This window comes from Phacochoerus africanus, chromosome 2 (genome assembly GCF_016906955.1).
Source record: "Phacochoerus africanus isolate WHEZ1 chromosome 2, ROS_Pafr_v1, whole genome shotgun sequence".
In the NCBI taxonomy this organism is placed as follows: Eukaryota; Metazoa; Chordata; class Mammalia; order Artiodactyla; family Suidae; genus Phacochoerus; species Phacochoerus africanus.
Genome location: NC_062545.1, coordinates 16,616,282 through 16,688,370, shown reverse-complemented (window position 1 = coordinate 16,688,370; position 72,089 = coordinate 16,616,282). Strand labels below are relative to the sequence as shown.

The 72,089-nt window shown below is 44.3% G+C and overlaps 1 long non-coding RNA gene across 3 annotated transcripts; it reads left to right on the top strand.

Annotated features, from left to right (window-relative positions):
* Positions 1-23,871: 23,871 nt before the first annotated feature.
* On the top strand, positions 23,872-51,893 carry LOC125121576 (uncharacterized). Of its 3 annotated transcripts, none has more exons than XR_007133503.1 (4): positions 23,872-24,181; positions 45,788-45,928; positions 50,513-50,669; positions 51,607-51,893. It is a non-coding gene; the product is annotated as an uncharacterized LOC125121576 (long non-coding RNA). The 3 variants fall into 3 exon arrangements; XR_007133501.1 differs by having other exon boundaries at positions 50,492-50,669; XR_007133502.1 differs by lacking the exon at positions 50,513-50,669.
* Positions 51,894-72,089: the final 20,196 nt, after the last annotated feature.

Here is a 72,089-nt window from a genome sequence, read left to right as displayed (position 1 = left end):
AAAGAAAGAAAGAAAGAAAGAAAGAAAGAAAGAAAGAAAGAAAGAAAGAAAGAAAGAAAGAAGAAAGAAAGAAAAGAAATGTGGAGTTCCCAAGGTTGCAGCAGAAACGAATGTGACTAGTATCCATGAGGACGCAGTTTCGATCCCTGGCCTCACTCGGTGGGTCAGAGATCCGACGTTGCCATAAACTGTGGTGTAGGTCACAGGTGTGGCTCAGATGCCACATTGCTATGGCTGTGCTGTGGGCCAGCCTCTGCAGCTCCAATTTGACCCCTAGCCTGGGAACTTCCATATGCTGAGGGTACAGCCCTGAAAAAAGAAAAAAAAAAAAGTTAAGTTCTGTGATTATTCAAGAATTTGATTTAGTGATGTTTTAGATGAATGCGTCCCATTTTCTGGACACTTCACTCAATGTCTTATATACCATAGCCAGTCTAAACCTCCAAGGCCATACTTCAAATGCATCAGTAGCTGAGTCAAAATGCAAATATTCCTTCAATCTGGCTGAGACTACAGATCTCCCCTGTTAGAAAAAAGAAAAAAAAAAAAAAAACGGGAGGGACTGTCATAAATAATTTTACTTAAGTGAACGCTGAAATTGGGCACCACATTTCCTGGCTCCTAGTAATCTGTTTGCAGCCAGATATGTCGAGTACGCACTGGCCAAAGCCTCGCCTTTTCAGAAATGGAAAGCAGGAAAAACAATACGATCGTCTTTTAAAGTGGCATGTTGGACCCATCCCCAAAGTTAAATATACCTAGACAGTCCTCAGTGCGGGAACCACAGCTGACCTTGGAAGAAAATGATGGTTATCGTGGCCCATGAGCTGGGAAAGGTGATAATGAACGAGCCATAGTCATGTATTTCTGGCACACACTTCGGACAGTACAAGGAGCTAATTGCATTGAAGTATTATCTTACAGTATGGTGACCCAATCATTTTGGAAGCTCACCAAAGTCTCCCTTTTTGGAAGAGAAACTCTATTTTTAGAAAAAAAAAATGCATTCATGTTGCCCTCTAAAACTCCCCCCAAACTCTTTCCTGGATCAGGTCAAATCACATGGATTGTTCCCATAAATCTTCCTATCTGTACTGTCAAACACTGACGTGCGTGTCTGTGGCTCCCGGGCTGAACTCCCGAAAAAATGATGGATCCTGTTTTCCTTTTGCTCCTGGTAATCTTTGGTTTAGGGTAACTTGCAGCGCCACGTACCGTGGTTCTCACTCAGATTAAATGGAGGGAACATTCAGCCAGCTCATCTGGTGCCCATCCTGGGAAGCGTGCCAGCCCACAGTGCCACAAGGGGGGAGGAAGAACACAAGTGTCTCAAAGCAGGAAAGAGCAACAGGAAGAAACTAGTCCTAAAATGGCAGGCAAAGAGTGCTCTTTGCCTTGCCTTTATTATTATTTTATTTTTATTTTTATTTTTTTGTCCTTTTAGGGCCGCACCCACAGCATATTCCCAGGCTAGGGGTCCGATCGGAGCTACAGCTGCTGGTCTACACCACAGCCACAGCAACGCCAGATCCAAGCCGTGTCTGCGACCTACACCACAGCTCACGGCAACGCTGGATCCTTAACCCACTGAACGAGACCAGGGATTGAACCCGCAATCTCATGGTTCCTAGTCAGATTCGTTTCCTCTGCACCATGACGGGAGCTCCCTGCTTTGCCTTTTTAAATCATGGACAGGTTGATACATAGGTTAAGGCTGCCCTACATACCTTTATTTGGGAGTCAGGCAGACTCTTAAAAAGTAAAAGGAGAACTGACAAAAGAATTAAGGTATTTTCTCCTACATACATATTTTTTCGAATGTGTCAGTGTAATTGATAGCGTACGATGCTCTTGGGCCATTTTTCATTCCGATGTAGATACAGGATGCTGGGATTAATCGGTCTCTTTCTGGAATTTGTGTCTTGGTCAAGTGCCTGTAATTTCTATTGAAGACTTTTTTAAAGCTAGTATTTTCAGCGAAAATGTATTTATAACTTAAAGGTGCTACGTACATTAAAGCCAAACAGAACAACAGCAAATGGACAATTTCTCTGCTTTCAAGTGTGTACGTACCTCACAGCAGAAATGGAACATTTGTAATTATTTGTACAAGGAGGGCAACTGGGACACGAATCTTTTGAAACATCAGAAATGACAACCAGAGACGTTGCTTCGAGTCTTAAAAATCCATCTGGGTTTTCAAGTTTTACTATCATGAAATCTAATTTGTACATCAGGAAACCGGGAGGGGAAAATGATGGATCTGTTCGCGAAAAAGTGGACAACCTCTCAGGGAAACATTCAGGATCTTCCAGATTCCAAAGGGAGCCTGAAGTTTTTTGACATGGCCTATGGGACCCAAGGCAGATCAAGAAACCAAAGCAAACTGTCCTCCTGCAGTTTTTGGCAGGATCAGAGCTGGGCTGCAAGGCAGCTGGCTGCCTCCCTTAGGACTTCTCACCCTCTTGCGGATCAATCACTCTTTTAGACGAGAAATGGGGATTTTATTTGTCCCAAAGCTGAGGACAGCAGGGGTCACAAATTTTAAATTGAAGGGTCTTATCCATCATCCCCCCACCGAGTCAACTTCATCCACTATTAAAGTCACCAGGGAGTCAGCAGAAAGCAGGTCATGCACCCTGCTGGAGCCTGGGAATGAAAAAGTTTTGGTGTTAGGTCCTCCCATTGCTTAAGAATTGGGAGAAAATAAAGCGTAGCATTTCAGGCATTCCAAAAACAAGCAGAATTTGAGAAGCAGAATATTAACAGCTAAGAAGCCAAGATCAAAGCATTAAAAGTTCAAGAGGATAAGCAGGGAAAATAAGCAGGCACTAGGCCCGGGGTGGTTGCTGAAGTGAAAAGGACTCCGTCCTGCTGAGGCCTTTCCCTTCAGAAGCTCCAAAGGCAGAAGCGGGGCCAGGCCGACCAAGTGCAAAAGCGCTGGACGAAAGCACAAAAGAGCAGCCACCAGGAGCGGACAGGGCTCTAATTAAACCCGGGTGAGACATGACAAGACGGTCCACATAAGGTTGCAACGAACGGGGGCCTGGCTCTGGAGCCCATCACGTGCCTGCTCTTGACTCGAGGGCCAGGAAGATACCTCCAGCTTAGGCATGGCTGTGGACGAGAGGGAATCCAAGAGCAGGGTGTCAAGGCAGGTATGAGGACCCGCTTCTGTTTGTCAGTGACACCAGAGAACACGGTCCTATCAGCCCTCAGTGTGAGAGAGAGAGTGTGTGTGTGTGTGTGTGAGTATGGGTGTGAGAGAGTGAGTGTGTGTGTGTCTGCATGTGCAGCAGTAAGCGTGTGTCCATGCAGAGTCACCTTATTGACACCTGTGATCCTTTGCAGTCCCCAAATCTGAGAACAGTCCCCACAACCTCAGCTCTCCTCATGCACACTTACTTAGGGTCATTTGCTATTTTAGAAATATACAGGAGTTCCTGATGTGGCACCATGGGATCAGCAGCGTCTCTGCAGCACCAAGACAGCCCTGCACAGTGGGTTAAAAAAGGATCCAGCATTGCCACAGCTACAGGGTAGGTCGCGACTATGGCTGGATCTGATCCCCAGCCAGAAAACTCCATATGCCGCAGGGCAGCCAGAAAGAAAGGGGTGGGGGAGGGAGAGAAAGAAGGAAGGAAGGAAGGAAGGAAGGAAGGAAGGAAGGAAGGAAGGAAGGAAGGAAGGAAGGAAGGAAGGAAGGAAGGAAGGAAGGAAGGAAATACATAATGCTTTTTGCTCACTTTCCCAGGAAATGCTTTCTGGATTGAGCCTCCTCTAGAACAAGTCTGAAAGTAGAAAGCTATGGAGAGAGATCTTTGAGCCTTCAAAGCCCACCACAGAGCCATATCTTTGCACTGAACCCTGCTTTTGGGAGACAGTAAGTGTACAGACAAACACCAGGCATTCGTGTTTTCCTAACACTGCTGTTTTATCCCACGTGATCCGTGTCTGTTACTGCCCTCAAAAAGGCCACTGTTGCGAGGGGCAAAAAGGCCAGCTAGACGATGCTGTACACACCCAAATCCCACTTGAAAAACTGTACAAGTTAACAAAGTATTTTGAGCTCAAAACGGTTTGATGAAGGAAGGGGGGGAAGGAAGGAAGGAAGAATGAAGCAGGTGTTCACACACTTATTAAAAGAACTCTTTGCTTGTCCAATAGATTCATTTCAAAATCCCCGTGGAGAACTCCAGATTCAACAGAAATTATTTAGCACCCCCTCTCCAACACCACAAAACAAAACAGTGTGTAGTTTTTCGGGAACATACACTATGGAAAGTAAGGCTCACCTCTTGTACACAGAGTTTAATATTAGAATGAGAGAGGGGTTTTTTCCTGCCATGTTATCTGAATGACAGGCGTCAGAGATGATAAACAAGTTTGTCAGCCTTTTCCTGTACACGATTAAGTATTATGTCCAGGGGCGTTCTCTTAAAAGGACACTCTTTTCTTTGCTCCAGTAAACTTGCATCATCCCAGCCACACCACGGATTGTCTACTTTGTGTTGAAAATAGGGAAAGCGTGTGAAGGCTGCTTGTGAAAAATCGAGCTCCTTGGTGTCCCACCCCTAGGCTAGGATGAGAGATTTTAAAAACCTGATATGGGCTCGGAGAGAAAGAGAGTCGTATTACCACCAACAAGCAGACAAGGCAGATTCCCATGATGCCAGGCCGCTGCCGAGGGGTGGGGGGAGGAGGGGGCACTTCAGGGCATTCCTTCAAGGGATTGATTTCCTATGTGATGTCACTGCGGCCGGCCGAGGCCAGGTTGCTACTTGCCCTCCACTTCCATGGCACTGCACCTGCCCTGGGGCCCGTCACCAATGAGTCTTTGCTGAACCTCGGGTACAATATGGGCCATGCGGGTCCTGCTTCCTGAACGGCAGTGAGAGCTGTTATCATGCTGATGCGGACTGAATGAGACAAATGAAATGATTTTTTTTTTCCTCTTAGGGCTGCACCCACAGCATATGGAAGTTCCCAGGCTAGGGGCTGGATGGGAGCCACAGCTGAGGACCTACAACACAGCCATAGCAACACCGGATCCAAGTGGCATCTGAAACTCCGGATCCTTAACCCACTGAGCCAGGCCAGGGGTTGAACCCGCGTCCTCATGGATACTAGTCAGGTTCTTAACCCACTGAACCACAGTGGAAAATCCTGAAATGACTTTTTAATGTGGGATTTGCTTTCGAGTAACCTATGGGGATAAAAACGGATGCCTCGATAATTATTATTACTGGATGATGGGCACATGGGGTTCGCTATACTCTTCTCTTTATGTGGGGTGTGTGGCTGAAACGCTTCCTAATAAAATGTTTTTTTGAAAAATCTGCTAACATGCTTGGGGCAGGAAGCAAGCATGGCCATAGTGAGAAAACACATAGAATGTCTACACTTAACCTCATTTCTCAGGAGGAAAAAAGCAAATCAGTACCTGTTATTGGCCGAAATAGCCCAACCGTTAAGCACTGTCCTATCTGATCAACCCCGTGGCAAAGCCATTAAGCCCGGCACCAATTCCGATCAAACAGCTGCAAAAACAGAGGCGGCTCCAGCCCTGAAACCTAACCTAAGGAAAATGATAATTTAATTTTTTTAAATCTCTGAAATGAATCCATTCCCCCTGCATTTACAATAACAACGTTCCACTTGAATTATGCGTCACCATGACTATTTGAATTACAAATGAATGAATTATTCATTATCTGCAACGCGGCTGAGTGTTTTGGGCCCATGTGTTGAAAGCCAGCACTAAGCTTGCCTAAGATCTGGCTGGCCAGGAGAGGGTGGCATCTGGGGACTCTGGGAAGCAGGTTGCCCTTCAGAATCCTCAGCCAGAGGGGTGGAAGAATGGAAGGGTCCATTAGGCTGGAGGCAGCCGTCAACTTTGACCTCCTCGAGCCATAAAATGTCCCCACTGTCTCCTGGCTCCCCAGCCCGTAACAGCTGCTACCCACTGGCACCACCTACATTTTAAACCAGCTGGAGACAGAGTTCTACGTGATAAGCCTGTTATATTTGCAGAGTAAGCAGGAACACCTAATGGCCCGGCCCCCTAACGATTCGGGGACTGGCCTCTGACAGGCTACAGCAGTGTGTCCTGGCAAAGCAGAGGAAAAAATAATTAAAAGAGCCTTTGTCAAAGCTCCCTCTAAATCAACCTTTTAAATGTGCTCAGTTTAAGAGTCCCAAAGTGCCAATTCAATCACACTGGCCTCTAAGAACCACAAAAACCCCCAGGATAGCCATGGCCAATTAGTTAAGCAAGAGGGGTGTGTGTGTGTGTGTGTGTGTGTGTGTGTGTGTGTGTGTGTGTGTGTTCAGAGAATCAACACAGATGCTGAAAGAGCCCCCTGGAGAGAGGGCAGAATAAGCCCCCAATAGAACTGAACTGTTCCTTTTTTTGGTTTGAGAGGGAAACAAAGGGGAAAGGAATAATCAGAGAGAAGATGGTAGTAAAGACTGACGCGGATAATAAAACAGAGGGGGAAAGGTTGGCACAGAGGAGATCTTTAAAAGGGTGAAACTAAAACTAGTATTCTTAACATAATCCACAAAGAAAGCAAACCATTCAGCCATCTGCAACTTAGAGTGGATGAGGCAGGGGAGCCGGCAGAGACAGATAAAGAAGAAAACACAAGAGATGCCAAAACTAAGAAGGAAGAAAAAGGGCAGTGGTGTCAGAAACCAAACACAAGAGCAAGGATGAAACTGACAACGATGCAAACTGAAAAAACCCTGCACTGGCCCGGTGCTTTTGCTAACAAAGAAAATGTGTGCTTTTTGTAGACAACCCAGAAAACCTGAAGAAAGGCTTGCATGTATTTTTTAAGGCGGGGGTGGGGGTGGGGCAGTGGATGGCAACAATGGGCAGCCTTCACCACCACCCTGGCACATGGTTGTTCCTCCTGAGAACTGTGGACCCACCCTGTGTGCGAGAGCCGGGCTGCCAGTACACAGAGGTGTTGTTTGGTTTCCGGGGACGCCAGGAGCCACATCAGTGCGGCACGGGCTTCATTCCATGGGGGAGACGAGAGCCTGCACAGTCAGCTGCGCCCAGAAAGGAGGCCTGGCAGTGGGTGGCTACCCAAAGGAATAGGAATCTGGGGACTTAGAGGGTGCTGTGGACATTCGGACTTGTCACCTCCGCGCAGCTGGCTCAGTAAGACTCTGGTTTGCAAATTCCGCAACTGCTGCTCTTCAGTTCCTTGTGTGCACTGCTGGGGGCCTGCTGTGTCAGCCTTGATGCCAACATCGCCCCAGTAGTTTAAGTTTTCAAGCCATCAAGCCGAAGGCTGTTGTGTTGGTTTATTTGTTCTCTTAGTGATCATGTTATCATTTGGACCCAAGTTTTAAATTTCCCCAATTCTAATTGCAGTGGCTCAGGACATTGGTTAGTTTCAAGTTCTGAAAATATGTTTGAATGCCTCTCCCAGGAGTGGGTAAGAAGTTAAAATAACGGAAAGGCTTGGCTCCGAGTTCAGTGGAATGTCAAAAAGCCCGTGTCTGGCTTGAATGGACTTTGTGTAATGAAATCTCAGCTGCCCCCTCTGCTATTCCAGGTCAAATCCACACTGGAGGAAACTGATGAAATTCAGCAAAAGCAAGGGGATTTGAGTATTTCTTGCAACATTCTGTTGATGAGGAGAATTAATTGCAACAGGCTATTGATACGCACCAATGGAGATCTCTTCTGTTTCATGCTGCATGAACGTGGGGGATCATTCAGGAATTCATCTTCTCATGTATGTAACGACGGAGCCCCTCCCGTGTGTTCGTCATGACAGGAAGAGTGATGAAACCCTCTTATTAACAATGACCTTCCCTCCCTCATCTCAGGTCTGTGGAAAAGCCCAAAGTTCTGCAAGCCTGAGATGTCCTGTTCCACCCAGCCATGGAAGGCGTGCTGCTTCTCAGTCTCCTACTGCCCCACGGGACTTGAGTTGTTTCACCAAAGGGACTAAGGAATCGGTCTCGGTCCAGCTTAGGTCACTAATGTATATGCCCTAGGTCGAGTGCCTGGAGCGAGAAATAGAGTTTAAAAATAAATGTATCGGAGTTCCCATGGTGGCTCGGCAGAAACAAACCCAGCGAGTATGAGGATGCGGGTTCGATCCCTGGCCCCTGCTCAGTGGATTAAAGAGCAGGCATTGCTGTGAGCTGCAGTGCAGGTGGCAGACATGGCTCAGATCTGGCATTGCTGTGGCTGTGGCATAGGCCAGCTGCCGCAGCTTCCATTTGACCCCTAGCCTGGGAACTTTCATATGTCACACCTGTGGCCCTGAAAAATAAATAATAAATAATAAATAAATATATCAAGTTCTCTAACTGGGGATCAGTGCCAATCTCACTGATCCGTGTGATGGCTGACTCCATTTCCTTGATGATAAGCTCATAGACGACTGAGCCAGCCATAACCCATACAGCACGAGGAAATCTGCCCTCAGAATTGACTGGGCCATCTCACTAGCCCACAAGCAAGCCGGCCTGGACAAGGCCATAAGGAAGAGCTGTGTCGTGAGCTTGAAGGTCTATTTTCGTCCTAGGAATCTGACCTCGTTTTTAACACACTGGCATTCACAATAAAGGTTAGGTAATTATATTCAGTGTTTTTCTACCATCAGGTTGATATTCTGGCAGCTTAGGGGAACTGAAAACAGACCACTTAGCTCCCTGGAGCTTTTTGTGTATTCACGGCCCATGATTTTGCTGCAGGAGAGAGAGGTGACATGGAATAGAAAGCAGGCCAGCTCACCAAACGAGCAAGTGGCCCGCTGCAGAAGGCCGCCTGCAGGAAATAGAAGGCAGGGCGTCCTGCCTTCAGGACACACCTAGTCTAACACCAGGCAGCCCCTGACCTCGGGGTCTTGACATGAGCGTTCAGTTCTTGTACTTCTGAACTTTGCCATCAGCGTTTGGGGAACATGAGGGAGGAGAGATGAAATGGAGACAATGCACCCCTTTTATTACACATGTGAAAAGGGCAAGGGAGCCAATGATTAACGACCACATGCTCTGCGAACTTGAACAGTCACCGCTTTAACACCAAAGGCTTTCATTTTCTGTTCCACAGAAAATGCTGAAAAAAAGGACTAAGAAAACAGATATGCATTTGTGGCTAGATACTGATGGGTTTAGATGCTTAACCGCCTTCTGTACATTGCACGTATATAGGTAGTTATCATTTGTTGAACAAGCTCTTGTGGTGTTTTCTTCTAATTTTCCTGCAAATTACATTTGAAACTTGGCTTGGGGATTATATTCAAAGTAAGCTTAACATGCTTTCAGTATCTTTCCTGTGTAACATTGATCATCTGAAAAAAGCACTTAAGACACTCTCTGTATACTACATGAATGAGCTTCATTTCTCTGGGAAGAAAAATTTAATTAAGTGACGTTTGAGCGCCTGTGTTAAAACAATTCAAATCAATCAAGGCAGTTTTTTTAATTGCATGTAAGATTCTCTTTTGGAAAGTTGACAATTGGGAAGGTCTCTAGGCAGTATCTCCAGCCCTCGGTAGGGAGCTCCACGTCTGAGGGTAGAGGAGGTGTTTGCATCTCTTCTCCCAGCTGAAGAGTCACCACTTTGGAAGAGAAAAGACATGAGGAGTGAACAGCTTGGCTTTTTCCAGTGCCATGCTGGTTTGGGTTTCTGCACCAGGACTCACCACATTGACCCACGGGTGGGCAAAGGACAGGGCACATCTATAAACTCTGAGAAAAATATCAGCAGGAAACTTGCTGACCCAACCAGGAGGACCAGAAATGGAAGTTTGAGGGGAAGGGAGAAAACTACCCAAAGATAACCTTGAACTTTAGAGGACAGGGAAAGCGGAGTGCTAGAGAGAAAAGAATGGTGGAGGAGGTGCCCCTTACTGTTCAGCAGAGAATAGGAGGGATGCTTTGGGGTACAAGGCTGGCCTCCGAGGATGGTAGGTCACATACAGACTGACTCAGAAGCAAAGAGAGCTTGATGTTTTAACACAAGGTGGAACTATGACCTCCCAAGGGTCATGGCGACATGGAGCTAGGTCCCTGACAGGTATCTCTTTGGGGGAGACAAGTCTTGTTCCAATAACAGAAGTGGTGAGAGGGTATCACTATATTGAATAATAAAGAGAATTAGATTTACTTAGCTCTTACTATGTACTCAGCATTATACTCAGTCTTCTGTTAATGGTTTCCTTTAATCCAATGAAGGAGAGTCCCATTCTACAGATGAGGAAACTGAGGCTTGGAGAAGAGGATTTGTCCAGGATGACTCAGTTGATAAGCACTGGAACCACAGCCCTTGCCTTCAGCCTTCTGAGAAAGCACGCCAGGCCCGAACATGCCTCAGAATATCTGTCACATCTATCGGTCCTTTGTGAAGCAGGCTGTTGTGCTGGAGTTGAAGCCGGACAGGAGCCACCGCTGAGATCCCAGCCAGAAGAACCCACTTCCTTGCCAGTCCACAGTAAGGAGGTTTACAATAAGCCCCATTTATCCTGAGGTAAGCCGGGAGCCAATTTGTCTCCACACGTCATACCAGGAGAAGGGTGTCCTGTATGGAAATTCATGAACCAGAAGGTGGAAGTAGCAGAAGAGCTTGTGGGTGGGGGTAAATGATGAGAGGAAATAACCAATAAAGTACAGGATGCTGCAGTGACTCCCTGGCCAAGGGAGAGCAGCAGGGCTCTTCTGGCACAAATTATAGCTGGGGGTACTTGGTGCAGGGACAGAATCTCAGCCATCCAAGTGTCCCCAGTAAGTCTTCTTCCTCCCAAAGTCCCTGCCCCACTTCTCCATCTTGAGACACATCAAGGAGCCTAGCCTAGGAGTTCCGCCCCCAGGGAGAAGCAAACCAACCCAACTTCCTGCCTTGATCTGGAGCTGCCCAGCGCCCAGCAACCCTCCTTTTAGCCCAGTTGGATTCGGCACATCTAAAGGTCATGTCGAGTCACTTGTCTGCCACCTGCATTAGACCGTGAGCCTCTTAAAGGCCAGAAGTGCTTTTCTGTCCCTGAATCACCAACACGAGACGTGCACTAAGACAAGGAAGCAGTAGCCAACTGTTTACCAAATGATCTGTGGGTCTTATTCTTCAAATGACAGTCCCCTAGGAAGGCTTTCTCCATGTGATTAGTTCTGCTCTCCTGGGCACCATCACGTAGCTGTTCCTTCAATTATATGTTTCTCGAGGTCAGAAACTAACCTTGATCTATTATATCAAATGCCGGACCCACAACAGACTCTCCATAAATGGTAACATAATTTTCACCATCCAGAGTTCCTGTTGTGGCTTAGCAGCTTCAGGGCCTGATGTTGTCTCTATGAGGATGCAGGTTCGAGCCCTGGCCTCGCTCAGTGAGTTAAGGATCCAGCGTTGCCGAAAGCTGCGGTGTAGGTCTTAGATGCCACTTAGTTCCAGTGTTGCTGTGGCTCTGGCATAGGCTGGCAGCTGCAGCTCTGATTCAACCCCTAGCCGGGGAACTTCCATAGACCATTGGTGGGGCTGTAAAAAGAAAAAAACATTTCACCATCCTTGTCCTGTGACCCCCCACAAAAGGAAAAAAGGCAAAATGCCATTAAGTCACATCTCTCAATCCTATCTTTGCATAATTCATGTCTTAACATTTTCAAACCTAAACATAGCATTTTTACATTTATCTGTATGAAATTCCAACAGTCTTCCACTTTTTTTTCTGAAGTTTTTTAAGTTTTGTCTCTTAATCATAATCACTCACACATCTGTCACTTGTATTTTCCTCTAAGTCTATAATGAAGGTATTGAGCAAGACACCCGAGATTCACCAATAGCCTCTAACACAAAGCTTTCCGCCCAGGAGGTTTTCAATAACACTTTTAAGAGAAAATAGAAACCTACTAAAAACAGACTAGCTGATAACATCTTGGTTTTTCCTGCTGTTATTTGTAGGCACCAAGGCAGAAGAAATAATAAAGGGAATTGTTGCTGCTCGGGATGTTTTAAATCAGAATGTTAAAACCATAAGCCCCTAGAGGTCATTTCTTTCCAAGGTGGTGCAAGGAGGATGCAAGAGGGTAAGGAGCTGGCTAAAGGCTGCTGAGCCCTGGCCAAACATTGCCCACCCTACCCCACCCACTTAACCCTAAATTAATCCACTGTTACCTTCTACGTATTGGGGTTTTGCCTAAGGCTTTGTTTGGGGCACCTGATGCCATTATGAAAAAAAAAAATAGAAAATCAGCCTCCTGGGTTCAGGGATGCCCACCCCACTTCCTACACGTACACACTGCATATGGTGCTTTCAGCCAGGCATCCTACAGGGCCGCTCATCATCTTCTTGTGGACGAGCAAGATGGGAAAATAGAGTAGAGTGAGGCTGGATTCTCAGCAAGCCATACGCTGTGCTGGGATGATTGAGTTGATTTCCACCTTGGGGGAGGTCTCTGACACTGTACCCTGGACCTGAGCAGCTCGTCTCCCAGTGACCTGAAGGAAACATCAGCAGCACGTTAACCAAATGAATAGATGACAAAAAAAGAGGTGGGAAGGAGTTCCCTTGTGGTGCAGCAGGTTAAGGATCCAGCATTGTCATTGCAGCAGGTCAGGTTGATGCTGTGGTGCAGGTCCCATCTGGCCTGGGAACTTCCATATGCTGTGGGCACAGCGCCTCCCCCCCAAAAGGATGGGAACTGTTAAGATTAGAACATGTCAAAGAAATCTCTCTCTTTTTTTTTTTTTTTTGGCCTTTTTCTAGGGCCACTCCTGCAGTATATGGAGTTTCCCAGGCTAGGGGTCTAATCGGAGCTGTAGACACCGGCCACAACCACATGGGATCCGAGCCACATCTGCGACCTACACCACAGCTCACAGCAACACCGGATCCTTAACCCACTGAGCAAGGCCAGGGATCGAACCCCCAACTTCATGGTTCCTAGTCGGATTCGTTAACCACTGTGCCACGACGGAAACTCCAAAGAAGTCTTAATAACTTTGGTGTAAGATGAGACCAAAAGCAAAAGTCACAGCATTTCACAAGAATACATGCTAAATAACACTTTTAGATGTTCAACATCAATTGCAAAGATACAAAATGGGAGCCCTGACTTCAGCCATTCTTGTGAAAAAGCCAGGCGGTTTATTATCACTAATAACCCCAGCCTTTTAAATCTGAGTTGAGTGTTACATAAAACTAATAAAATCTAACGTGAGTTCTGTTTGCAATCATATAAATAAAGTATAGAGGTTAAGGAAGAGAAACTTCTAAACATAATCTGAACTGGTCAAAGTACCAAACGAGACCATGGTTTCAATCCCAGATGACACAAGAGGGACCTTGATAAACTGGGCTGTTTGCCAAGGAAAACAGAACGGTGAAGACTCTATCAACCGCAATAGGTGAGGAAGTGTCCGAGGAAGCAAGAATGTTCAGTTGAGAAAGAGAACTCTTAGGAGAACAGGATAAACGTCTTTAAAACTTTCAGAGGTCACCTTGGAGGGGAAACCGATGTATTTTGTGTAACAGCAGAGAGCAGAACTAGGATCAGGAGGGTAGTTCAAGGGGCACATGACATCAGCTGGCATTCCTTGGTCGCGAGCAACGGAAATCACCCGACGTGAATAGAGGCCCTCCCCCCCCAGGCACTGGAAACTTCGAGAAACAAGACGGAGGGCCTAAAGAAAGAGACGGCTCTAGAAGATCTTGGCATGAGGAACTGCTTGACCGTCTTGCCTGGAGCTGTGTCCAGAATTAAAAACAAAACAAAACAAAACAAAACACCACCATTTCCGTGGTCTCTGTATCTCTTTGTATCAAGTCCCAGAAGGATGAGTTTTACTAGACATGCTTAGGTCACATGCCTGCGCCTTGACTGTCCCAGGAAATGGGGTGAGTTTGGCAGAAGGAACTTCCAGAGATTTCTTTGACTTCACAGCAGGAGCACATGGAGAGCCTTCATTGTGCCACATAGGCCGCTCCCATGGAAGGCGCATCATGCCCCCAAAGAAAATCATGGTGCTCTTAGAAAGTGGGGACTGGGCTTGAGGCGTACTCCCAAAATGAAAAGTGACCACTACATGGCGTTCAAGATGAAGAAATACTTGCTAAACATTCAAATGGTCATTCAGGGAGTTCCCTTTGGGGCTCAGCCGTTAACAAACCCGACAAGGAACCGTGAGGATTCAGGTTCGATGCCTGGCCTCACTCAGTGGGTTAAGGATCTGGTGTTGCGTGAGTGTGGTGTAGGTCACAGACACAGTTCAGATCCTGCGTTGCTGTGGCTGTGGTCTGGGCTGACAACTGCAGCTCCGATTTGACCCCGAGCCTGGGAATGTCCATGTGCCGGGGGTGCGGCCCTAAAAAGCAAAAATAAAATAAAATATAATAAATAAAATAAAATAATAAAATAAAGTAAAATAAAATAAAATAAAATAAAAATTCAATCAAGATATTCAAGCTAGATCACAGGATCAATTGGGAGGGTCTGACCTGAAGGAGGAGGTATTGTTTGGCTGAACTTAGCCCCTAAATTCTAAGATGCAACAGTTCTAAGGCGTTTGCAAGCTGGGGATAGTCAGAATCATGGGAGGAGCTTTTTCACATGATTTCTACCTGGCTCTCCTCCCTGTCCCCAAGATTCTCTTGCCTCCTTCCCATCCCTCATCTCCTATCTCTAGCTGAGAACCAAAAACCACATCACATGTGAGGTTTCGACTGCTCAGTCAGGACCTCGTGTGGGCGAAATAGCCCCAAAAAAGGAGACCGGATGCTAATCAAGTGGGAAAATTCTTTTTTTATTTAAAAATCGTTTTAAGCACTTGGAACGTCTAACTTGTAGAGTTAAGCGGTGTAAGAAATATCTGTGAAAAATGAAAAGGGACTTGGTTGAAGAAAATTAATAGTTGGAGTTATCTAACAATGCTGCAAATGTTGGCTTCCTTCTGCTACTGCTATTTTGTTTGGAATGACTCCAATTTTCCCCTTGCATAAAAGGAGACAAGATCTGTTTGAAGCTGTTACCAGCACCAAGAGGAGGGACATTTGAATTAATAACCAGGAGGCCAGTCAGCCAGGAGCAATTTTGAACATAATCTTTTCCTTTGACTTTTTTTGTAAGACTGATATTTTGTTATATTATACTTGGTCCAACATGCCACTGTGGAGCCAAATAATTAATCTTTCCGACTCTCTTTACTTTTTAAATTGACCTAAGTAAAATATTTTAATTTATTTGTATGGCGGGCCCTTCTGCAGATTGCGTTAAGCTCTGTGAAGCATTATTCCTGAGCATAAAAAATTCTTTGGAATTTAGCGAGAAATAACAACATACCTAAGGGCATAAGCAGATGCTCCTGAAATAATGCTAAATGAACAGAGTATGGGACAAAACTGTATGTAATATACGACCTTCAATTTTTTTTTTTTCCGATTTCTTGGGCCACTCCTGCGGCATGTGGAGGTTCCCAGGTTAGGGGTCAAATCAGAGCTGTAGCCACCGGCCTACGCTAGAGCCACAGCAACGTGGGATCTGAGCTGCATCTGCAACCTACACCACAGCTCATGGCAATGCCAGATCCTTAACCCACTGAACGAGGCCAGGGATGGAACCTGCAACCTCATGGTTCTTAGTCAGATTCATTAACCACTGAGCCATGACGGGAACTCCCATTTTGTTTCTTTGAAAGTAAATTTATACCGAAAAATTTTTCTCATTCTGTTTTACTCACTGTTACTCATACAGCAGCACTCTTTGCAAAGTCTTTTTTCTGGGCTTTGTTGTAATGCGCTTCTGGAGGCCTCAGGGGATTCTCCATGTGCTCAGGAGCTGGTGCCCAAAGATGCCACATGGTCCCCTTTGCTGTTTTCCTCCTCTCTGGCTCCAGCCTCCTTCCACCAAGAGACCTAGCACTCTTGCTGCTTCTCCAGGGACCCACAGTCCCCCAGGCAGCACCCTCCCAGGGCCACCAGGCATACCCTTGATGCCGTGGAGCTACCGTGGTGCCAAATCTGGACCAAATTCTGTGCTGGAGAAGCGGTCACCCCGCCTGAGTTTGGGCTAATCACGGTCACCTCCTCCAGCAGGGTCTCTACACTGCCCAGGCTGATCTTCCTAAAATTGACATTGGAGTCCAGGTCTCTTCTGCTTACAAAGCCTTCTGGGCTTCCTAAGACCTACACTATCAAACCCAAACCTGTAGCCTAATTCTGTGGCCCCTGCTCTACTTCCGGCAGGGACTCCTTCTAAGAACTTACCCTCTCTTCCTGGGGACACTTAAAGGCCTTCCACAGCACAGCCAGTGCCTGGCACAATCCCCATTCCCAGGGGCTAAAGCGGTCCTTCTACCTCAAACACCTCTCCTGTCAAAGCCATGCACCCAAAAGACGTCCATGCCTGGACTTCTCAGCTCAGACCTGCCTGCCCCCCACTCAGTGTCCCCACGGCACTTGGTCTGCCCTGTTCCCTCTATTTCTGTCCTGCTAAGACCAGGTTTCTACCAGCATTTATTGATGTTTGCCACTCTACACCCTTCACCAGCTAGTGAGCTCCTGGGCCAGGGGCCTTCTCCTCATCCCCAGCACCCAGGACAGTGAGGCACAAATCACAGGTATGAGTGGAATCACAAGAAAGAACAGAACTGGAAGTTTCTGTCACAGCTCAGCAGTAATGAGCCCGACTGCTATCCATGAGGATGCGGGTTTGACCCCTGGCCTCGCTCAGTGGGTTCAGGATCTGTGTGCGGTGTAGGTCGAAGATGTAGGTCGAATCCCGAGTTGCTGTGGCTGTGGTGTAGGCTGGCAGCTGTAGCTCTGAGTGGACCCCTAGCCTGGGAATCTCCGTATGCCACAGATACAGCTATAAAAAGGAAAAAAAAAAAAAAAAGTAATTCTGCCTATGAGAAGAAGACCTGAAACACACACACCTGCACAGTCTGGAAGCTTCCTAAGACTTCCAGGGGCACATTATCATTTCTTCCTAAAACCCAGGTGGGCGTTTGCACCTCATGTGGGCTTTGTGAACACAGTCATGTTTCCTGTTGAAAGGAAGGCGTGACCACATCTCCGATGGCACGGCCAAGGCCTGCCTTCCTTTCTCTTCCTTCTTTAAAGTGCATGTTCAAAACCACCTCACATTACAGAGCAAGGGCTGAGGGAGGAGCTAATCTTAGCAGTAAACCTTGCATGTATCATGTCCAGATGATCCGTTTGGGAGAAGACAGTAGCAGTGGATACCTCCTGGCGTTGGCAACGATGTCTGGTCCCTTATGATGGAGCATCATCAGGACAGAAAAAGGAATGTGTATGTGTATGTGTGACTGGGCCACCTTGCTGGGCAGTAGAAAATTGACAGAACACTGTAAAGCAGCTATAATGGAAAAAAATGGAACGCATGGAATTTTTAAAAATAATAAATAAATAAATACCTCCGGGACCTCTACGAGGGATTGACTCAACTGACTGTGGAGTGCTGGTGCCTCCCCAACTGAGATTCGGCTCTGAATGCATTTCTGTCTGAAACTCAAGTGACTCTTAGAAAGGGATCATTGTAGATGTCACACACACGGGGCATCTGTTTCTAGCGAGCCTGGCAGGTCTGACTGTTATCAACACAAAAGTCACAGGATCACTCGGTAGACAAACCCAAACTCACGCGGAGCCTAGGCTCTTGGTCACCATCACTTTAAACCTTGCCCAGAGTTTCCATGGCCAGAGCTTCCTGGGATTATGTGGAGAGGTCACCGAGCCAGTAACCGAGCCAGGAAGCAGAGGCTAAGCCATTTGATGGGCAGGCCCCAGCTCCAGCCATAAAATCACCGTCTAAACAATGTCATGGGCAAGCCTGGAATTTCTGGTGATCAAAGCAGGTGCTCTAAGCTTGCGAAGGCCTTGCCACAGTCCTAAGCTTTTGATTAGAAAAGCATATGTAAATGTTTGACATGGTGGTGGGACATTTCAGTTAAATTTAGTGAGCTTAGGTACAGGCAACAAAAATCAGACTGCATTTTATTCAAGCAGCGTCTACAGGCTGCTTCTTTTTTGAGTTGAAGTATAATCGACATATTATTACATAAGTTACAAGTGTACAATAGAGTGATGCACAATTGTAAAGGTTATTCTCCATTTATAGTTACTATAAGATATTAGCTCTATCCTCCACGTTGTACTATATATCCTTGTAGCTTATTTTATACATATTAGTTTGTGCCTCTTACTCCCCTGCAACCATTCTGCCCCTTCCCCCTTCGCTCCCCTGACTGGTAAGCACTAGTTTATCCTCTATAGCTGTGAGCCTGCTTCTTTTTTTGTGATGTTCACTAATTTGCTATATTTTTTATTAGATTCCTCATATAAGTGATATGATACAGTATTTGTCTTTCCCCTTCTTACTTCACTTAGCATGATGCCCCCAGGTTCACCCATGTTATGGCAAAGGTAAAATTATACTCTTTCATGGCTGAGTAGTATTCCATTTTACAGCCTTCTTTATTTTGTTCTCTTGTTTGCTTGCTTTTAACAGTGTTAACAGGGGGTGGATGTTCTCCTGAGCTGGGCCCTTAGCTACCTCCCCAAGGCTCAGAATTGCAAAGTAGGATCCCTGCCTGACGAAGACTCACTGGGTACCTAATATGTGCCAGGCATTGAGCGAATCACCAGGGATACAATGCTGAACGTGGCAGAGGCATCCCCTGCCTTACAGGGGTGACAGGCTACCAGAGAGTGTGTCCTAGAGGTGAACTTGGCCTATCGTCAGGCTTTTCTGCACAGGGGCAAGCACAGTCTCTTTGAATCCTCAGCCACAGGACTGGTAGCAGCTCCCAAATGGTGAAAGGGTCCCTGTGACCACAACTGACAGCACACAATGGATATCCCCGGGGTTGAAAGTGTTGGAAAGCAGCCCAAAGTAGCCAAACTTGCCCTGCTTATGGTTGTGCCAAGGTTCCTGGATGTGCTTTTTTTATTATTATAATTTTAATAATGTTTCTGAGTCCAAGCTCATACTGCTCACCACACAACATGACAATAAATCAAGAGACAAATTGTTGGGACAAGGAAGAGTGACTTTATTCAGAAAGCCAGCTGGTAGAAAAAGAAGATGGACTACTGTCCCCAAAAACCATCTGACTCGTGTTAGATTCAGGCTTCTTTGAAACCAAATGGGAAGGAGGTGTGGTTGGTTGTTGCAGGCTTCTTGGTGTTGGAATCTTCTGTTCCTGCAACTGTCCCTCTAAGTCAGGTCACAATGATCCTGTAAACCTTCAGCAAGGCATAATTCTCTGTTCGGCAAGGTTTTGTCTCTATAGGACTGGAAAAGTGTTATACCTTTAAAGGTCAGAGTCTTGAAAAGGGGCTCTCCTGTATATTTCAGCTATAGGCAACCTTCTCAACTTGTAACAAAAGCAATAGAATACAAAGGTTAGAGTAAAATAAAAAGATCCAATACAGAGTCAGTTTTGTTCTTCCCTACTACAACAACTACATTTTATGGAAGGTTCTAGAGGGGATTTGCCCTCTGCTAAGGACTGTACACCTGTAACCTGCTTCTCTGCCTTGCAGGGCTCTTCCTACTTAGCTTGGGAGGAGGGGAAAAGGAATCAGAGAGCTCAGTCCTACTGCCCCTTTTGCCAGAGAAGTCTTCTCGCTTGTTACATATGTCCTGCAGGGGTGGCAGGATTTCTCCAGGCTACGAAACAGTGGGGACCCTCTTGCATCTGCAGACAGACAGTGCCTCTCTGCTGGAACCGGGCCTACCTCCCGTCACTAAACACAGGCATTCAGGGAGCAGTCTAGAGTCCCAATATCAATAAGGTCAGGTAGATCAAAATGTTTTATAAACCGAAAAGTGCCATAAAACTGCAGGATATTATTATTATTATTAATGTTATTATGACTAAATGATCGTGCTAACACCCCTATTAGGCTTGCTGACTAGAGAAATTCAAATCAAGAATCATTATAACTTTATTTTTCTACTCTTTCCATTATCTTTTTATTCTTTCTTCATTGTGATGTATTTTATCTACAATACAATGAATAGGTTTTAAGTGTAATATCTGTCAAGTTTTGTTCGTTACTCTTGGATTAATAAAGTCAAATAGCTGTTTTAACACATAAGACAACACATAAATATATTAGTGATATTTAACTAATACAAACATTTAGAGCTACACATTTATTTATGGTACATATTGTGGACTAAGTGAATGGGACTCCTCCCCCAAAATTCAATTATTGAAGCCCCAACTCCCACTGTATTTGGAGAAAAGGCTTATGAGAAAGGTTACCTGAGGTCATAAGGGAGGGGCTCTAATCCCTTTGGCCAGGTGCCCTCACAACTAGGGGAAGAGGAGTTCCCGCTGTGATGCAGTGGGTTAAGAATCCGACTGCAGGGAGTTCCCCTTGTGGCTCAGCAGGTTACAAACCTGACTAATATCCATGAGGATATGGGTTCAATCCCTGGCCTCACTCAGTGGGTTAAAGATCTGGAGTCACATTCAATCCCTGGCCCAGGAACTTCCATACGCCACCAGTGTGGCCATTAAGAAGAAGAAGAGGAAGAGACTCTAGGGCTCTCTCCTTGCTGCACAAGGAAGCACTCATGTGAGCACACAGAAAGTTGGCCACCACCTACAAACCAAGACAAGAGACCTCAGCATGAAACCTATCTTGTCAGGGCCTTGATATTGGACTTCTAGCCCCAGGACTGTGAGAGAATAAAATTCTATTGGCTAAGCCACCCAGTCTAAGGTATTTTGTCATGACAGCCTGAGCAGATTAAAACAATACATTTTCGACTACGTTTAATACAGGCAGTGGATAATATCTCCAGGCTAACCACTTTTCCAGCTTTTGTTTGTTTTCAGATGGTGGCTTTTTGTTTTCAAATGGGAACTTTTTGCCTAAGTTCTTTTAATCAGTAGGATGTTGATTCTGTGAACTAGAAATGATTTCAATGTTGTAAAATGGCCATTGCAAGTAATTATAACATATTTGTCTTATGTGCTCTGTCAGGCACCAATCCAGTAAATGTTTGAAAATCTGGAATATCTGCAAAGGTATTTTCTTTTTTTTACTTTAAAAAAAAATTTTATTATCGTTGATCTACAATGTTTATCGATTTCTGCTGTATAGCAAAGTGACCCAGTTATACATATACATGCCTATTCCTGCAAAGGTATTTTTGTTTGAACAGGCAAAGTAATTCTGTTCACAAGCCACCGATTCAACACGGCAGATAAAGAACTACAGTGCAAATGAGATAAATCAGAAAGGAAGGTCAGACTGACTGCCGTCTTCAAGAGAACATATGAGACTCCCAGACAAACACTATCAGAAGTTAATTTCACAACATGTGATCCGGAGTGATTTACAAACCAAATTGTGATTTCTATGAGAGTTCAAGCCAAAGAATCAGACTTTGATGGCATGCCCACATAGCCACACAATCAGACTTCAGGATGGCTTCCCCGAACACATACACACAAATGAGATGCAGAAAGAACAGGGAAGAAGCAAACTTGACCTGAAGCTGACCTGACTTCTCACCGGCGCCTCTTCTCTGCATGGCTCAGAAGCACTCCTGGAGGTCCTGAGGTCTTCCTTCCTCAGGTACCACATCCTCTGCCGCCTGCCCCAGGCTTCTTTCTTCAGTCATCTTCCCTATCACATACCATCTGCCTGTGCTCCGCTTTCCGTTAGGAAGCTGATAAACTAATCTCTGTGCAGCGGTTGGGTCCCTACCCAACTCATGCCTCCTTCGGGCCAGTCAAACAGATCTGTATTCAAACAAGGCTCTTGCAGAGACCAGGCTTAAATTTACACCATCCGCTTGACGACGCCAGTTCTAGTCTTTGGTCTCTAGTCATATTCAACCCAATATTCACCTTTATCAAATTTGGTTAATTCTTTTTTTCCCCCCCACAGGAATATAATACCACAAGAGTCACTTAAGGTTTGAGATAAATATCACCCTTGGTCCCATGAATGCTAATGTCCATAAGAAGTAGTTTTAAAATATAAATGAAAACCAATTTGCATTTTGAAATCTAAATGAACCACTTTTTTTTGCTATTTATTTTTAGTGGCTTGTTGCCTGTTTGGGCCACTATAAGAAAAGACCATAGACGGGGTTGCTGAAACGGCACACATTTATTTCGCACAGTCCTGGAAGCTGGAAAGTCCAAGATCAAGATGCCCGCAGATTCGGTGTCTGTTGAGAACCACTTCTTAGCTTGCTGACAGCAGTCTTCTTGCTGCATCCTTACATGGTGGAGGGGAGAGAGAGAGAAAGAGAGAGGGGGAGACAGAGAGAGAGCATCCTAGTTTCTTCCTCTTCTTTTTTTCTTAATTTTTTTTTTTTGGTCTTTTATCTTTTTAGGGATGAACCTATAGCATATGGAGATTCCCAGGCTAGGGGTCCAATAGGAGCTGTAGCCACTGGCCTATGCCGCAGCCACAGCAACATGGGATCCAAGGCGCATCTTCAACCTATACCACAGCTCACGGCAACGCCGGATCGTTAACCCACTGAGCAAGGCCAGGGATCAAACCTGTGTCCTCATGGATACGAGTTGGGTGTGGTAACCACTGAGCCACAAAGCGAACTCCTTTTGTTGTTGTTGTTTTTATTAATTTTTTTAATGGCCACACCCATGGCATATGGAAGTTCCCGGGCCAAGGACTAAATCCGGTCCTTTAACCTACTGCTCTCTTCCTCGTCTTATAAGGGCACTCACCCCATCATGGGGGCTCCATACTCCTTACTTTACCTAAACTTTACTTCCCAAAGGCCCTACCTTCAAATACCATCACCTTGGGGGTTAAGCCTTCAACATAGGAATTTGGGGGGTACACAAATGTTCAATCTATAGCAGTTAGTGTGTGTTATGCCAAGGTACCTAAAGTTGTCCTTGAGTAAATAAGAAACGAATTTCTCCCGATGGAAGTAAATTGAAGATTTAATAACATCTACAGTCCCCAGCAGGAGACATTTCCTCTGGGGTTGAGCTGCCAACAAAGTTGGAGGGTCCCCAAATGCATGGCTTAAGAGAACTTCTGATGTGAAATAAACACCATTTTCTTGGGGACCATGTAACGCTTCTCTTGGGGCGAGCTTCTGGTCTGCAGCTGTTTTGCCTTGGAGAAGATGGTCTGACATTAGGATGGCCCATCTCCTCTCCAGGAGACTGTCAGACCAAGAGGAGCCATTGAATTCCTGGGCAAACCATCCAAGGGTGGCCAGGTCTCTTCCTCAGGAGGAACAACCAACTGTTACCGCTGGGAACCCAGCCCTTTCATCACTTCGTTATAAAGTGGCATTCCCAGAAATTAGAATCGGAGTCTGAAACTCCAGTAAGAACTCCACGTGTGTTTGAAGTCTAAAGAGAAGAATCAGCTGTGCCTGCTGTCGGTCTCAGAGTCTGAAATAGTTCCCTGCTGATTCATAATGTAAACATAGGGGTTAATTCCCTCCTTTCAGAAATCTGCTGGGGTGCACCCCAATTATTACTATCTGCATTCAACCATGAGAGCATGATGAACTGAAAAGCTGCCAGCATGGCCGTTTGCCTTTCCGAACTTAAATAAATAGATCTGGCTTTGGGCAGGCTTTCCAGACTGACGTGCACTCCAGACATGAGTGTTGTTTTATTAAGATATATAATGACATAAAAATATTTTTATAATCAGTATATCTTCTTCAGCTCTAAAATCCAGGACAGGGTTTTCAAGGCATCTCGTTTGCACGGATCAAGTTGACTCGTCAGAAGCACTGACGAATGTTGGAGGGGATATCATGTTTATTTATAACAGATTGATATTGTATCTAGTTTCTGTGTACTAGGAAACGGAAATAGGTTTGCGCAAACCTTTCCCCGCCCCCATAACCTAAAAGACAGGAGACACTTCATCAGAGCCCTTCTACCCTATCATGTGATGTTTTCTCTTTAAACAGAATAGGAATGATCTGTCTTTGCAACTTGTTGACCTAACCCAAGCTTTTGGCTTGACTGAAAGGATTCCCTGAAACTAAAGGGCTGTTCTTTGAAGGGAATCTCTTCCTAACCACGTTCCTTTAAGGGTTCACTTTTAAGGATCCTACCTCTCCTGATTATTTTCACTTTGGTACACCATCAAAGGGGAGGAGTCGGTGAAAGGAAATGAAACTGAAACGTGGACCTGGGCATAGCTGATCGAAGGTTCTTCATTTAAGGGTGAGTTCCTTTTCTCTCATTATGTTGTGCACTCTGAAAACAAGCCCTTGAAATGGGGGTCACTGTCTTTAGGAGACCCCAAGAGAAATCACTCTATGCTTCTTCCCTCCGGGAGTCCCCCATCTCATTAGGCAAAACAGTCAGGCGTCGGCTCTCTTAATGGGCAACAGAATAAAACATCAGAGAAGGTAAATACACACCACGCACTGAGAAGCACACAATTTAAGTTGGAACGTGACTATATAAAGAACAATAAATGAGGCACTGTATACCCATAACGTGTGAGTACTTCCAGGTGTACCAATATGCAAACACTAGCACTGAGGCTTCCTAGAGTATTTGGAAACAGCCTAAATAAAGAAGGGTCTCTGATAGGGATTTCTCCAACCAGGGTTCTTTCCACCCATCCAGCATCAATGTAGCCTCTTCTCTACCACGTGTTGTGTTCAATCCTGGCCACTCAAAGATGAAGGAATCTTGATTTCTGCCCTCAAGTTACTGAAAGTCTAAGAGTGAGGAGTAAGGGTAGAAAATTTCGTCGAGACAATCATGGGATGAAATGTACCCAGGACACTGGGCAGGCTGCTGAGGGAACAAGAAGGCAGGAGTCAAAAAGCCGTGCCCTGGGAAGAGGCAGTGCCCAGACGGACGGGGGAGATGAGTGGGAGGGAAGGCAGGCAGTGTCTATAGCAGGACATAGCAGACACTGCTCTAAACCTTTTTTAATGTATTAACTTGTTTCATTCTCCTAAGACCTGTGTGTAGACCCAGTATGATCCCTATGTCTTAAAGCACAGAGAGATGGAGCCAGTTGCTATGTCCTGCTGTAGACACTGCTTGCCTTCCCTCCCACTCATCTCCCTCGTCCGTCTGGGCACCACCTCTTCCCAGGACACGGCTTTTTGACTCCTGCCTTCTTGTTCCCTCAGCTGCCTGCACAGTGTCCTGGGTACATTTCGTCCGTGATTCTCTCTATGAAAACTTCTACCCTTACCCCTCACTCTTAGACTTTGGGTAACCTGAGGGCATGAATCCTGGAGCTCCCAGTCACAGAGCTGGGGTTTGAGCTCAGGCACCCAGCTGCAGGGGCCCACCCTTCACCGAGATGCTAAGAGTTTGCCAGGCAGGTGTGAAGTGCCTTTTGTGGGAGAGGGTTCGAGTCATGGACATTGGGAAGTGACAGAGGGAGGGCGTGACATTGGAGGGCGGGGTGCATGTCAGTGGAGCTGAAAGATTCAGCTTTCGGAAAGTGGATGGTGATTGGATGGAGTGGGCCTTTGGCTTTTCAAACCAGGCGAAGAGCCCCCTTGGGCACACGTGGTGATGACCAGAGGGCTCATGGCCATCAGATCAGCGTGGCGTGTTGTTTAAGTCTCCTGAACATTCACGACAGAAGAGCTTGGATAAATTGCAGTTTTGGAGTTCCCTGGGGGCCCAGAGGTTAAGAATCCACAGTTGTCACTGCTTTGATGCAGGCGCGATCCCTGGCCTGGAAACTTCCGCATGCCCCCAAAAATGTAGTTTTATATTATAGAATAGGATGTGACAGCACCATGACATTTTTCTTCGTTTCTCCATCCTTTTGCTATCTGGTTCAAACTGTTTCCTTAATGTATTTAGAAAATCAAATTTCACGTTACAGAAGTAACGCAAACTTGTCTAACTCAAGAAGAGAGCCCATAGTTACATAAATTAAAAGTTATTTCTCCTCCTAACACCCTTCCAACCTTACTTACCTGAGGAGGTAATACTTTTATCCACGCTTGTCCAAGGAGATAACAATACCTGTGCACAAACTCGAGGCGTTTGGTCGCTCCTGTGACGGCTGTGCAAACAGCACATCCTTTATTGCGTCGCCTGCTTTGCCCACTTAAGTATCCTTCACCATCTACCCTTCAGCACGGTGTCCACACTGTTGGTACTTCACCCTTCCCTGCTGATGGATGGCTTCCAGCTTTGCAGCTCTCCAAGCAACGCTGCAACAAATCTCTCTGGATAGCCATCCCCCTTTCTTGAGCCTTTACACATTAAAAGTTATACAGTGGCCACTGAACTTTTTTTTAAATCAATGATGTGCTCCTACCCCACAGGGAAATGACTGCCTAAAATTTGCTCCTAAAAACAAATGGCCTGTCCAGGCATAGAGATGTAATTATGTTCAATAGTCTACTTCTGGCACATTGTGGGAAACAGTTTCCAGCAAGTGTAAACTCACATTCTCCAGGATGATTTTTCTCAGTCTACATACCTAGTGTACACTGCTGAAACAAAGGTTTTTATAAGACTACTCATTGGAAGTTCTTATGTTTTCTGCTTGACAACTTTTTTTGGCCACTCTCACAGCATGCAAAAGTTCTTGGGCCAGGGACTGAACCACAGCAGTAACCGGAGCCAAGGCAGAGACAACGCCAGATCCTTAACCTGCTGAGCCACCAGGGAACTCCCAAGAGCAACTTTTTAAAATAAAAGTCAGGACGTCAAAGAAGTCCCAAGTTTGACAGGTGCTCCAAGGGCATGAAGCTTGGCCAGTTTGACAAGAGCCATCCAAGGTGAGGGAGTCAGGAGCCAGCAGGCTCAAGGAAGGACGTTGCTCTCCTCTTGAAGAGCAAGGCTCTCTTTTGATTTCCCCTCTCCAATATTAAGGCCTCTTCCATCTCAACAATAACAAAATTCTAAGTCTTACGTGTGACATGTAGACTTAGGTATTTGGACACAGAGACGAGAACAATTATTTCTTATTGGCCAAAAAGTCTAAAACAAAACAGAAAGAAAGGGCCAGAGTTCTGCTTTCTCTAAGCCACTGGCTCTGCTGTCAACGCCCCCCAGTGTGGCCGACTTTCAGTTCCTTACCTCGGCAGGCTCCCCTCCCCCGCTGCTCCTACGTCCTCTCCATGCCCCTCTTCTGGTCTCCGTTTAAGTCCCTCTTGCTCAGGTAAGAGCTCTCTCTCCCCGACACCCCCTGCCACAGTTAGTCACTCTCATGGTAGCCTGTACTTCTCCCCCATGAATGGAAGCTCCGTGAGGGGGACTACACCCGACCGGTTCACTGCCATGTCCCTGGTGCCTGCAAGGACACAGGTGGCCTCAGGCCCTCATATGTGCCTCCCACTGCGGTCTAGCCACAGTTCCAAGTGCTTCATACCCTTTATTTCATTCCATTCTCAAACAACTGCAGGGCATGGTACTCCTTATATGGAAACTGAGACATACAAGCCCATGTTTTAACCACTGGGCTTTCTCATCATGCCAGCTTTCCCCTTGAACTTCTGACCAGTCCAGTCTTCAGCCCCTTTCGCAGCCCTCAGCTCATCTGGGATTTGGGCATTCCTGACACTTTTCTTCGGTTTCCCCTGTTCCTTCTTTCTGTCTTAGGTATTTGCTTTCCTTACCAGCTTTCGGACTTGGCCCCTTTAGGTGGAAAGTTGGGTACAGAGCTCCTGGTGCCTCCATTCTGTGAGTCCCAGGTGTGAGTCTATTATGTCTTGTTAAGCCTCCCTCTCTTCCAAAGTTCCAGGCAATGGAATCATGTCCATCTTTCCCCTGAATTTTAAGAAATCAGCATTCCACAAATTTAGAGTTTATAAAAATTGTACAGTCTGAGCCAGCGACCCAGCATTCAACCAATTTAGAGTTTATAAAATTGTACGCTGCCTCGCCGGCGATTACAGACTCTCTCCCAAGAGGCCCATAAGTAGCACTGCGTGAACTCGATTCCTGCCTTGTTCATTAAAAATTACCGAAGGCAGCAGTTTTCCTCGTTCTCCCTGTTCCCTCTGGGAAATGAAGTGATCCACAAGCTAAGTCAAGACTTTTTCTGGAGCTCTGCTGTGAAAGGAGCGAGACCTCCGGGGGGGGGGGGGTCCCATCGCTGCTCCTCCTTGGCCTGTTTCCTGACCTGAGCTGGGGGCACCTGCCATGCTTTCTTTCTTGCCCCAGCCACCATCAATTCCATCCATTTTCTGCCATAGTTCTGTCTCTCTAAGGACATGTGGCAGCTTTTCCCCTGCTCCTCACCCCATCTTCCCAACCACCCACAGACACAAACACACACACACACACACACACACACGCACACACACACACACATGCTGAATTACACAGAAGAGGGAGACAGATGGGCACAACCATATTTTCAAGATGCCTTCCTATATTTTCTTTAATTTTCTCTTTACTCACCTGTTTTCAAACTTTGCTATGCTACAGTCTCATCTCCCTACTCCCCCCCAAACACTCTCTCTCTCTCATACACACACACACACACACACACACACACACACATACACACGCACATGCACACATGCATGCACACAGGCACACAGGCACCTACTCTACTAGCACAATTCCATGTTGTGTCTCCCCAGAGTTTAGCACAGTGCCTGTGGCTGATCTGTAGTACTAAGCAGGCAGAACCCCGCTCCTGACACTTTAGTACCACCTCCTAGCTTCTTTTCCATACCTCTCCTGAGCCTTGGGCCCCCCAAAAACATGCCCCCAGGACTTACAAACCCAGGACCTGCCCTAACAGCCAACTCCAGTTGAAGGCTTCTCTCTCTCCCTTGCCCTTTGCTCCCGTGCTCACCCAGTGTCTCCCTCTCAGGTTTCTGCTTTCCTGTGCAGATGGGTGTCTCCTCCACGCTTTTCTTTCCTCATTTCCTTATGGTCAGTTCTTACCTACTCTGTTTCAGACCCTCACTTGTCACTGATTTGACAAACCAATTCAAGGGATAGATAATCAACTAACAACAATAACAAAATTCTAAGTCTTACGCGTGACAAATAGACTTAGGAATTTGAACACAGAGACGAGAACAATTATTTCTTCTTGGCCTTTAAGGGAAGGCTACAGAGAAGAGCTATATGTGAATTGGGTCTGGATGGATGAATAGGAGTTCGTCGGCGAAGGACAGGAAGGAACTGGCAAGGGCTGAGCACGGGACTACACAGGAAAGGCTAGCAGAGCATCTGGGAAGCATGGGCAAGGAGTGGCTTTGTTTGCCAGGGCAGACAGATCCTGAAATAGCACGTAGGAGGCCCTCCGTAAATGTTTATTTTGGATTTTGAATGTGTAGGATCAATCCTGTTGTTATGCCATTCAGGGAAGTCAAAATTTTAGTTTGTCAACAGTAAGCGTTCAACAGACATTTTGGTTTGGTTTGGTTTGGGTTTTTTTTTTTTTTTTGTGGTCTTTTCTAGGGCCATACCTGTGGTATATGGAGGTTCCCAGACTAGGGGTCTAATCAGAGCTGTAGCTGCTGGCCTACACCACAGCCACTGCAACTCAGGATCTGAACTGCATCTGCAGCCTACACCACAGCTCACAGCAACGCCAGATCCTTAACCCACTGAGCAAGGGCAGGGATCGAACCCACAACCTCATGTTTCCCTGTCAGATTCGTTAACCACTGAGCCATCATGGGAACGCCCACAACAGACATTCTTAAATCAAGAAAGTGGCATAAATAAATCTAGAAGATTTTTTAAGGGATAACTCAAGATCGTGTATAAAATAGATTTCAAAGGAGAAATTTAGGGGGGACTATAGCATCACACTAGTTAAATACTTTAATGGATCATCGATTTTGATTAGGTTTATTATCCTTTCCTTTTTTGCATTTTCTCCAACTCATCTTTGTCATTTGGAAATCTCTTTACCACCCTACATTAAATATTCGCTTCATGCTGAGGCTTGATATGTTGGCATAGAGGCCTCTGAAACCGCTGACTTTGTCTCTGCCTCTCCAAATGGTTTTCTCCAAAATTCTCACTCATGTTCACGCTTCCTTTTCAATGGCCCTTGCTGCCCTCCACACCAGCCAGGTTTCACCAGCTTTTCAGGGATTTATACTCACTCTTCCTCTGTCTCCACTCCAAATCCTGCTCGATGCACAGCTTCGTCACCACGAGGCAGTCACTGCCTGAGTTAACCTCTTTCAATCTGTGTGTTGGCCTTTTGACACACTCTGGAAGATGCAGTGCCTTAATCACTTATATAAATGACTAGAAAGTGAGTCTTTCCAGCTCCTTGTCAGACCATCCTGGGAAATATTTGGGGGCTAATGGTTCATGTAGCATTGGTCAGTTCTCATGACATGACAAGACTCCTATTTGTCCTTTATTTGGTGCCAGCCCCACCCAACCCCTCCTCTCCATTAGTCTCTGGGAAGCACCTGGACAAGGGGGTGTCAGATGAGGTGGAAAGGTGATTGTCACCTCATTGGTACCCAGTATATGATTTTTACCGGGACAAATTTTGGAAGAAAGAAGTTTATCTTTAGCATCTCACGCTAAAGAAGAGATTTATTTTTTTAATAAAACACGATGGAATTTTGGATCCAGCATTTTTTCTTTCTTTGAAAACTATTTGCCACATAATTCTATGGCAGCCCGTATGGACCAATGGCAGTTCCACACAAGTTCATAGAATGAGTCCTATGAACTTGGGAAGTCTTTCCTTCCCACCAACATCCTCAGTACCAGCTCATCACTCACCACACAGGCAGGAGAAAGCTCTCCCCACACTAACATACACTCTGGAATTCCTGAGCCATTCTCATTTGTAAAAAGTTAAGCATCCATGGTGTAACTTGTGATGGGTTCAAAAAGACTGTCTCTGTACTTTGTCAAGACACGGACTGTATTTAAAGTCTAAAAATATTAACGAAACTCAGTCTCTAGAGAATCATTGTCCAACCCTCCTAATTTTCATTTTTATGGCAATTGTATCAAATCTTAAACTAGCAAACAAGAAGTAGATTCATGCGCAAGAACTATTGAATGGAATTCGATTTTCTTTCCTTGTTTTCTTTTCTTTTTTTTAACCAAAGAAGTCTCAAGAAATTTTTTATTCGCCAGGATATTTTCTGAAAATGACTCCTATTAAATTTCTTAGAGACTTCCAGGATAACCAGATGCTCAAGCTACAGACCTAGAAGGAAGAAAGCAGAAAACCTCAGGAGGGAAGATTATTTTTAAGGCCCCTAAGGCTGAGGCATGAGAGTCCTATAACGGGAACATTGTGGTTGGTGGTCGGGGCCCTAATTCTTTACCCTTCCCTGGACCGATCCTGTCTTGATTTAAAATTTTGTTAGATTGCTCATGATGGATTTTTTTTTTTGCATTAATTTTGATTTTTTAAAATATTTTGTTAAATTATAATCCATCTTAATTTAATATCTTGGTTCCCCTTGAACTTTTCACTGAAGACAAGAGCTCACTGACTTCACCCTCCTCTTAGTCCTGCCCCACGGCCTCTGCTGTAAGATTTTCACATTCTTCCACCTGCCAGAGTACATTTCTCCTCCTCTTTAACTTTAGCCAGGTGATCTGCTTTGGCCAATAAAAAGAGACAGTAATGATGGCGTGTCACTTCCAAATGGAACAAGACCTTGCATGCTGCCACTTGCCCTCTTTCACTTCTTCCATGACCATGAGACGACTGTTCCTAGGGTCCCAGGAGGAGAAGCTACATGGAACAGAGATGGAGAGATAGGTGAGCAGAGGCAGTCAGGCCCATCAGCAGGGCCCACCCTCAATCAGACAACTTTCAGCCAACATACCAACATATGAACTAAATGCATGCTTATTGTGGAGATTTTATGGTTATTTGTTACACAGCAATGTTTTACACACATTAGCAATTACTTCACCCGGGATGTTTAGTGTGAGTTGATCCTAATAACACTTGTCAGTAATTAGCTTCAGAATGGCAATGTCTAGGCTCATTGCAGTTGCAAAATATAATAAGAGATTTGCTGGACACTTCAGGGGAAGTCCTTCCTTTCTTTTATAAGACATACCATGTCCTCTCTCTTGTTCTCTTCCTTACTTCTTTGTAAGAAAGTAGTATATCTCTGAAGGCCAATAGCTGACATCCAAAGGCCTCAAGGGGAACCAGCCTGAGTATATAGTCTGTCAATGGAGGAGTACAGAGTCATGACGACAGCAGAAAAATAAAGCAAAGAGCTTGATCAAACCACACCTGAAGCCTGACCTACCTCTGGATTTTCATTTATTTAATTCAGTACCTCTCCTTATTGTTTAAACCAGTTTAAGTTGGGGCTTCTTGCAGCTAAAAGAACCCTTCCTAGCTAATTCAGACCATATGACTATTTCTGAGCTCACTTCAGGACCCTCTTTCCACATTATTTCAGATTTAATAGATGAAGCTTCTGAGTGATCTGAAATAAAGTCCAGGAACAATATTCATTGTCTTTATCAAAAGTTCCACACTCCTTCCATCAGGCTTTCTCCATAGAGAGCTTCCCAGGGCTCAACTGCCTTTATTGCAGGTGATGTCTCTCCCGCCCTCAATGTGGCCATAATTACCAAGCAACTTCTCACCTTTCTCCATGCTTTTCCTACTTTAAAATGGAAAACAGAGGGAACTGATAAAATCAGTTATGGTATTTTCATATGACCGAATATCATGTATCCATTAAAAATAAGGTACTTATTAATTCAGCAAAAACCCCTATTCTGTTCCCAGGACTGTGCTATGGACGAATACTTGATGATACGGGGAAATGCTAAATATAGACAAGCCATAGAACATACTTAGAGTATGATTTCAAATACGTGAAAAATGAGCGTGTATACATATATACACATATCTACATGGAAAATGAGACTGGAAAGCTATTCTAAAAATATTCATAAAAATTATCCCTCAATAGTGGAATAATGAACCATTTCTTTTCTTGGTTCTTTTCCATAGCTATCACATTTTCTATGATTAATTCCTGTTATGTCTGCACATAGGAAAACTACCGGAGGAAGGAAGTCATGCTGGTGTCCTCGATAAATTTAATAAATCTTAAAGTGTCCATTATCTTTCATTCATTAATATTTCTTCCTTCATTAATATTCTTTAATGATTCATGAATATGTCTTCTTTCAATGAGCCTTGATGTTTAATATAGATTTACACAAGGTCATTGTGTATATGAACTACAGACAGAACGAAGGAAAGGGATATTTTCAAGTGATCCGAAAATCATATTGACATTTAGAACTGCCCCCCCTTTCCATGTCCGATTTGAAATTTGGAAAGAAGAAGCAGAAGCAGACAAGCCCTGCAGATCATGTTTACAGCTCAGATTCCTCAAAAGCCTGGATACGCTTCCAAGGGGGCAGGAAAAAAGGAGAAATAGAGTGTGTGTCATGAGACTCAGCAACCTGGGGGTTCAATAGTGAGAGACACTCACTCCTTCCATCCCAGCTTGTAGGGAGCAGCTGACTGCCTTTAACTCCCGGACAGACTAGCATGGGAAAACCCACTAGGCTGAGGTGTTTCCATTAAACATATTTGAAGATGTTTCTTTTAAAAGAAAGCAACTCTTAAGGAGACAGAGAAGTGGAAAGGAAGATGAAACATATTTAGCATTTAAAGGATAATACAATTCAGTCATCTTAGAATCTAGTAACTTAATCTCAAAATGATGATACAATAATTCAAGAGGAATTGGAATAAAGGAAAAGAAATTGGAATGATTACGGCTAGAATACTCTACTTGTCTATAAACCCTAATATTAAAAATTCTAAGAGTTCCCTCATGGCTTCGCAACTTAAGGACCTGGCGTTGTCCCCGCTGTGGCTCTGGTCACTACAGTGGCTCAGGTTCCATCCCAGCCTGGGGACATCCACACACCATGGACGAAGCCCCCAAAAAAGTTTTATTCAAAAACCATGTTGTATTATTACAAACTACATTGTTCCCTTCTTACTCTTTTATAAAATGTTCACACATATCATTGCATTTGATTCTCACAACCTCCCTCTGTGGGACCCAGGACAAATATTTCCCTCCTCATTCTCCATGGTCTTCCTATAAATGAGACCCACAGAGACAGGGCTAGGATTAAAACCCAAGTCATATACAATCAGCGGTCTCTTCTACTAAAATACTCAAATTATTCTGCAGATGAGATCTAGAAAATAACTCATTTGCTTTTTTAATATTTTTTCTTGAGCTAGAAAAATTGACTACACTGGGTAAAAATACCCACACATGGAAGCACCCACACAGTCTCCATATTCAGCGGATATTCCAAAAATATAAGATGACTGACATGCACTTGATCTTAATAAGGAACAGATTTCTTTAGAAAATTATAGCCTTTATATTAGAATTTTCATTACTCTCCTTTACTTGAAACTTGCCTACATGCTACCGAAAGATTGCATCCTAGGGGATGAAAAAAAAAATTGTCTCAAATATCAAAGGGCTTGAAGCCAGAGTCTCTTAAGGTAGTAATTTCTTGCTCTCCCTTTTTTAATCAACTCGGTAGAAATTAATTTGGACCATATTTTTAAGAAAACCAATCTGATGCTGAAAAGTTCACATGTAAAATGAAAAAGAATAAAGTTGGAAACCACACAACCATCCCCAAATTCTCCTGCTAAGAAAATTGCCACAGTCAGAATGGTTTGCTGCTAAGAGGACAAGCTGGGGTTGGGTTTGGTAAGACTGAATCCTCCTCTCAACAGATCCTGTCTGTGGCTGGGAGGTTTATGTCTGCAGAATAAACAGTAAACACATCATGGAAAGGGAAAAGTTCAATAACCATTCCGATGGTTTCAAACATTCAGAATATTTAAGCTCATGAGGACCAATCTCGGCAAATATGGGAATTTTTCATAGTTCCATCTAAAAAATTTTCAAAACGTGTCCTCCTCTCTGGAAACCTGGGGACGTGGTATTCTGAGCCTACCAGCACGTGTGATCATCATAGAGCTTGTACACCAGATGGGGAAAAAAAAGTGCCCTAGAAACTGGGAACTCTATTTCTTTAAAATGACTCTGCTCATTCCCTACTGAGAATCCACAGCATAAGGACAGAAGGCAACTGAAAGCGCTTCCAAACTTCCAGAATTTTCTGGGCTGGCACAGTTAGTGTCCGTGAACTTCCTTCTTCAGAATCGCCTGGTGCAGAACCTTGGGCCTCACCCTAGACCTTTAGAATGAGACTCTCTGGGTATGGCGCCTAGAAACCTGCATTTTAACAGATGCCCCTGAAATTTGAACACCATGGATCTCATAGCTACTGGAAGAGCAAGATAAACGCAGCGAGGGCCAGCAAGGGTGAGTGCAAATAATGATGTGATGACAGGAGATCAAACTGGTGAGGCCAAACAACTAAACAAATGCTAGACAGAGTTCAAATAATAGTGAGTAAGAAGAAGCAAACTTGCCTCCACATGAGAGAAAGCTGAGCTCCCTGTCCAGCCCATGACAGCAACTGGGGAGGTCGGGAGTCATGGGAGATCTGCCAGCCAGTCCTGACGCAAAGTGAAACTTGCCCCTTCTCCAGCTAAAGGGCTGGGGATCCCATGGGTGCCGTATCGTCACACAGCATTGCTGTGCATATGAACTGAGGTCAGTGTGTCTCTCCTCTGCTGGTGTTAATGGTTACTGTTTAACAGCCGGGGCTCCAGGAAAAATAAAACTCTGACTTGCAGTATTTGCCAATTTCTGCGGTGTAAATTCTCCCACCATGGCTAATTTCAAGCCACTTAACACAAGGTATCATTGAATGTGGGCCTAGGAAAATAGGCACAAAATGGCTCACATAAGCCAATACAAGCCAGTTCCAGCACAAAAGTGCCTCAACACACACACACACACACACACGCACACACACCCCTCATATAAAGACACTCTTCATCTTTGTATCATTTTTCCTTCCCATACTCTATGTCTAAAAGAAGAAAAGGAGTTCCCGTAATGGCTCAGTGGTTAACAAATCTGACTAGGAACCATGAGGTTGCGGGTTCGATCCCTGGCCTTGCTCAGTGGGTTAAGGATCCAGCGTTGCCATGAGCTGGGGTGTAGGTCTCGGACGCAGCTGGTGTTGCTGTGGCTGTGGTGTAGGCCAGTGGCTACAGCTCTGATTAGACCCCTAGCCTAGGAACCTCCACATGCCAGGGGTGCAGCCCTAGAAAAGACAGAAAGACAAAAATATATATATATATAAAATAAAAGAAGAAAAGTGTCCCTCCTGTCCTATAATTGAACATATAGCTATTCTTTGCTAATAATGCACATATAAAAACAGCATCCATTTTTATGCAGAAGAGGGTTTTCCCTAATTAAATAAAGTTTGAATCTGGAAAATGTTACTTGCAGTTACCTCTCTTTTTTACATTGGACTAAGAAAGTAACATATGCTTGTGTAAATAATGGTACTTAGTAGACAGAATAATGCCCCCCTCATAAGATGTCCAGGCCCTAATCCCTAGACCCTAAGTTAAATTACATGGCAAAAGGGAATTAAGGTGGAAGATGAACTTGAGTTTGCTCATTATCTGATTTTAAGATAGATTATCCTGGATTATTCATCTGAGCCCCATGTTATCACACAAGTCCTTAAATGTGGAAGGGAGGCAATAGAAGCAATGTCAGAGGGACACGATAGAAGAGAAACTCAACAGGTCATTGATGGTTTTGAAGATGGAGGAAGAAGCCATGAGCCAAGGAACGTGGGACCCTCTAGACCCCAGAAAATGCAAGGAAATGGATTCTCCCTACAGCCTCCAGAGAGGAACATGTGGCTGCCCCACCATGACTTCAGCCCAGAGGCCCATGTGGGGCTTCTGACCTCCAGAATTTATTATTGAAGATAATAAATCTGTGTTGTTTTAGGCCACTAAGGTTGCGGTAATTTTTGGCAGCTGTAATAGGAAACTAACAGAGCCTGTTTTTCAGGAAAGAAGCAAAACAAAGCAAGAAAAAGATGTGTAACTGGAAAGCCATAAATGGCCCTAGAAGTGCTGACCACACTGGACTGAGAACAGACAGGGAAAGCCTGTCCATGGCGCTCCCCCATTCTCTCTCTCCCTCTCCCTCCCTCTCTCTCTCTGTCTGTCTGTCTCTCTCATACACACACACACACACACACACACACACACACACACACACACACACACACACAGGTTGGGTCTTCTAAGCCTAAGGGAGGGCTCAACTCTAAGGAATATGTAAGATACTAGGAAGCTTAAACCTGCCATTTTTGTCAACTGTCCTCCCAGAATTTTTTCATCTCAACATGATGTCACTTGGAGACCCTAAAATCAAGATCCTTTGTCAGAGGTTAACATCTGCACTGCCCTCTCTAGCCAAAGGCAGGGTATTCAGAAATCTCCAGGGGAATAGACAGGCTGTCTTCCAGATGCTTATTCAGACAAGGGCGGGAGAGCCTTGATCTACAAAATACACTCTCTCCAAGTCTGTAAAAATTCTCCACGGGAGTTCCCCTTGTGGCTCAGGGGTAAAAAACCTGGCTAGTATCCATAAAGATGTGGATTCAATCCCTGGCCTCACTCAGTGGGTTAAGGATCCCTCATTGCTCTGAGCTGTGGTAGAGGTCGCAGACAGGCTCTGATCTGGCATTGCTGTGGCTGTGGTAGAGGCCGGCAGCTGCAGCTAGGACTTGACCCCTAGCCTGGCAACTTCCATATGCCACACCTGCAGCCCTAAAAAGAAAAAAAAAAAAATCTCCACACTGCTACGAGGCTCCTTAGTCGAATATTCACATTTTGCAGAAGAGGAACGCAAGAGATGAAGGGCAACACTCGAAGGCACGCCTTGAGATCATTGGCATCAGAACCAAGACCACAGCCTGGCCCCTCTTCCCGGCCCTTGGTTTCTGCACTGAGGCCATGACGTGGATTCTGTGAAAGAAGAGGAAGTAGGGGCTCCTTCTGTCCTCAAGAGTCAGAGGACAAATAGGACTCTTCTGAAAACTAAGCGTAAATTTCGTAGGCTTACATTAGATAGGAAGGAACTCCTAGCTCCCTGCCCCTTACTTTGGCTTCCTTCCCTACCCTCTCTGTCAATCTTCCCCTAAGAAGCAATGCTAAAATGGATTTCAACTGCACATTGTAACCAGGCCACTTTCATTCTGGGGAAAGAATCACTGGCTTTTTAAATGTCAGGCATGGTTACTTTGTATTTTCCATATGAAAGAAGTTAAGTAGCCCAGGACCTACCTCTTCCCTGAGGCCTCTCCCAGCATCGCTCCAGTCACAGTACCAAGCCTCTGGCCCAGTGATGGGGTTTGGGCCGAAGAAGAAAGGTGAGATAGACCTGACCCACCGTGAGCTCTGCTTTGGAGTGGGATTCAGGGTAAGAGGTCCTGCTGGGCGCTTGCTCAGCTAATTGTAAAGTACTGCTGACATCTCAATGAAGGATTGCTACACAGCCAAACACAAAGCATCCTACAGACCTTACGTTGACTGGAAGAAGCCAGACACAAAAGACATTGCCCATGAAGATCAAGAACAGCAGGTAAAATTTATCCATCAATCTGGATTGATGTCAGAATAGCAGTTACTGGGGAAGAAGCTGAGGGAGTGGAGTGGTATTGAGTAGGAAGAGACACAAGGGAGACTTCGGGGGCCCTAAAACAGTGCTTGGCCTGGATCTGAGCACTAGTTACACAGGTGAATACACAGGAAAGCCATTTTGGGGCCTGTGGTTAAGAGTTGTGAACTTTACTATGTGTATGTTATTCCACATTTAAAACAAAATCCTTGTTTGCCATATAAAGTGCATAATTTCCAAATACTTCTATAAATGAAGGTGTATTTCTAGTTTTAGAGCTTTGAAATCCTTACAATTAGAAATTTAGAAGCTAAATTTACTCCTTTTTTTTTTTTTTTTTTGCCACACCAGCAGCATATGGAAGTTCCCAGACCAGGGATCAAATCTGAGCCACAGCTGTGACCTGCGAGGCAGCTGTACCAATGCTGGATCCTTAACCTACTGTACCACGGTGGGAACTCCTAGAAGCTATATTTACTCTTGCTTAGGTTGAAAAGTATTTCATTTACATCGTGGTTAATTACAATTCTCAACTATAATTTACTTTCCAATTAGAAAGATCTAATGGAAAGGCCTTATATCATCCCTCTCTCCAAAGGGGCCCCTTTTTGTTTGAGGAAAGGCAAGGTAAGAATTAGACATTTTAGGAGTTCCCGTCGTGGTGCAGTGGTTAACAAATCCGACTAGGAACCATGAGGTTGAGGGTTCGGTCCCTGCCCTAGCTCAGTGGGTTAACGATCCGGCGTTGCCGTGAGCTGTGGTGTAGGTTGCAGACGCGGCTCAGATCCCGCATTGCTGTGGCTCTGGCGTAGGCCAGTGTCTACAGCTCCGATTCAACCCCTAGCCTGGGAACCTCCATATGCCGCGGGAGCGGCCCAAGAAATAGCAACAACAACAAAAGACAAAAAAGACCAAAAAAAAAAAAAGACAAAAAAAAAGAATTAGACATTTTAAAAGAGCTGCCCCCATTTTGGTCCCTCCACATTTTTATCGATAAAAAGCCAAAATCTTTGTCAGCCTTCGAGATTTTTCAGTGTCCTCTTGACTGCGTGCATTTTTGTCCTCTAGCTCTTCTGTATACAGGGAAATGAAGAGATATAAAAACGTAGTTTCAGAGAGTTGACTGTTTTGGTGCACACACAAAATTTTTTTGATGAGTTTGTTGAAGAGTTTAAAGGAGATGCTATGAACTCTGCATTTAGTGGTCTTGGAACAGAGGAAAGCATATTTTAATTTTTAAAGACGAAAGAGCTATTTCAAAAAGCATGTGTTTTTCATAGCATCCTTTCTACCAATGATTCTAAGGTTTCTATTAAACAGAAAACAAATTACAAGTCTGGCAACCACAGAGATGAAAGGGGGCAGAACTCGCCATAAGTGAAAGGGATCCACCAATGGTAAAGTGATGACAACAATCACCACGACCCGATCTTACAGCATTTGCACCCCAAGCCCCCCGCCCAATTATTGGACGACTGTAAATATAATAAAATTCATTGAGCAATAACAAAAAGGGAGAAGATCAAAGTGATGACAAAACACCACGGCGTATTGACAGCATCGTTAAAGCTCCGAATTATATGTAACGATAGCTAACGGATGCCCGGGGGTGTGAGAGCCCGCGGATGTCTGACTGTTGACGAAGAAGGAAAAAGAGAAATGAGGCCCACATCGCCAAAGAACAGCGAAGTTAAATTGATCCCACCAAGACACAACAGCTTCCAGGGTAAGATAACCGCTCATCGACTGCATAGATCAAGCCCAGCCAGCCCTCCATAGCCTGCACAGTCCAGGCTACTGCAGCAGTCCGTGGGGACTACACTTAGCGCCCCGCAGGAGCCCCGGGTCCAAATTCCAAAGACATCAGTTCAGGTCAGGACTCGCATCTCTAAGCAGGTAGAACTTAGCTTGCAAAGGCAATTTAAAGGTGATCTTGGAGTTCTTGTTGTGGTACAGCGGAAACGACTCCGACTAGTAACCGTGAGGTTGCAAGTTCAATCCCGGGCGTCGCTCAGGGGGTTAAGGATCCAGTGTTGCCATGAGCTGTGGTGTAGGTCACAGATTGGACTTGGATCCTGCATTCCTCAACCAATGGCTGTAGATCCGACTCAACCCCTAGCCTGGAAACCTCCAAATGCCACAGTTGCAGCCCTAAAAAGCAAAAAAAATAAATAAAAAGAAAAATAAAGGTGATCTTGAGTATCAGTTGAAGCTCAGTGAAATCGCTGTTCCTTGAAGAAAAGTAATATTGACCAGGAAATTGTGAGCAAAAGAAACCACATCTGGCAGAAGGGTCTGGATGTTTAAGGGTGTCTAAACTTTTAACAGAGAAATGTGATAAGTGAAAAGGCAAGACGATTTTAAGACTCTAACTGATGGCGACATTCACATGCCATCAGCTGTGATTAGGTCTGCTTTTCTAGGTAACAATTTTAGATAATGGAGTTGTCACCTGGCAAAATAAATTCTGGAGCTAATGGGCGGAACTTGAGAGGACTGTGTTCCTTGGCTGAATCAAAATCCCTGCCATTTTGGGAAAACAACATGACCTTGAGAAGAAGCAAACCCACATCACTATCCATCATTTTCAGCATCAGCCATGAGCTTCAACCATGAATTTGTCCCAGATGTAAAAATTAAATCCAAGAGGGGGAAAAAAAAATTGAATTTCATGTTGAAGACATAGTATGCTCTTAGTTCTTTTGAAGCGTTAAATATTCTTTGTGAAAGATATATTCAACCGATCAAATTAATTATGTATTTTCCTCCAGGATTTAGACAAAGCCCAAATGTTGTCAGGTTTTGATAAAGATATCTAATTTTCAGAGCTGTTGAAATATTGGGGCTTATGAGTGAAAAGGAGTCAGAGTTGTAACTGAAAAAAAACAGATGTTTTTAATTAGAAGTAAATGGGTAGTTATCTATATCAAAACAGATTTTTTAACCTAAGTTTAACAAATTCCTATTACTATCCAGACACAGAAACCTCAATTTAATTTGGCTACCGATTATGCACAAAACATTATGTTCGTGTTGCGTGGGAGCCAAGATTTCCCAGTCCCCACCCTGCAGGAATTTATAGTATGAAAGCTGTGTGCAGGCGGTGAGTTCAGGAGCAGTTGGGTCAAGGAGAAATGCCATTTTCACCAAACCAAAGGATTGCTAGAATCTCAACTTATGGAGACTGACAGACTATTCCAAATGAATGGCATGACCAAGTTTCCCCTAAATGGTGAAACCCGGTCCCTCCTCTGCCCTGAAAACACAGAGTAACTTAATAGGCTTCTTCACTTCCACAACCCCAGGCACACAATTTCCCTAAAAGGAATTGCTAAGGGCTCTTCTGGGCCGGCCGCGGTCTTTGTACCCAGGAGCTCTCCCAAGTGTTCCGTGGTGGACACGCCTCCCGCACGGAGCCATCTCTGCGGGCTCTTTGGTCTGCAGGCTGTTCTGGGCACCAACCAGATCTCTTCTTGACTTTGGAAACTGGAGAATCTGGCAGGGCCATTTTCTTCTTTCCATGGCATATTCCCAGACTGCCTCTTGCCAGCTTCAAGGAGGATCAAGTGAATGTTTTTCAGTTTGTGCTGAAGGCGATACCTTTTCTGCATGCCCATCATGGGGATTCAAAAAGGCGCAGGCAGGCACCGCGGGCTGTGTTGACCGAGGACCCCTGCGGGAGCGGCACGGAGTGCCCCGTGGGAGTCTCTAGAACAGGAAGAGGGACAAAGGCCGCCCTTCAGCCTCCTTGGCAGGGCCTGGAGGCCTGGGATTCCCTCCCTCACAGCGAGGCAGGAATGGAAGTGTCCATGCTTTCGACAGGGACTCTTGGTGACCACCGATAGCGAGGCACAGTCTCTACTGTGCAGAGGCAACATCTGCCCACTCCTTGTGGGCATGCGTACCAGGGTCCCCCACAGAGGGGTTTGATGAAAACAAAGACCATGTTAAATGAGAGTTCCCACACCGGTGCGAACAGTGGGTGACTCATAGTCATGATTAATAGAAGGGGCAAGACGTCTTCATTAGGGGCCTAATTAAAAAAACTATAACACGGCGAGAGCTCTTACTCCACCGGAGCAGTAACACTAAAGACACAGGGAACCAGGAAGCAGAGCAGGAAAGCAGGAATGACATAAGCATAGGTGACCCTTGCAGAGATGGTGACAGGAATGGTGCTTGCATGGCAACCATACCCCCTGACCCAGCAAGGTGAGCCACAACAGAAAAGGCAGAGGGCACGAGAACTGGACCCAGGTGAATGGCATTGGCCTTGGAGAAGAACTTAATGATGTAGGGGAGGAAACTTCTCCCTTTTTTCCTTCTTGGTTCTTTGGCTGGTCTAATAATTAAACGGGCCTAAGACAGATTAACAGGAGAAAAAAAACAAATTCCATTTTGTGTGTTTGGGAACTCACAAAAATATGAGAATCGAGGATATGCGCAGCTTATAAAAGCTTTTGAACAAAGAAACAATATGTGGCCTTTGTTTGGGGGAGTTGTTTTTTGTGTTGTTTTGGGTTTGTCAGGGGGGGGCGGTTGGCCATGTCTGTGACATGTAGAAGTTCCCGGGCCAGAGATCAAATCCATGCCACAGCAGCAGCACGAGACACAGCAATGACAATGCCGGACCCTTAACGTGCTGAACCACCAGGGAACTCCAGAAACAATACGTTTTTTAAAAATTGACAGGATGGAGTTCCCGTTGTGGCTCAGTGGCTAAAGAATCTGACTAGGAACTATGAGGTTTCGGGTTCTATCCCTGGCCTTGCTCAGTGGGTTAAGGATCCGGCGTTGCCATGAGCTGTGGTGAAGGTTGCAGACGCAGCTCGGATCCCGCGTTGCTGTGGCTCTGGCGTAGGTGGGCAGCTGCAGCTCCGATTCGACCCCTAGCCTGGGAACCTCCCATGTGCCGCGGGTGCAGCCCTAGAAAAAGGCTAAATATATAAATAAATAAATAAATAAATAAATAAATAAATAAATAAATAAATAAATAAAAATTGACAAGATAAAGAAGTTTGGGATCAGGATAGTAAATGAGTGAAGAAGTCACAAGTCTTGTTTGCACAAGTTTCTCGGCCTTAATGTCCCTGTCTTTAATGATAAGGGTGTCTCTCTACCTCGGGGTACAGGAGGGTACCTTTCCAATGGGAGATCGATCTCCTGCTTTTAGTGGGGACAAGGGAGGGTCCGAGTGTCCTTTTTGTACCAGCTGTTTCTTAGGTAACCTTAAACCAAAATCATCAGTATGTTGGAGTGGCAGGCTTTGGAGCGATGTATGCTGCTCTCCTCCAAGGAGAAAGAGAAATTGTGACCCACTGCAGGAAAGCCTGGAATGGGGCCACATTTCCAGGGAATGCCATGAGAGAGGAAGCGTCAGAAGGGTCCAAAAGCCCAGCTGGTTGTATTTTGTTGTTTGTACTCAAACATTTTACCCCAGTACAAGCTGGGGTGACTTGAGAAATTATGATAGACTCATCTTTAGAACAGCATCCTTTCTAAATCTGATCTAGACAAAAGGAGAGAGTTGGAGGCTTAAAAAGAGAGCGTTTTGACTCATTTAAAATGATGCTGGAAGAATGTCGTTTAATGACGAGGGTTTTTTTAGAATGCTGCAGTTTCCAAGATTTACAATTTTGTGGGTCTCTAATGGAGAAGACCCTACAAAGCAGATCCAGCTTTGCCAGCATTCTCTTGCAGAATGTTCTTGCAATTTGCTTGAGGTTAAGGATGTTTCCATAACGTAAGTCTACACCTTAGCTCTTTTCCAACATCTGAACATCACTGTTCATGCAAAGGCTTCTCTTTTAGTTTGCTGTGGCCTTTCTCAGCTTCCCACAATTGGGATAGTATTTCATATCCACAGGAATGGAAATAATAACCAATAGCTCACTTTCCTCTTCTGTGGTTGATGTTTGTGTTTTCGCTCTTTCTTCCTTGAGCTGCCTCAGCCCCCTCCTCCCTCCCCAACCACTTACCCCTTCAAGCACTGCTCCACTCAGCATCTTTACAGAAAGTAAAATGTATTGACAAGTAAGATAAAGCGAATATAACAAGGGCTTATGCCTAGAGGCTGGTTGTCTACAGAGCGCTGAACTTGGAGTCCTAAGGCCAAGGTTAATGCTAAGCCCCCAAGCCTCTCACAAGAGTCTTCAAGGGTTCCCTAATGTCTATATAAGGTACAGCTCTTTAGCCTGGAATTCAGAGTTTTCCACAATCTGACATTGACCCGCATTGGCCTTCTACCGCAACAGCCACATAAATTCTCTTCTCCTGCCAACTGGGAAGTCGTTCCCCAACTGGGCATGCTCAGCCCTGCTCTCTGTGCTTGGCTCCAGGCTCCGCTGGATGACAATACTGGCCACATCCCTCTCTGAAGAGATTCTGTTGACCTGAAGTCCATTCAAGGGGGTTACGATGGGTTACCACACTAAAACTTGGAAATAAGGTTATACCTTCAGTTATTATTTTCTGGCTCACTTGCCGGCCTATAGAAATTTCTGAGCCTGGGATGGAGCCTGTGCTGCAACGCCGAATGCTTAACTTCTAGGCCACCACAGAACTCCACACCCTCAGTTGAAACTAGGATGTATTAAGGGATTTTAGCTTTCAGTAAAAAATCACCTTAAAAGATCTTTACGTCAAAAGAAGGAAAGGAGGAGTTCCTGCTGTGGCACAGTGGGTTAAGAACCTGACTGCAGTGGCTCAGGTCGCTGCAGAGGAGCGGGTTATGATCTCTAGCCCAGTGCAGTGGGTGAAAAGATTCGGCATTGCTGCATCTGTGGCATAGGTCACAGCTTGGCTCAGATGCAGTCTCTGGCCCAGGAACTTCCACATGCCATGGATGCGCCATTATAAATAAATAAATAAACAAAAGGCATGGAAAATATTGTCTGGTGTTAGTTGAATGTAAAAGAGAGCAGGAGTCAGGTCCACATGCAGGAGGAAGATGTGAACAACAGCAGCAAAGGGATTACCTACACACATTTTAAGTTATAGGGAATAAAGTTTATTTTGGCAGAGAGTATTAAAAAAAATCAGAGTTGCATGGATTTGTAACATAACCCCGCATCCTTAATTTGGGGTAAGGGCAACACATTTCCTTGCTTTCCTGCATTCTGCTAAATCACCATAATCTAAATTGCTTTATAAAACCAATCCACTGTGTGGAATATAGAAAGAGGGAGCTCAACATTGCCCAAGGAGCAACAGACTGTTTGTGTGTCTATCCCACTCTCCGGGGGAGAGGGCATCTCCACTGCCTGACACGAATTCTCTCGTCCAGCTGGAAGACTGTCCCTCAGCAGAGATGCATATGCTAGAATACCATCATCTGGCCACCTCGGGAGATGCTGAGACCACCCACTCTGCCTTTGCTCAAATTTCACGCTCACCCATGAACCTCTGGTCACATGTGAATTCCTAGGTAAGTTTCCTCAAGGAAGAAAGGGCTAACTAACCAGAGAGCGTGTGTAGCTCAAGCCCGCATCATCTAACGAACGTTCTTCGGGTTTAAACTCTACACCATCACCTTCTGTGAGTTTGTTCTGCAGGCACCCACCGCTGAGAGCCTGGCCAGCCAGAGGCACACTGACCAGATCGAGTCTGTCAATCTCACAAGCTAAGAGCCAGAACGCAAATGTAGTAACTCTCAGAGGCAGTGCCCCTGAGCCCTGTGTGGGAGGGGAGGCCAGCTTGACCCCCTGGGACACCACCCTCCTGTCCCTCCAACTGCCACATGGTCTCCCTGACACCAGCCAGGGTGCGGTTAAGAGTGAGGACCCACCCCAGTTATCTCAACAGAGAGGAACTAATATAAAGAATTGAACACTAGATATTAAAGCAGCAGAAATGCAAAAAGGGAACACCAACTTTTCATGGATGTAACAACTGCAAGGAGTTCCCACCTCTAGGGCTGGGGTAGCAAAGGAAAGAGATGGGAATTATTAAAATATAGAAGTTAGGATAGTGTTATGGGCTAAATTCTGCCCTCCCCCACACCAAAAAAATCTGCATGTTAAAGTCCAGGACCCCAAGAAGTGACTGCATTTGTAGTTACAGCCTTTAGGTCAAAATGAGGCCATTAGGAAGTTTCTGCTGCAGCACAACAGGATCAGTGGCTCTTGGGAGCACTGGTGCAGAGGTCCGATCACTGGCCCAGCACAGTGGGTTAAGGATCTGGTGTTGCCACAGCTGTGGCTTAGATCACAACTATGGCTGGGATCTGACCCCCAGCCCTGGAACTCCATATGCCTAAGGGCAGCCACAAAAGAAAAAAGAAAAAAAAATTGAGTTCACTAGTTAGGGTAAGCCTATTCTGATATGACTAGTGTCTTTTTATGTCATTGAACCAAACTTGGGTCTGCTTGTCTGTGCACAATAAAGCCAATCTACTGACCTTGGGTTATGGCAAAGGAAAATGCAGCATTACTGCTGGGCACCAGGCAAGGAGTCTAGAACAGCCAGTGCTCAAAAAGCCCCAAACTCCTCAGTGGGTTTCAGGGAAAGGATTTTAAAGACACGGTGAGGGACGGGGGCGATAAGGGTGCATGACCGATGCATGGACATTCTTCTGATTGGTTGGAGGTAAGGCAGTTAAGAGTCAACGTCATCAACCTTCGGGTCCCCATAGGTCTGGGGTCCACGTGCTTGTGGGCAGCACACATACAGTTAACTTCTTCCACCTGGTGGGAGTTTCAATATCTGCCAAAACAGCTCAAAGAATTTTGCTCAAAATATTATCAATAGCCCCGGAGAAGGAACAAAGATGGTCCTTGACTCTGTTTAATGGCTAAGCTATTATTAATTTGTCATGCTTGATTGTTTTCCTTTGTCTCTGCATTCTCTCACTTCTGTGATCAAAAGTAATCTTTTGAACTTGGGGAAGGCCTAGGAGGTTACAGTTTTACTACCCATGACAAAGGACATGGGTGGGGGTCTCTGCAGGGAATGCCCCACAGGGTCCTGCTGGGGAGGAGATTTGGACACAGGTGGATGCAGAGGAAAGACCATGTGAAGACTCAATGGGAAGGCAGGCTTCAGTAAGCCACAGGGAGAGGCCTCCAAAGGAGCCTGCTCTGCTGACACCTTGATCTTGGCCTTCTAGCTTCCAGTCTCTGAGGAAATCAATTTCTAATATTTGAGTCACCCAGTCCAAAAGTAGTTCTTGGTTAGGCAGTCCTGGCAAACTAATACAAGTAGGAAGGAGGGGGTTCCTGCAAAGCTGGAACTCAGACAACTAGGACACCTGCTGCTGGTGCTGATGTTTCTGAGGGAAACTGATGAGGCTGGCATGGCAGGCAAACAGGAAAGAGTGTGCATATCCCTTCCTTTTTTTATATTTTATTTAATTTATTTTTTTCTTTTTAGGGCTGCACCAGTGGCATATGAAAGTTCCCAGGCGAGGGGTCCAATTGGAGCTACAGCTGCCAGCCTCCACCACAGCTAGGGCAATGCCAGATCCTTAACCCGCTGAGCGAGGCCAGGGATCAAACCCATATCCTCATGGATACTAGTCAGGTTCTTTACCCACTGAGCCACAATGGGAGCTCCTGCATAGCCCTTCTTACTCTTTCTGCATTCCAGATTCTCTCTGGGGCCCCCACTGGTAAAACCTAACAAGGATGCCACAAGAAAAGAAGAAAAGTGGTTTGTCAAGTCCTACCTCACTCCAGCATCATAGAGCTGAGGAAGGATGGTCCAGAGCTGAGACAACAGCCTAGTAACTGGCATTATATTGTAGACACAGATTTTTGTTAATTGTCTCTCTCCTCCACTTGAAAGTAAACTCCAACTGGGTAGGGATTTTGTTTTGTTCACTGCCATACCACCTAGAATAGTCTCTCACAAATGGCAAGACCTCAATAAATATACATCAAATGACTAAGTGAATCAGTATCATCACCCAAAACAAAAGGTGAAAGTTAAAGGCTATAGAGAAACATACTTTCCAAATTATATCATAATCAAAGTACTAGTTAGAAATAGCTTAGCTTCATCTACCAGGAAAATCAAAATGGTAGTGAGTTAAACAAAGAAGCACTTACAAGAAACATCATCAGTCCAGGGCTGATGTAGCCCTTGATGGTGTTAAGGAGCCAGGCTCCTTCTTTGTCATTTTTCCACTACCCTCAGTTCCATGTCAAGGTTCAACATGGCTGCTCCAGCTCCAGCCATCACATCAGCATTCCAGCCAGGTGAAAGAAAAAAATAAGAACTACTGTTCTTTATCCTTTTAGGGCACTTAGAAGTTTTTCACCCTGCCTCCTTTTACATTTTGTCATGTCACCCATATATAGCCGAGCAAAATGATATTCTCTGTGGCCATGAGCCCACCTGAAAATAATGGCTGTTATTTACTAAAGAAGGTGAGAATGGATATGAGAGATAAATGGCACTCTCTGTCACAGTGAACATTGCATAATTTTTCTCTCCGTCACATATATAAAGGAAGAAGGTAAATGTGATTTACTAAGCAACAGTGCTCCAGGTATTATTTGAGAATGCTACACTAGTTGCAGCTGCTCCCTGGATTGGTCCAATGTGGGACTCAAGGAATCACCATAGGCACCACCCTCTTACTTTTACATCCAGTGTTGTGTGAGTCTCTGTCTTGATTTCAATGCTGATGAAATTGGTAGGCATTTGCACAGCACAGGGTTAGATGCAAGGGCTCTGAAGTCAGAAAACCTGGGTTCAAGGTGTTCTCATTGTGGCTCAGCAGGTTAAGCATCCAACATTGTCTCTGTGAGGATGCCAGCGCCTTTCCTGGCCTTGCTCAGTGGGTTAAGGATCCCGCATTACTGCAAGCTGTGGCATAGGTCACAGCTGCATCTCTGATTTGATCCCTGGCTCATGAACTTCCATATGCTGCCATGCTGCTGTAAAAAGAAAAAAAGAAAAAGAAAACCTGGTTTCAATACTTAGTCCCAGAACTTGCTTACTGTATAAACTTAAGCTGGAGTTCCCGTCGTGGCACAGTGGTTAACAAATCCGACTAGGAACCATGAGGTTGCGGGCTCGATCCCTGGCCTTGCTCAGTGGGTTAAGGATCCGGCGTTGCCATGAGCTGTGGTGTAGGTCACAGATGTGGCTCGGATCCCAAGTTGCTGTGGTTGTAGTGTAGGCCAGTGGCTATAGCTCCGATTGGACCCCTAGCCTGGGAACCTCCATATGCCGCAGGAGCAGCCCTAGAAAAGGCAAAAAGATAAATAAATAAATAAACAAACAAACAAACTTAAGCAGTTTACTTAATTCTGTTTTCTCATTTGTCAAATGGAACTGATGATGGGGTCTGCCCCATAGGCTATGGTGGAGATTGTGGAGCTCCAGTTAAGTGCTGAAGAAATGTTTCCTATTATTATAATTATCCGCTGACTGTTCTAACCCTTAGATAGCGCCCAGATTTCCTCCTTCTTCTCCATCCAGCAAGGCACAGCTTCCATTCAGGCCCTTGTCAATTCTCAGCTGGTTCCATACTGTTAGGTCTCTCTTACTCATTCTCCTGCCTTCATCCTTATTTGCTTACAATCTACCCTACAGTTATAGCCAGAGAGATCTTTGTAATTTACATATCTGATGATGCCATACATTCCCTTGAAATTTTTCATGATGCTCCTTTATGACTTGACCTTTTTGGCTTCATCCATTGCCACTATGGTGCCAGCGAACCACTTACGGTGTTCTCAGAGAACTCTTTCTGGTCTTGCACAAGTTGTTCCCTCTGCCTGGGATGTGTTTTCTTCACCTGAATCTCTGCTATGTGACTCCTCATTTTTCATGATTCAACTCAAACATCACTTCCTCCAGGAAGCCTTCCTTGACCTCCTCAAGTGCAAATGAATTCATAGAATATAACGCACTTAGAATAGGGCCTGTCATGGTAATTTCTCAATAGGCGTAAATTTTTGCTATTGCCATTTTATCTCTGTGTTGGCAGAGTACTTTGTATTTTATTAGAGTACCATTAATATCTTGTAATTGTTCTCAGGTGTCTGTGTTTCCCCACCAGGGTACAATTCCTGGTATACAATAACCACTAAATTGGTGCATGGATGAAGGAAAGAAGGAAGGAAAAAAGAAGAAGGCGGGGGGAGGGATGTGGGAGAGGAAGATGACTCTACCCTAAGTAGGCACAACATGAATTTAAGAAGACTGGGGAAAAAAAGGTAGGAAAAATATCTCTTGTGATGCTTTATCACTGAACAGGGCTTCAGGATGAGTTTAGAGGCACTGAGCAAAGGGCTTGCCATCCTATTTGAATAAACAGATAGAAAGATGTCTGCGGTGATGTTTATCTGAAGTGGTGGGTGATATTTTTTACTTGCTACCTTGTGTATCTCCCCATTGTTTGAATGATGTATGGTAAGCGTGTGATTTTCCTTTTTTAAAAAAAATCCTGAAAACAAATATGGTGCATGGTTAATTCTGAGTGGTAGAGATAGGAATGATTCTTAACCTCTCCACTGTACTTTCTGTGGTTCTGAAATTCCTCCTCCCATCCCCCAAATGTTGGTTTAATGAATCTAAGAATTCTGCCTCCTCATTCTTGAACTCCTTTTTGTCCCTTCAGAGAATACTGGTTAAGGTAGCCCACTTTGGGGTCTGACTGGATTCAAATTCTGTCCCTATTATTCACTAGCTGTGGTTCCTTAGTCAAGTTATTTAACCTCTCAAATTCCTCAGTGTCCTCATAAATAAAACGGATTTAGGAGTTCCCGTTGTGGCTCAGCAGCAGTGAACCATTCCTGCTGGTATCCATGAGGACATGGGTTAGGTCCCTAGCCTTGCCTAGCGGGTTAAGGATCTAGTATTACCGGGAGCTATGGTGTAGGTCATAGATGCAGCTTGGATCCTGTGTTGCTGTAGCTGCGGTGTAGGCTGGCAGCTCCAATTCAACCCCTTGCCATGGTGTGGCTCCCAAAAGATTAAAGAAAGAAAAAAAAAACAGATTTGTCCTTCCATGTTGAATTGTTAGGGTAAGTATCCAGCATAGGTAAGACTATTATTATTATTCCCTAGCTTATGCTACATTGAATCATAGATACATATGGATGCTGGGGTTGGTTTGCTTTTTTCAAGTTTCTCATGGTGCTTGTTTTCCAGCCTCCTCCAGACTCGGCTGGTGATTTTGCTGTATCTGCATGAAGACTGGAAGCTCCTGCACCGGAAGTACAGTGGCTGCCACTAGCTGAGGCGAGAGATCCCCTTTCTGAAGGGACAAAGGAGAGGCTCTAATGTGGGAAGAGGAGGGAATGTTCCCTTCTCCGTCTCTGAAAAAAGAATTTGCTGGTGCTGTTTTGAATGTAGACCAGATAATCTACCACAGTGATTAGAAAAACAAATCTTCCCTTCTGCATTGAAAATAAAAATACATGCATCTGTGATGCCTATCGGGTTATCCATAATTTCTAATTTCTTTATAAGGAACGTGTACTGCTTGAGTAATAAAAACTTTTTTAAAAAGCACAGTACAGTAGCTGTTTCCAATTCTCATGGTTACAGAATGAGTCAATCTCTTTAATGTCAATTTTTTTTTTTTTTCCCAGAGAGTGACTTAGTCGACCGAGCATGAGGCTGGGAACTAGAAACTTCCAATTCCTTATCAAAGCACTGAGAGTCCCTTGCTGTTTAGCCTTTGCAATTTCTTTACCCTCTCTGACTCTTTAGGTTCCTTGAGCAATAAATAAGAATTCTCAGGGACACTGGAAAGTCCAATTGTTTAGTGTTCACTGGATCCATAAAGACATAACAGGTTAGTTTTATCTAAGATAGGTCAAGAATTGAGTCCGAGGCATAACACCTAAGTAAAAGCTGCCTTCCTTTGTCTCTGTGATATAGAAAAATGGTGCCTCCTCTGAGAATATTGTAAATATCAGCATTTCAGTCGACTGAAATTTCACAGTGTGGGATCTGCTTTGGTTGACATTTAGGGAGAAGATTGGAAAGGTTCTCGGTTTGCTTTACTCATTGGCCAGGCATTTAACCAGAGCAGACTATAAACACAAGTCATTTGTAGTAAAAGTACCAGCTGGGGCAACCCCCATACCCCCTTATAACTGGTGTCCGTAGCCCTGGCATCTCTGTTCTTCATAACACAGCCTTTCTCTGACCACAGCTGCCTGCACTGAAGTGAAAAGCAGACCCACGATGAGCTGAGCTGGCCAGATTCTGCCTCCTTTGAACTGAGATTGAGTCAGGGGTCACTTAGGACTTGGGGTGGATCGCCAGGCTGGGCCATGTATAAGCAGAAGAGCCAGCGCAGAGGAGCTTCTTGTACGCAGAGAGCAGCAGGTTGGAGGGAACTGGTAAGCACAGAGAGAAAAGGGAGCCAGTGGGTGGGGAGAAAGCTGCCAGAGGCTTTCTCGTTTCCACGGAGCAGGAAGATCTCTCGCATCTGGGGTCGACATACGTTCTCTACATCTCCTCATAAACTCCTTTCTTGATATGAGTCGAGTGGGTTTTATTTTATTGCATCATATCCCTGATTCAATCTCTAGTGCCTGGCCTTCTAAGGCAGTGGAATCCTACGCTGAGATTATGTATACCAGGAAGATGTCCACCCAAAGGCTGGGATTCCTGTATAAAGTGGCCAACTTCTTATTCTTCCAGATAAAAGCCAAGAAATATTAGAGGGTACCCTCCACAACATAGTGCTACAAATTGTAACGCATGTGTAAGAGATAACATTTTAAATGGAGTAGTTTTATTTAAAACTTACTACAAATGATTCTTTTTTTTCCATTTTTAAATTATAATTTACATATTGTAAAGTTCACCCTCTTTTAGTGTGTATTTCTTCAAGTTTTGACAAATGCATAGAGTCGTATGACCCCGCCACAACAGAATGGTTAATAGACTAGTTCCTTGACCCTAAAAAATTCCTCTGCAATCAACCCCTAACACCCTCTCTAGCCTCTGGCAACCATAGGTCTGTTTTCTGTCATCTGATAGGTAGTTTTGTCTTTGCAAGATTATCATACAAGAAAATCCTACAAGACATCAACTTTTGAGTCTGACTTCTTTCACGTAGTGTAATGTATTTGCGATTTAGCCATGTTGTTTCAGGCATCAGTAACTCATTCCTTTTATCACTAAGTGGTATCTCATTCCGTGAACGTATCACATTATGTTTATCTGTTACCCCACTCAGAGACACTTGGTTTGTTTCCAGTGTTGAATAAAGCCACTACAAACACTCACACACAGGTTTTTGTGTGAATATAGGTATTTATTTCACTTGGGTAAATACCTAGGAGAGGAATTGCTGGGTCATATGATAAGGGTATATTTAACTTTACAAGAAACTGGCCAATTGTTTTCCAATGTGGCTGTGCCATTTTGTGGTCACACCAGCAATAGATGGGAACGCCAGTGGCTCCTATCCTAGGCAGAGATTGATAACAATACATTTGTTTAACTATCCTAATAGGTCTTTGATGGTATTTGTGGTTTTGATTTGCATTTCCCTGATGATTAGCAATGTTACACATATTTTTATGTGCTTATTTGCCATCTATATATCTTCTTTAAAAAAATGTCAGTTTAGGAGTTCCCATCGTGGCGCAGTGGTTAACGAATCCGACTAGGAACCATGAGGTTGCGGGTTCGGTCCCTGCCCTTGCTCAGTGGGTTAACGATCCAGCGTTGCCGTGAGCTGTGGTGTAGATTGCAGACGAGGCTCGGATCCCGCTGTGGCTCTGGTGTAGGCCGGTGGCTACAGCTCCGATTCAACCCCTAGCCTGGGAATCTCCATATGCCGCGGGAGCGGCCCAAGAAATAGCAACAACAACAACAACAAAGACAAAAGACAAAAAAAAAAGTCAGTTTAATTCTTTAGCCTGTTTTTCTGTTTGTTTTTTTGTTTCTTTGTTTTGCTTTTTAGGGCCTCACCTGGTGCATACAGAAATTCCCAGGCTAGGAGTCGAACTGGAGCTGCAGCTGCCAGCCTATACCACAGACACAGCAACGTGGAATCTGAGTCACATCTACAACCTACACCACAGCTCACGCCAACACTGGATCCTTACCCCACTGAGCGAGGCCAGGGATAGAACCTGCATCCTCATGGATACTAGCTGGGTTTGTTTCTGCTGAGCCACAGCAGGAACTCCTCTTTGGCCCATTTTTAATTGGCTTGTTTGGTTTTCTTGTTATTGATTTTTGAGGGTTCTTTACATATTCTGGAAACAATTCCTTTATCAGATATATGCTTTGCAAATATCAGCTCCCCATCTGGGGCTTATCTCTTCAGTCTCTTAGCTACTGCATTATTCTTATTTTTCATTTCAACTTGGACAGTTGAAAATATTGTCAAGTATGTCATTGGCGTGACAGTGTTTGGGAATCCCTACTATGTGGAACACAGAGTATGGGCAGGGATGTGAATCATTTTGCTAGTGAGCTAGTTCATACTGCACACAGCTTAAGCTTACTTAAGAATGGGTAGGCAGCTCTATTGCATGGGGTTATTCAAGAGCCCGGGTTCTTTCAATCTTGTGGCTCCATCATCTCTGGCAGATTGTCTTCCTCTGCTTGGTTGAATCTCATTCACCATGATTTTATCTGCATTCCTACTCTAAGGAAAAGAGGAAGTAGAGGGCAAGCCACTTCCTTTTTAGGAAATGACCCAGAACTAACTAACATCCTCTTGGCCAGATCTTAGTTACTTCTCTACAGCTGGCTGCTAGGAAGGCTTGAAAGGATATTCATTAGCTGGGCAGCCAAGTGGTGTCATTAAAACTCTATTACTATGGAAGAGGATATATTAGGGGACAGTAGCCATCCACCAGAGATAGAACATGGAGCTGTCATAGTTAAAATCAGATCTTCTTACTCAGGACAACCAGAAAGCAGAAGTTACACAAGCCTTTGCTTAAAGTCACTTCTGAGGTTAATAGAAAGTTGAATGGACGATTTTTCTCTTGCTTTCAAATGAGCAAAAAGAGTTGGGAAAAAACTGCATAAAAAAGGGAGCCAAGCATCAATTGTGTCAGACGCCCCCACCAAGCCAGTACTACACACCTCCAGCCCCACCCTCAACCTTCCAAAGACTGAGTTGACAGAGAGGTAAGAGGAAGTTGTTGAGTAATTGCCTTGTGGGGAATGCAATTTTCTGTGGTAAGGGGTAATTCCTTCCTCATCCTGGGAGAAGGGAGAAGGCTGTGTCCCTTCTCAAAGGTAAAGGAGTAAAGCTCAAAAAAAAAAAAAAAAAAAACTCCTAAAACCAGAGCAGTGTTTCTCATTCCAGGGCAATTTTCCACCCCAGGTAGGGTGGCCCACAATCCTGGTTTGGGTTGGGACTGAGGACTTTCTGCATGTTTTAGTTTCCTATGGCTGCTATAACCAATAAGCATAAATTTTAGTGGTTTCAATGATGCGTACTTATTATCTTACAGTTCTGGAAGTCAGGAGTCTCCCTAGACTGAAGTCAAGGGGTTTCGACAGGATTGGGTTCCTTCCGGAGGTTCTTGGGGCGAATCCATCTCTCGGCTTTTTCCACTTCCCAAGGCTGACTGCAGTCCTCGGCTCGTGGCCCCCTTCCCTCTTCACCGTCAGCGAGTGCATCCCTCTGATCTCTGCTCTTGGCATCACATCTCCTTCTCTGACTCTAGCATGGCTGTCTCCCTCTTCTAAGGAACCTTGTGATTACAACAGGCTACATCATCCAGGATAATCACCCCAACTCAAGACACCCAACTAATCACATCTGCCAAGTCCCTTTGGCCATGGAAGGTCATGTATTCGCAGGTGTGGAGGATTTTCACATGGACAGCTTTGGGGGCACAGCAGGTGCACCACACCAAGACGTGGGGCTTTTAGGCATAACGCCAGGGAAGTCAGGCACCCTAGCACCAGGAGACATTCAGCAATTTCTGCAGACACTTGTGACGGTCACAACTGTCATCTAGTGGATAGAGGTCTTAGAGAAGAAGGAGCAGTGAGCAGCACTGGCATGGAATCGATACCCGAGTTCCCCGTGGCTTACATCCCGGGGAAGAGACACTTGAGTGGCTCTTGTGGAAGGGTGCCAAGAGGTATCGGCCCTGTTAGTGCCGTCCTCTGAAGATAGGGCTACCAAGTGAGGTCTACCAGCAAGGGCAGACTGCCAGGGCAGGGCTAGAGGAGGCTGGTTGAGGTTGCGCCAGGGCCAGACCTTCCTAAGAGGGAATTGTGCAGGGAGGAAGCTTCCCATGCTGACTTATGTATCCCATGAGAGAATCGGCCTTGGGATGCCTGGCACAAAGACGGCATCATGTTAGCAAAGGAACCAACAGCAGAAAAGAAAACGAGGAGATGGTCTTTGTATCCCTCCCTCCCTTTGTCCCTGGAAATGAAATGGGAAAAAGGGAACAGACAGACCAAGCCCACACACAGTTTCCTTCCTTGCTCACAGCTCTTTTAGCCAAAAGTCTCACCTGCAGTGGGGGTGTGGGAAAGTTTTGAATGAGATACGTGATTAGAATTTAAGCTGGACGGATGTCAAGAAATTGAAAGTGACTAGAAAGTAAAAAGAGGAGTTCCCGTCGTGGCGCAGTGGTTAACGAATCCGACTAGGAACCATGAGGTTGCGGGTTCGATCCTGGCCTTGCTCTGTGGGTTAAGGATCCGGCGTTGCCGTGAGCTGTGGTGTAGGTTGCAGACGCGGCTTGGATCCTGCATTGCTGTGGCTCTGGCATAGGCTGGTGGCTACAGCTCCGATTCGACCCCTAGCCTGGGAACCTCCATATGCCACAGTAGCGGCCCAAAGAAATGGCAAAAAAAAAAAAAAAAAAAGATCAATCCCAGGTGCCTTAAAATATCTGTTACCTAATAGAACGAAGAGGAGACAGAGAACAATTGGAAGCAGAGGTTGTAGCAAATGAAGGTCGATGCTTGCATTTCACCAAGTTAAATCTTCTTTCATAATCTAGTTTTATGTCTTAAAAGTATAATATTTTCCTGGAGTTCCCGTCGTGGCGCAGTGGTTAACGAATCCGACTAGGAACCATGAGGTTGTGGGTTCGGTCCATGCCCTTGCTCAGTGGGTTAAGGATCCAGCGTTGCCATGAGCTGTGGTGTAGGTTGCAGACTCGGCTCGGATCCCGCGTTGCTGTGGCTCTGGCGTAGGCCGGTGGCTACAGCTCCGATTCAACCCCTAGCCTGGGAACCTCCATATGCCGAGGGAGCGGCCCAAGAAATAGCAACAACAACAACAAAGACAAAAGACAAAATAATTAAAAAAAAAAGTATAATATTTCCATTGGCCAATATCATTGTTGGAGACATGAGAGAACATCAGTCCAAAACTCAAAAGTGTGGTGGAATCTTGCACCAGGGCCCAGAACCAACAGTTTTCTGGGTGACATGAATAAACAGCAGTGCGTTCGAATTGCTGAGGCTGGAAGATCCTGCCTTCGGTCATCCAGAAGTCTCACAGGACAAGCAACCCAGTTAAGGGATCCCATGGCCAGCATGTATGGATGTGACCTGGGCAGTTTGCCCTTAAGCATGGAATTGTAGATTCGACAACCTCAAAGTAGAAAGCATTGCTTCAGTCTCATAACTCTGACTGAAAGCAGTGTACGACCTTAGCTTTTCTTTTTCTTTGTCTTTTTTCAGGGCCACCCCCACAGCATGTGGAGGTTCCCAGGCCAGGGGGTGAATCAGAGCTGTAGCTGCCAGTCTGCACCACAGCCACAGCAATGCGTGATCTGAGCCTCCTCTGTGACCTACACCACAGCTGACGGCAATGCCTGATCCTTAACCCACTGAGCAGGGCCAGGGATCAGACCTGTGTCCTCATAGATACTAGTCAAGTTCATTAGCACTGAACCACAATGGGAATTCCCCACCTAAGCTTATTACTTATTTATAGGAGAAAATGTATTGAAATACCATCTTGTCTTTGTTTTCCCTGTGTTCCCCCCCCCCCCCCCGCCATTTCAAGCAGGTAGCCAGACATTTTTCCGCCCCAGAGCAATGGGATATCTATGACATTTGCCTGAAAAGATAATCCCATTTCTTGCTTTTGAAAAAGCCTTAGCCAGGAGTTCCCATCATGGCCCAGTGGTAACAAACCTGACCAGCATCCATGAGGACGTGGGTTCGATCCCTGATCTCACTCCATGGATTAAGGATCCAGCGTTGCCATGAGCTGGGATGTAGGTCACAAACGCAGCTCAGATCTGGCATTGCTGTGGCTGTGGTGTAGGCCAGCAGCTGTAGCTCCGATTTGACCCCTAGCCTGGGAACTTTCATATGCTGTGGGTGCGGCCCTAAAAAGACCAAAAAAAAAAAGTGATCATTCTCTATTTTAAAAATCCTATCCGTGGAGTTCCCGTCGTGGCACAGTGGTTAACGAATCCGACTAGGAACCATGACGTGTGGGTTCGATCCCTGGCCTCGCTCAGTGGGTTAAGGATCCAGTGTTGCCTTGAGCTGTGGTGTAGGTTGCAGACGCGGCTCGGATCCCACATTGCTGTGGCTCTGGTGTAGACCGGTGGCTACAGCTCTGATTAGACCCCTAGCCTAACTCCGTATGCCGCAGGAGCAGCCCTAGGAAAAGGTAAAAAGACAAAAAACAACAAAAAAACTCTACCTTGTAAAAATAGAAGCCTGCTTCATTAGCATACAGAACTCTTATTCAAATAACAGAATCTAAATGCACTCACCGTACAGAATAAGTTAGTTATTATATTTTATATTCCTTTTATTTTTATTTTTATTTTTTAAATTTTTTATTGAAGTATAGTTGATTTACAATATTGTGCCAATTTCTGCTGTTCAGCAAAGTGACCCAGTCACACATACATAAACATTCCTTTTCTTATATTATCTTCCATTCTGATCTATTCCCTTTAAATGACTTATACCACAAACATCAGAATTAAAGGCATGATATTCATGATTTTAGTATTTGCTATATTTTTCACTTGAAAACAGCCTAAAGGGAGTTTTAGAGACACGGTTTATGATACAGTTAGTCCTAATTACAACACTCTTTGAAAACATCTTAATAGTATAAAATTAAATGCTACCAAATGGAAATAGAGACCTACAGAGAGGAATGAAGAGCATTAGAAATGATAATTGCTTGGGTAAGATTTTTTTCTATTATTATTTAAATCTCCTTAAAAGAAAATTAATGTACCGTTTAAATAAAAATAACAGTGTAGCTTAGAGATATATGAAAACTGGTATATAGATATATAAGCATAATAGCACAAAAAGAGGGAGGAATAGAAGTGAAAATACACACTTGTAAGGTGCTTATGCTATATTTGAAGTGGTAAAATGTCACCTAAAGGTAGACTGTGATAGATCGAAAGGGTATATACCAAAAACCCGAAAGGAACCAAAATAGCAAAGCAAAGCATTATAACTAGCAAGCCAACAAAGAAGATGGAACGGAATCATAAAAACATGTAATTTTTTTAAAGAAGCCAGAAAAAGAAAAAAGAAAAAAAAAAAAGGAGGGACTAAATAACAGATGAGACAAAAGGAAAACAAATAGCAAGATGACCAATTTAAACCTAACCTTATCACCAGTCATATTAGTGCAAGTGGGATCTAAACATCCAAATTAAAAGGCAAACATCGTTCAGAATGGATTAAAAAAGTGAGAAACATACTTTATGCATAAAGACAAGAAAAAAGATTAAAAGTAAATGATAGAAAAATACATCGTGCCAAAGCTAATCAAAAGAAAAACAGAGTGGCTATATTAATATCTGGCAAAATCAATGGCAGGACAAATTTTTTTTTTTTGTCTTTTTCTAGGGCTGCACCTGCAGCATATGGAGATTCCCAGGCTAGGGGTCGAATCGGAGCTATAGCCACCGGCCTACACCACAGCCACAGCAACGCAAGACAAAATTTTTACCAGAGATTTTTTTTAAAGTCACTTCTTAATGATAAAGGTGTCAATTCATCAGGAAAACATAATAATCCTACATTTTTATGCCTCTCACAGCAAAGTGTCAAAATACATGAAGCCAAAGTGATAGAAGTGCAAGGAAAAACAGACAAGTCCATAATTACAGTGAAAGTGTTCAATAACTTCTGTCAATCGCTTATAGAACAAATAGAAAATCAGGGAGAATATAGAAGATTCAACCAGAATCATTCATCAATTTGACCCAATTGACATTTATAGAACATTCCTCCCCCACAAAAACAACGCAGACATTCTTTGGAAGGGCCTGAGGAATGTTTAGCAAATTAGATTATAACCTGACTCATAAACAAATTCAAAAAATGTTCAAGGTTCAAGCCACACAAAGTATATTCTCTGACTACCATGAATTAAATTTGAAATTAAAAGGATGGAATGAGAAATCACTGAGATTATTAAATGTGTGACTTAAAAAATTACTCACTGGAGTTCCCGTCGTGGCACAGCAGAAATGAACCAACTAGGAATCTCAAGGTTTCGGGTTCAAACCCTGGCCTCGCTCAGTGGGTTAAGGATCTGGCATTGCTGTGGCTGTGGTGTAGGCCGGCAGCTGTAGCTCTGATTCAACCCCTAGCCTGGGAACCTCCATATGCCATGGGTGCAGCCCTAAAAAGAAAAAGAAATAAAAACATTTTTAAAAATTCAAAAAAATAAAAAAGTTACTCACTGCCCCTTCAGATCCTATTTTAGGGCAAAAAATCAGGACAAATCTGAATTCAACAGGAGTTGACTCTCTTTCCACAACAAAGTCCGAGACTGTGACTGAGTCACGTGAATTAGTCACACCCCGAGAGAGCTCTGCTTGCTACCACGCTAAGGGGGAGCAGCTCTTGTTACACAGGCTAAAGAAAATATTGCCTGCCTTGAAAAAAAAGCTCTCTTCCCACCCACCTCAGGCCATAACACATCACAGAAAAGCATTCCTGACTGCTGGTTCATAATAAATTTCAACTGACTAGGGGAGATTAGGGGATCCATCCGGGCTGTGGGGGCGGGGGGTGGAGGATTGGAGATAAAGGGGAAAAAAAAAAACTTTTAGTGAAGATTTTATTTCCTACCTTAACAAGCAAAAGGTTGACTTTTCGTCACTGCTTTGTCACCCTAGAAAGAATAATCTAATAGCTCTTTAACAAACATTTCTCCAGTTCTATGGTAGGAGGCGCCCTGGCTGGAACCTTTTAAGAACAACCCTCTCCTCTCCCACGAGGCTCTGTCTCCACCACTGGGATGGTGGTCAGTGGGTCTAGATAGTAGAAGCCAGGGACTTCGGGTCAAGACCTACGTAAATAGATTGGGAACCAAGAGGAAATAAAGAAGTCATACGAGAATAATGGAAATATGGAAGAGGCAGAGAGGGTATGTTCTATCTTTGTGTAATATGACAGGAAGGTCACTGATAATATCTAGAATTCATAAATCACAAGGTAGGGGCAGAAGAGATGTAGAAAGAACTGCGAGAAGAAATAACTCAAAGAGACGTGGTTGAGTAAGGGAGGGCAGGGTACTATGGCTTATAACTGTGTGCGTATCTTTAATTTTTAAAGAACATTTTAGGGAGCTCCTGTTGTGGCCCAGTGGGTTAAGGATCTGAGGTTGTCTCTGTGAGAAGGCAGGTCTGATCCCTGGCCTCTCTGAATGGGTTAAGGATCCGGCGTTGCCACAAGCTGTGGCGTAGGCTGGCAGCTGCAGCTCTGATTGAACCCCTGACCTGAGAAATTCCATATACCGCATGTGCGGCCATAAAAAGGAAAAAAAATTAAGAGTATAGTAAAAGCCATTCAAATTAGTGGGTTGAATAGTTTAAGATTTCAGAATACAAATAATGACAGTTTTGTAGGTGTGTTGTCCCTAGGATCTGATCACCAATGGTGAACTGCAGTATCTCTCCCTTTCATTTGGTTTCTTCAAACTTCATACTCATTTGTCAGATTATACACCTAAAATGCCTTGGTCATTTCTCTTCTTTTTTTTTTTTTGTCTTTTTGCCTTTTCTAGGGCCGCTCCCATGGCACATGGAGGTTCCCAGGCTAAGGGTCTAATCGAAGCTGTAGCTGCTGGCCTACACCAGGGCCACAGAAACGCGGGATCCAAGCCGCATCTGCAACCTACACCACAGCTCAAGGCAACGCCGGATCCTTAACCCACTGAGCAAGGCCAGGGTTCGAACCCGCAAACTCATGGTTCCTAGTCGGATTCATTAACCCCTGCACCACGATAGGAATTCTGGTCATTTCTCTTCTTAAAGCATTTAATAGCCTCCCACTTGCTGCATCCCCACTGGCTTCACCACGGCAAAATGCTTCATGTCCCCACACACCCAGCCTGAGTGCCTCTAGCCATGTTCTCCGCCCTGACCTGCAGCCATTCTTCAAGAATAAGCAGCATATTACTTCCACCACCTGGGACGCCTCCTCTGAGAACCTGCAAGCTGAATGGGGTCCCTTTCCTCTTTTCCATAAGTCTTTGTGAACATGGCCATCTCTGTTCCAACAAAGTTACACAGGGTGGTACCGTTAGTTTCCCTACTAGATCATTTCATTTCATCAGTTTCTGTATCTCAATGCCCATTACTGAGTGCTTAGCAAATGCTCAGTGTTTTCTTAGTTCTGTGAATGCTAATCTCACAAGGACTAAGAGGAGGAGGTGGCTGACAAAAATGAGAGCTAATTTTCACTCTTGGTTAATCTTCACCTGCCACACAATGATCCCTTTACACACACACACACACACACACACACACACTTGCACACGCACGCACACACGCCCAAAGCACATAAGCAATCTGTCCTTACTCATGGGCAGGGTAGGCTGTTGCCTTAAGGGCATGATTTGAAAAGTTATTGATGGTTCAAAACCAATCTTATGGTAACCATAGGTGAAACCATTAGGGAGAAAGGAATTGAGAGGGTGGGAATAACATATACATGCTACTGTATAAAATAGATGATAACAAGAACCTACTGTATAGGGAAATCTACTCAATAATTTGTAATAACCTATACGGGAAAAAAGAATGGATATATGTATAACTGATTCACTTTGCTGTATACCTGAAACTAACACAACATTGTAAGTCAACTAGACACCAATAAAACTTTAAAAAGAAAAAGAAAGATTCCCTGAATCCACTCCAGAATACCATATCCATCAGCTGCTATACGGCCAGAGAAGCCACCCGCAAATTTTTACCAAGTGAAGAAATGCCTCTTTGAGCTTCCTGCATTTAAGCACAAATGATCCTGAGAGAGGTTACCCTGGATTATGTTCACTACCCCCCCTTGGAGCTATTTCCCCACGCCCACACCCCACCCTCAGAGCCAGGAGCATCAGAAGATCATAAGCCAGAGAGGGGAGTTGGTTAAGGCCGGAGGAAGGCAGTTCTGGCAACCGGGGGCGGCGCCTAAAGACATCCCTCTGGGGGACCGCTGCTCTGCGAGGAAGAGCACAGCCTCCGGAATCAGGGCAGGCTGGTTTGACTTGCCTCTGACTCTTATCTCCGCGAGGTGGGGCAGGTTATTTTACCTCTCGGAGTCTTAGTTGCTCTTACAAGGCCACATTCTCCTCCTATAGTTGTGGAATTCAATGGTGCAATTCCCGCTGAGCTCTTCAAGAGGGAGCAGGACAGGGTCTCAGTAAGCGATAAGTTAATTATCACCCACATTCCCGGAAGTGGATGGACAGAAAACACAGACCTAGGGAGAGAAAGCCAGAGGGCACTAAAAACAACTCTCAAATATTTTAAGATTGTGCCTGGCGCCTCGAGTCTTGTACATTTCCCAGAATTTCTCTACAGGGGAATAGCTTGCAACATCTCCCAGGGTCCTACTAGGCCCATCTTGACCGGTGATCTGGATCCTTCTCTTACCTTTCTCCCCATTTCCACCTATAACCCTAGGAACCCTAGAAACTCATTTATTCTAAAACAATAAATGTCAGGGAGCCCATGGTGCTTTGAAGTCTCATGGAGGGCAAACAGATTCAATCTTTCTGGAAAGGATTTTGTACATCAAAACCCCTAGAAGTTTTCACACAGTTTGACCTGTTCCTTCCCCTTTCGGAAACCAACCTTGAGGAAATAATTTGACAAAAAGTTTAGGCACAAAAATGTTCGCCACTGCCTTATTTACCATAGCAAAAAATTGAGACTCAACTATCACAATAGGGAACTAATTCCATAAATAATGACACATCTGTACATTGGTTTATTTGGCAACCCTTAAATATGAAGAATTTTTAGTAACCTAGGAAAATATTTATGATGTAAAGTTAAGGGAACTAAACAGGTTAAAAACTGCATGTATCGGAGTTCCCTTCGTGGCGCAGTGGTTAACGAATCTGACTAGGAACCATAAGGTTGCGGGTTCGGTCCAGCTATCCCATAGCAACACAGGATCCAAGCTATGGCTGCAACCTACACCACAGCTCCCAGCAACACCAGATCCTTAACCCACTGGGCGAGACTAGGGATTGAACCTGAAACCTCATAGTTGGTAGTCGGATTCGTTTCTGCTGCACCACATCAGGAACTCTGAATGTATTTTTTTTTCTTTTTTGTCTTTTTGCCTTTTCTGGGGCCTCTCCCTTGGCATATGGAGGTTCCCAGGCTAGGGGTCGAATCAGAGCCATAGCCACCAGCCAACGCCAGAGCCACAGCAACGCAGGATCCAAGCCGAGTCTGCAGCCATCACCACAGCTCACAGCAAAGCTGGATCCTTAACCCACTGAGCGAGGCTAGGGATCGAACCTGAAACCTCATGGTTCCTAGTCAGATTCATTTCTGCTATACCACAATGGGAACTCCGAATGTATTTTTAAAAAGATTGAGGAGTTCCCGTCGTGGCGCAGTGGTTAACGAATCCGACTAGGAACCATGAGGTTGCAGGTTCGGTCCCTGCCCTTGCTCAGTGGGTTAACGATCCGGCGTTGCTGTGAGCTGTGGTGTAGGTTGCAGACGCGGCTCGGATCCCGAGTTGCTGTGGCTCTGGCGTAGGCCGGTGGCTACAGCTCCGATTAGACCCCTAGCCTAGGAACCTCCATATGCCGCGGGAGCGGCCCAAAGAAATAGCAAAAGACAAAAAAATTAAAAAATTAAAAAATAAAAATAATAAAATAAAATTTAAAAAAATAAAAAGATTGAAAGCAGAGTTCCTTTGTGGCCTAGCAATTAAGGATCCAGCATTGTCACTGCTATGGCTCAGGTTCAATCCCTAACTCAGGGATTTCCACACTTTTTTCCAAAAAGAATTTAAAAAAAAAGACCGATGAGCTGTGGTGTAGGTCGCAGATGTGGCTCAGATCCCATGCAGCTGTAGCTGTGGCTAGGCCTGCAGCTACCACTCTGATTCAGCCCCTAGCCTGGGATCTTCCATATGCTGCGGGTGTGGCCCTAAAAAGACAAAGAAAAAAAAAAGACTGAAAGCAAAACACAAAATGTTGACAGGATATATCTCCAGATGAAAGGATTACAGATGTTTTTCTTTTCTTCTTTATATTTTTCTACATGAAGCATGTATTAACTTATAAATAGAAAAACAATAAACATTGTCTTAGAAACAAGTATAAAGATAGGAGAAGCCCCTAAATGGGTAACTGTGCCCAAACTGGAAATGTTCCCAGACATATTAAAGGGGGAGAAATAATAAGCTTTTTCACACACTGAGTGACAAGAGACTATGACAAGCAAACTTGGCTTTCGAGGTGTTTTCTTAAGAGTAGTAGGAAATTGTGACTCTTTCCGAAGGAAAATGAAATCTGATTTTTAAAAGATTTTGTAAAGGTATTTCTTTTGATACAAACTGCTGTTGTGTATATTAACTTCCTCTCCAGCGCCCCCCCCCCCCCCCGCCCCCCGAGCACAGGGCCACTTGGTCAGCCTGTTAACGGAACTTGTTCTCAGTGCGGGACTGTGCCTGGTTTTATTTCTTCTACAGGTTAAAATAAAGACATTGTGCTCAAACGCCAGGTAATACCATTCCCTGTAGAGAGAAATTAAGGAAAAAGTAGGTTAGTACTGAATACTTTGTAAAAGAGATTCATAAATAAAAGCCCTGAGAAGTGGGCCCTGGGCATACTGTTTACAAGGAGGTCTTGAGCATTCATCTCAATTGAAGAAAACTCCACAAAATTTAGTTTCCAATTAAATAATATCTGGTGTTTTGATGCCGTCATAAAAATGTACAGCATCTTTCATTTCAAGCATCAAATTACTGTTGAGCCAAAGAATAAAATTACAAACTCATAGACCTAGAGAACAGACTTGCAGGTGCCAAGGGGAAAGGGGAGGGAGTGGGATGGACTGAGAGTTTGGGGGTAGTAGATGCAAATTATTCCATGGAGAATGGATAAGCAATGAGGTCCTGCTGTAAGCACAGGGAACTATATCCAGTCTCTTGTGATAGAACATGATAGAAGATAATATGAGAAAAAGAATGAATATATATGATTAACTGGGTCACTTTGCTGTACAGCGGAAATTGATAGAACACTGTAAATCATCTGTATTAAAAAAAAAAATTTTAAAGGGAGTTCCCGTTGTGGCTCAGCAGAAACAATCCAACTAGGGACCATGAGATTGCAGGTTCAATCCTTGGTCTTGCTCAGTGGGTTAAGGATCTGGCATTGCTGTGAGCTGTGGTGTAGGTTGCAGACGTAGCTCGGATCCCATGTTGCTGTGGCTGTGGCGTAGGCCGGCAGTTGCAGCTCCAATTCCACCCCTAGCCTAGCCTGGGAATCTCCATATGCCGTGGGTGCAGCCCCAAAAAAGCAAAAAAAAAAAAATAAATTAAAAAGAATAAAATTGTGGTTATGACGAATTTGTTAAATGTTTAAAATGTAAGCAACAAACAATATGATGGCAGTAAATATTTTTAAGTCTTTACTATGTTCCCGCTACTATGCACAGTAACTTCTGTGTGATTACCCCCATGCATCACTTTATCAGATGGGCACTGTTTTCTCCAGATAAGGAACCCAGAGTACAAAGATCCTATTAGAGTGGATCCACCTCACACTGTGATCTGCTCAGTAGAGGGATGTTTTTCTAGCTCCCTTTTCCTTTAGTCTCACCGCTCTGCGAACCCGCAGAGACGAGCCAGTTACAGACTCACAGAGGCAACCACAGTTTCCTCCTCCTGCCTGGGCTCTGTGCACCTCAAGGCAGAGCCACAAGCAAACATGAGCCGCATCACTGCCCTGCAAGCTCCTTTTCCTCTGGTCCTGCTCATCTCTGGAGCCCCTGAGACAGGAGTGATAAGGGAGAGGGATGTGGTGCTGTCAGTAGAAAAATTAAAGTGCCTTCTCTTCCGGGGGCAAAACCTTTCCAACCCACACTGTTGGAGAAAAAGCGAATTGAATTAGCGAAAACTTTGATTTCCAGCAAACTTGCAGAATGATGCAATTGTATTACTCATGAAGGAACTTGTAATATACTTTGGTTATTGGTACCAAGCAATACTTGATAGTGGGACTTAGATGATATCTGATCATGTGCTGAAAAGAGTATCTTGAACTCGTGACAGTTCTTTGTAAAACGCACACAGCAGCTTGCGTCAATGGTTTCCCTACATCTGCACTTGCATCCCATCGCAGGAACCAAAGGAATTCTTTTTAAAAGATAGATCATGTATTTCCTCTGCTCAAAGCCATCCAATGGCCACCACCTCATTCAAAATAAAAGCCAGAGAGGGAAACAACTTAAGTCTCTATCCATGGATGAATGGATAAAGAAAATGTGTGTATATACATAACTTAACCATGAAAAAGGAAATCTTGCCGTTTACCACAGCATGAACGGACCTTGAGACCATTACGCCAAGTGAAATAAGTCGGACAGAGAAAGACAAACACTGTATGAGCTCACTCATAAGAGCTGGAAAAAAAAAAATGAACTCATAGGAAGAGAACAGATTGACGGTTGCCAGAGGCAGGGGTGGGGAATGAATGAAGGTGGTCAAAAAAGTAGAAACTTCTGGTTACAAGATTTTTAAAAAATGTCCTGGGATATAATGGTGACTATGGTTAACAATCCTGTATTGTATATTTGAAAGTTGCTAAGAGAATAGATCCTAAAAATTCTCATCACTGGAAAAACAAATTTGTAAACTATGTAAGGTGAGGACATTAACTAGACTTACCATGGTGATCATTTCACAGTATATACTCACGCTGAATCATTATGCTGTACGCCTTAGACTCATCCAATGTTATGTGTCAATTACATCTCAATAAAACCAGGGGAAAAAAAATTTTTTAAAAGCCCGAGATCTCATATGACCTTCAGTAGATTAGCTGAGGAGCCTATGGAACCTAGAGCTTCCTACTTGGGGCCTGAGCCTGAATCCTTCAAGCTCCGCAAGTGTGGAGAACCAGTTCTGCAAGGTCTGAGCAAAGGGTTTTTACTTAATCACCCTCTGTATCCTCTCCGCATCTTCTCTGTCCTCCCTCCTTGATTTATTTTTGGGGGCGCACCGCGGCATATGTGGTTCCAGGACCATAGATCAGATCCATGCCATAGCTGCAACCTACACCACAGCTGCAGCAACACTAGGTCGTTAACTCTGTGCCAGGCCAGGGCTCCAGAGACACCGATCCTGCTGCACCACATCAGGAACTCGCTCCAGTAAATGTTTGACAACACGGACTAATTAAGTTCGTTTCCCAGTGCCTTGGACCACAGATTGAACTCCATCACATTAGCATCAAAAAATTGCTCCTTAATCAGAAGTCCATGAGCCCTGAACAAGTCAAGATAAAAAGCATAATTGTAAACTGAGTGATTGATGCAATTAAAGTTATTAGTAAGTAAGGGCTTGCCTATAAAAATAAAGCAGCAAGTTTAAACAATGAGACTATGACTGGTAGCAATTCCAGAATTTTTGCTTACTTTAAGAGCATAAAATTAACTAAATAGATTTGTTTAAATAGAAGATGAACCAATTATTAAATTTATTTTTGAAAGAACCGATCTGTGTTTTTGGCAGTGTTCCAATAGATAAATTAAGAAGCCTAAAATTTACATATTAAGAAATCCAGGTGTTCCCGTGTGGTTCAATGGGTTAAGGATCTGATGTTGTCAGTCACTGCTGTGGTGCAGGTTTCATCCCTGGCCTGGGGACTTCCACATGCCATGGGTGAAGCCAAAAGAAAGAAAGAAATCCAGCATATTTCCATCTTGGAACAAAAGTACCTTGACGTTTCTGCAAATCAATATACTTTAATTAAACAACAATAAGCTTATTCAAAGTTAAAGTTATTTCATAGCTAATCATATGACTTATTTCCTTGATATTTTTAATTAAATCCCTCTGTTTTTCTTTAATAAAAATATAGAACTCAAGCTAACTATGAAAGTTTGCATTGTTACTCAATATATGAGGATTGAATTAAATATTTTTTGACCAGATGAGTAAATTAATTTTTCCAGGCATATATCTTCATTAGTTTCCCTGATTGAAAAGCTGACAAGCTGGGAGTTTCCAACTGAGTTTTGCTTCCCAATGAAAACGACCCTGTGAATTCCAGAAATTACCTTCTCGGCCAGGCTTTATAACCACAGGCCTCTTGTTAGGGGGCTTACTAATTACAATAGGACATTAGAAAACTTTTGACTTCCCTCTCTTCTTATGTAGAATTAGAGACGAGATGGAGGGGGGGGCGATGGAGAGAGGAGAAACTTGTAGTGAACTAAGAATGGAATTAATTTGAAAAATCATTGAGTATAAAATGTTCTGGGGAGTTCCAGTCGTGGCGCAGTGGTTAACGAATCCGACTAGGAACCATGAGGTTTCGGGTTCGGTCCCTGCCCTTGCTCAGTGGGTTAACGATCCGGCGTTGCCGTGAGCTGTGGTGTAGGTTGCAGACGCGGCTCGGATCCCGAGTTGCTGTGGCTCTGGCGTAGGCCGGTGGCTACAGCTCCGATTAGACCCCTAGCCTGGGAACCTCCATATGCCGCGGGAGCGGCCCAAAGAAATAGCAAAAAGACAAAAAATAAAAATAAAAAATAAATAAATAAAATGTTCTGAAATATTTTCTTATATTCAATGTAAAATAAATTTGTTTTATGCAAATATACCATCTCGTTCAAGATGATTAGTCAGCCTTCCCTTTTAATTCTAGAGAGAAGTCTGGAAACTACAATTGAAATTTTTTTCTCTTTGAGTTATTTCAAGCTGTCTTTAATTCACTTCCTATGTGTGTTGCTGTTTGTTTATTTGCATGGGTTTTCTGATTTCAAAACAAAACTGGTCTCAGATGCAGCTGTCCTGGCTTGTTGATTGAATCTTTGCACATTCCAACTGCATTTTCCAGTGGAATGTTGAATTTAATGAATGAAAGACCAGATGTTCCAGGTACATCAGCCTGAGTTGAGAAGGGAACATGTGACAGGGCCCCAGTGCCTTTTAAATTCGTTAATAAATTACAATTCATTCCACCTCTTCAAAATTACCATCCTCTACCATGTTGTATAGTAGAAAATTGACAGAACACTGTAAACCAGCTATAATGGAAAACAAATAAAAATAAAAATCACTTAAAAATAAAATAAAAATAAAAAAGGGGGGAGTTCCCGTCGTGGTGCAGTGGTTAACCAATCCGACTAGGAACCATGAGGTTGCGGGTTCGGTCCCTGCCCTTGCTCAGTGGGTTAACGATCCGGCGTTGCCGTGAGCTGTGGTGTAGGTTGCAGACGCGGCTCGGATCCCGAGTTGCTGTGGCTCTGGCGTAGGCCGGTGGCTACAGCTCCGATTCAACCCCTAGCCTGGGAACCTCCATATGCCACGGGAGCGGCCCAAGAAATAGCAACAACAACAACAACAAAAAAGACAAAAGACAAAAAAAATAAAAATAAAAATAAAAAAATAAAAAAGGGGGAAAAATTACCATCCTTTAAATATAAGCTTAACATGATCTGTTAAGGAGAAAATTATGCTATCACTCAAAATACTTATAAGATCATTTCACAGACAATATGACTTATTCACATCATCTGATATTAGATGAGTTGTCATAAAAGTGTTTATTTTGTTCTGATAATTTAATTACTGCAAGACCTAAATAATTCAATAGTGTTATAAAAGCAATTGTTTCAACAGTAAAAATGCAGAGAGAGACTAGAGAATGTCAAATACTCAATAACAAAGCTTTCTTTCCCTGAAACAACTGTAATTAATAGAGTTTTTAAAGCTAGAAATGAATAGCTATAAATCTTAAGGATCACTGTACAAACCCAGCATCTGTTACATCTGACTTTTACTCAAGAGGAGTGACATTTATGTATGTATGTATGTATGTCACAAGCTGTATTCGTTTACTGGGGTTGCTTTAACAGAGTACCACAGACTGCAGTAACTTAATAGAAATGTGTCTTTACACAACTCCAGAGGCTGTTGAAGGATGATTCTAAGGACCGTGAGAGAAGGATCTATTCCACTGGTCTTTCCTTGGCTTCTAGATGGCCATCTTCTCCTAATATCTTCAGAGTCTTGCCTCTGTACCAATATGTGCCCAAGTTTCCTCTTCTTATAAGGACAACAGTCATACTGGATTAGGGCCTAAACCTAATGACTTCATTTTCACTTTACCTCTTAAAAACCCTATCTCTAAATACAGTCACATTCTAGGGTACTGAGCATTAAGACTTCAACATATAAATTGG